This window comes from Gastrolobium bilobum, unplaced genomic scaffold (assembly GCF_033153095.1).
Source record: "Gastrolobium bilobum isolate Gb01-03AN ecotype WA unplaced genomic scaffold, APGP_CSIRO_Gbil_v1 utg1697, whole genome shotgun sequence".
In the NCBI taxonomy this organism is placed as follows: Eukaryota; Viridiplantae; Streptophyta; class Magnoliopsida; order Fabales; family Fabaceae; genus Gastrolobium; species Gastrolobium bilobum.
The window spans coordinates 70,874-142,962 of NW_026897543.1; the positions used below are offsets into that span (position 1 = coordinate 70,874).

The 72,089-nt window shown below is 35.4% G+C and overlaps 3 protein-coding genes and 1 pseudogene across 3 annotated transcripts; 3 read left to right on the plus strand and 1 right to left on the minus strand.

Annotated features, from left to right (window-relative positions):
- Positions 1-23,549: 23,549 nt before the first annotated feature.
- Positions 23,550-24,663, plus strand: LOC133307936 (uncharacterized). The gene has a single exon (XM_061508508.1). It carries the CDS (start codon positions 23,610-23,612, stop codon positions 24,345-24,347), a length of 738 nt encoding a protein of 245 aa, XP_061364492.1. The 5' UTR covers positions 23,550-23,609; the 3' UTR covers positions 24,348-24,663.
- Positions 24,664-27,040: 2,377 nt separating this feature from the next.
- LOC133307938 (chaperone protein dnaJ C76, chloroplastic-like) lies at positions 27,041-33,226 on the minus strand. The gene is made up of 9 exons (XM_061508511.1): positions 32,799-33,226; positions 32,342-32,470; positions 32,109-32,238; positions 31,141-31,261; positions 29,901-29,982; positions 29,373-29,426; positions 28,905-28,943; positions 27,972-28,071; positions 27,041-27,359 (listed from the first exon to the last, which is right to left on the minus strand). Exons 1-9 carry the CDS (start codon positions 33,027-33,029, stop codon positions 27,229-27,231), a joined length of 1,017 nt encoding a protein of 338 aa, XP_061364495.1. The 5' UTR covers positions 33,030-33,226; the 3' UTR covers positions 27,041-27,228.
- Positions 33,227-34,617: 1,391 nt separating this feature from the next.
- LOC133307912 (ervatamin-B-like) lies at positions 34,618-36,323 on the plus strand (annotated as a pseudogene).
- A 2,249-nt stretch (positions 36,324-38,572) lies between these two features.
- Positions 38,573-39,734, plus strand: LOC133307930 (zingipain-2-like). Its single transcript, XM_061508499.1, has 2 exons — positions 38,573-39,011; positions 39,142-39,734. Exons 1-2 carry the CDS (start codon positions 38,573-38,575, stop codon positions 39,732-39,734), a joined length of 1,032 nt encoding a protein of 343 aa, XP_061364483.1.
- Positions 39,735-72,089: the final 32,355 nt, after the last annotated feature.

Sequence of the window (72,089 nt, forward strand, 5' to 3'; positions counted from 1 at the left end):
GATCTTAATCCTCAAGCACAACAATTGTTCAACATCATTCAAGCTTCCCAACATCCATTGTGGGATGGGTGTGAGACACACATTGTACCATTTACTTGCCTAACAGGGACTTACACTAATGAAAACAAACCATTTATTCCCAAAGATTCTAATCATCAAGCACAACAATTGTTCAACATGATTCAGGTTGCCCAACATCCATTGTGGGATGGCTGTGAGACACACACTGTCTTATCTACTTGCTTAACAACCCTAAGCTTGAAAACAAATAATCGAATGATAACCAATGGATGAAGAATTATCCCAATGACAAGAGCAAAAGAAACTGATAACATTGACAAGCCTTACCAAGATGATATCGTTGTGGATGTCCCTGTACACATTGCAGATGATGTCAGTCATCGATTCTTGTTGACATTATGACTAAATTAGAGACAATTTCAGCACAAAGCATTGATAATGATGCCACGAATATTGAGGAATCACATCTTTTGTCATCATCTGAAGCAGAACATGAATATTATGAAACAATTGAAAAGACTGAAGAAGAAGACATAGTACAAAATGAGGAATCATAATGAAATGCCTATTATAAACACTTATTATAGAATTGTGTATGATCATGACAGTTTGTTTGTGGTTTTATTTCATGTGACATGTCTATGTGGTTGTCAGTATTATAAGTTATTGATATATAAGATACTTATTATAGTTTATTGTTCATTTTGATGACATAGTTCGTATTATTGATGCAAATTATTGTTGCGACTTCGGCAAGTGCATCAGTCATACAAGTTAGAAAATATAATGAATAAGAGCATCGTTCCCATGAAGATTAGATTTTAATCACTAATTCGTTATTTACACTTAAGTTGGACAATTGATCGAGAAAATTAAATGAAAACCAAACTAAATAGCAAAGCAAGAAGGTAAAATCTGAGTTACTTGACAATCAAGAAATGTAGTTAGAATTTTGATTTCCCCCAATCTCCTATTTATGTTGTGAATTAAAACCTTTAATTACAAGTCCTTTTCACATTGCCAATCGATTCCTTTAAGTTAATTAAGACTCAATCCCTTGAAATCCTAATTCTTTACTCTGTTTGAAGAATCCTAGTTTCCCGGTTGTTCTTCAAAGAAAATAAGCATTAAATTTAAGAATTACAAAGTCTGCATTATTCCTATGCCTATCATTAGAATCATAAGAATTAATAATGAAATTTACCACGCTTGGTTCATGTACCAACATCTTTATTGTCATACATTCACCCTAGATCAATTTACAATATCAAATTCATAGAAGGCATGAAGAAAAGATAAATTCATTCAATATAAAAAGAAAAGTTGACATTAAATATTATTCATAACATAAAGATTTGATTGAGTTATATCTAGCCCTAACTAAAAGAAAAATTTATCCTATCATGGTGGAATCAAGAAAACAAGAAAAAAAGAAAGTTTTCCCAAACTCCATTGGTATGATGGTGCTACGAATCTTCAAGGCTTCCAACGTAATATTGAATCCAACCCGTCTCCGGCCCTCCAAAGCATGAACAATGCACTTCTATGATCAAAATTGAACTTTAGGCATTAAGTCTTGTTTGTGTCCTCAGAAAAATAACTTAGATATATGTAGGAATCCTTTTTTTAGGTGAAAACCATGTTATGGGTCTTAAATGGATGGCAACTGGGCTTTAAAACGCGCAGACATGCTATTTTGAATGAAAAAAAATGATTTTGTATTTTATGCATAACTTGAGCTATACTCATTCAATTAATGTGATCTTAGTCTCATTGAAAAGATAAAAGAGAGATATAAAACTTATATGAAGAAAACAAGATCGAAATACATCAACTTGGATACAAAAATTTGGTTGGAACACAACTTCAGGGAGATTTTCACTAAATCATTGCTTCTCATTTATCGCTTTAAGTTCTTTTAGGTTAACCAATGCTCCAATTCAACTCAAATGTCCTACAAAACAAGCAAAAATCATTCACATAAATCAATAATCAAAACTTTATGCTTTTTAGCCAAATAATTCTCAGTTTTCATGCTTTTGACTAGATATAAGGGTGATTTTATTCCTTCAAAACATGATAAACTATGAGTTTATCAATTATGTATACAACATACATATATTATCTCCTATTGTAGAGTTTGTGATGATACCCATGTTATTCTTTATGTTCTCATATCAGGGATAAATTGATTAGTCATATGTTTTAGATTAATGTTTCTTATGTAGATAGCATCATTCGACCCTACACGTGGAAGAGGCAGAGGTAGAGGTAGATCGTGTGATGGCAGTAGGGGTAGGTCCTCTGCATGATTATTTAGACGAGGGACCATTAGAGGACGAGTTCAGGACAACCCATCATCCTTTTCATGTCTTTAAACATCATCACCAGAAACACAACAATCACCACTAGCAATTTATGTGACATCGAAGTCGTTTGTAGCTTATAATGAAAAAGCAAATGAGATTATCTCATTAACCATGCACATATGCTATATATTCCATGCCATTATATTTGTGTTCAAATATAATATTTGGTATTGTTATTGGTTTTTCCCCCGATGTTTGTTAAACAGGTTCAGGTTTCATCCCCTCCTTAGGCACCATTATGTCATGAACCATTTGTGTTAGTATATAGGTGTCTTAGAGACAATATGTTTTATCAGATGAACGCCTTTTACTGTTTGGTGTTTCATGATTTATATATTTGAGCATACTTTATCTTTATCATATTTATGTTTCGCTTGTATTTTACGGTTAATATGCGTTTAAAGATAAAGGCCATAGGAATAGAATATATATTCACTCGAGGATCTATGATATGGATCCTGATCATGAGGACTAGAGGACACTACATGTCTATTGCCTAAAACTAGTTCCTAGTCTTGAATCACTGAGACAAGGCATTGATGATCTCAATAAGACTAGTACGATATCATCTACTTCTATGGAGATACAATGTAGGGACCTCATGGAATGCAGGCATAATGATGCCTTAGCTGATGTCGTGGGTAGATCTGTTAAAGAACAGATGGCACTAAACTGACCCACTGAAAGACTCCACAAGGATTCATTATAGAGAGTATCATTTGATTTGTAATGTCTCTCATTATTTGGTAGTGCTGATTGTCCTAGACTTGAGGATGTCATTGAACACTATGTCCTAGGGTTATACTTTGAATATACAACTCTATTTGCCTGAAAATAGGGAGAATAATGTATTGTTAGGTATAACTCGAATACATGAGTATAGATAGTCATACTGAAAGGACTCACAATCCCTTACAAGGAATTAGTTGTTCACAGGACCGGTAGGGCGTGTATGACATCTATTAGACTCAGTAACTATGCATAATAAGGGATCATGAAGACTCATGGATCCGCCTTAGAGTTTATAGAAGAAGATTCCTAATTATGTGAAAAAGCTATATTTAATTAACTAAAAGAAATGATACTCTACCCTTGCTCTTGACTAAATATGAAAGACGATGTGGGGATGATGCTGGTATGGTATCCAAATTAGAAATGTAGATCACTTGATTAACTCGATTAGTTCTAGGTTCGTAGAGCATTGTTAGTGTCTTATGTAGTCATTAGATAAATTGGGCATGTTAAAAAAGTTTTTTTTTGGAGATATTTCAATCAATTTATCGCTTCACGACTAGAGCCGATTCTGGGCAGGTTCTGAGATTAAGGCTTTAAACCCCTCTAAAGACGATATTGGTGAGGATCGAACACATGCTTTCACCCCACCTGCTCAGTTCCTTGCCGCTAACTGAACTACTATCATTTGGTCATGTTAAAGGAGTTTAATTGGTCCAAGTTTATCTATGTCACTGACTAATTGTGCCTAATGAGTTACATACTAAGGTTGTTCTTGATTGCAAGTAATAGCAAGTTTGAGCCAATAATTGTTATAGGACTTTGTTAAGACTATAGGTGTAATTGGGTTGGAGTGGGACTCCAAGCCTAATTAAGCCATGAGCCTCATTTGGGTTTTTAGTGGGAAATTAGTTTCTCCACTAATAAACCCAAATGTGTTAGAAGGCCCAATATGGTCTTGGGCCATGAGTCCTAATAAGTCAAATAGTTGACTTGACCAAAATGAGTTTTGACATATGTAATGCCCGACTGTTTCAAGAATCAATGACTATCCCCATAAACTAACACAAGACTTTTTGGTGTGCTTTGTTGTCACTCACACACTTCTTGGAAAAACTTTCCAGAAGATCACCCATCCCAGAATTGCTCCAAGTCAAGCACACTTAACTATTGAGTTCTTTCGTTTTGGACTATTGAAAAGTAGATGCATTTTGTTAGTCTAGGTAGTACCAATTAATTCTTATAAGGCTATCCTAAATTGTAGATTTTTATACTTGTACAATCTTTGGAATCTCTCTCTTTCGAGTGTGTATTCAATTCATTTATGTATCCCTCCACTGGAAGCCTTCTAGGAGCTGCTCTTTGTTCGTGCCTCTTTGCACCGTTGATCACTCCCTGCCTTCGTCAACCACCGGGATGTTACAACACATTTAGAAATTTTGAATTTGATTTCAAATTTAAATTATGAGCCAGGATAAAATTGAATTTGAAATTGAGATTATATTTAAGTTTTAAATTTAAATTCAAATTTTGAATTCAAGAGGTTGAGTGGTTAAGGATAATTTTGAATTATCAAAAGCTACATCCAATAGGGATTAAATAAGGCTTCTTCAACAACTCTTTTATTTAAATTATGAATTCAAATAAAGTTGTTGAAACAACAATTAAGGAATAGGAAGATGAGGTAGGCGAATTTGTTATTAAAGCTTCTGGATTCCATTTTCAAATTTGAACAACATGGATATGATCCATAAAACTTGAATTTCAAATTCAAATTAGTTTTTTGATGATTGGAATTCAAATTCAAAAGGTTTTAGAAACTCTTTTGAAATTTGAAATTCATGAAGTGTCATCAATTAACCATTTAAATTTTGAATTCAAATGAAGAGAATTGTTCTCCAATTTCTTTATAAGGCAATATCCTAAGAGAATAATCATATCTCCCATGGATATGGGCTGATTTAATGGGATTCAAATTAGGATCATAATCTTAATTATATCACTAAAAAGTGGCACCTAATACATGTGTATTCTTCCATCATGATATTCACCTAACTCAAGAACCAAGAACCTTAGTTCTTGGCCGTCTACCACTATCCTTCTTGTCCTTCCATTGTTGCCCTACACTTAACCTCAAGACACTGTTAAAGTCTTAAGAAAAATAAGCCAAACATTTGAAGCCTCCACCTTGCCATCGCCTAGCAAGCATCCAAGGAGAAAAAAGATTGAAGGAGAAAGAGTTCTGATTGCAATCAAAAGGCATCTGTGTGGATCAACATTAGATGACATCATCTACTTTGGTGTCATCAAGTGAAAAAGGTAATTCTTTAAACCCTATGTGTTTTAACAGGTAGATCCTAAGGCACTCATAAGGACCTTAAACGAGTTACAGGTTCCACAATGATTAATAATGATTAATTATTGTTTTTTGTTTTTACCCTCACGAGCAAGTTGCTTGAACATCAAGCAACACACATTTTCACTTTCAATTTGCACTTGTATCCCCGTGTTTCATTCTAAGTTAAGGGAATATTGATCCAGACCCACCAACAATGGAAACACATAAGTATTCTAATCTTAATGCTAGTTGTAATCTATGTAGCCCCGACACTTCAAAAAATCTGAAGTTTCGTATCTGACACTGTGACACACTGCAACATCTATAATATTTGAAATTTTTTATATATATCATGAAAAAATTGATCGATGTTTTATGAAACTGATATAATAAAAATTAAAAATGGATACCGAATAAATCTCACTCGAGTGTATAAGAGATTTTCAATTACAAAATATACTAGTAAATATTTACATCTTATTTTTTTTTTTTTAATAAAAAGGGCCAAAGGCCAAAACAAAGAAACAAAAACTAAAGACACAAAACTACTGAATAACCAGCAGGCGTGGTTTGCTTATAGCAGCCAGATTAGCCAAGTAAATTAATTGTATACCAGACGAAGGCTCTTTACTCAAAAAATACCGCGTATCCTCATCAGTGTTTAAGATGTAATTCGCCATCCAGCCAGCACTTGCATTTCCTTCTCGATATGTGTGTTGAAATCTAACAATCAAGTTCTTCTGAAGCCATGCTCGTATACGAGAGATCAGATGACCCTCACGAGCTGCTACACTAGTATTGGTGAGCATAATGATTATAGAAGATGAATCACTTTCTAAAATAATCTGCTTGTATCCAGATCTCCAAGCCAACCCTAACCCACGAAGTACACCCCATAATGATGCCTTGAAAGAACTGCAAATTCCAAGCTTGTAAGCAAAACCAGCAGTTCCCTTTCGAGTCGCGAAAAAATCCACCACAAGCAGCATGCCCAGGATTCCCACGTGAAGTACCATATGTATTCAGTTTGATAAATCCATTCCAGGGAAACTGCCAGCTGATATCAGCAACAACAGTTCTCCTTTCTGTTCGACAACTATCAACTGAGTTAAAAGCTTCTTTTACTTCATGAACCAGATTTTTTATCATTGTTTCTCTATTGTTAATAGGGTTTGCCGTGTTGCCATGCACAACATCGTTCCTCCATTGCCATAGCTTCCAGCAAGTCATGAAAAAGATAGTCAAACTGCTCTTTTCTGCCGAAGACCACCTTCCATTACCAATAAATTTGTTCATCCATGTTTGTAGGTCCTGGTTAAAGAAAGATTCTACAACAGTATTAGGGAGCAATTTATGTTATATGTCCTTTGCCACTCGAAAGACCCTTATAACATGAATAATTGTCTCAATCTCTTCTCTACACATTGGACATAAGTCACCCCCCATTCTAACTAGATATGTTATACATGTTTTATCTTTTCCAATTCCATGCAAACATTCTTTAGGATTTTGTAGCTTTGCATTTGGAAAAATGGAATGGTAGCCATAACTGATTGGGCCAGAGTCACATGTCCCGCCTGGGAAAGATATTGTTGTTGCCACACATTCAACTTCCCCGTAACCTTCTCTGCTATATTCTCATATAGATCTCTAGTGGCCCTCCTACGTTACATCATGGAGCCTAAATAACGCCCCATATTTTTAACCCACTTAAAACCACTTCTCTGAGTATTTTTATTTGCAACTTCTTCACTTGTATTTTTGAAAAAGTAGACTATAATCTTCTCAACGCTGAGTTTTTGCCTGTATATCTCTTTGAAAAAGCCTAGACATTTAAGCATCACATCATATTGCTCCTCACTCGCTTCCATAACCAAAAGTAGGTCATCCGCAAATGCAAGATGTGAAATTTGTGGACCACCTCTCCCAGCTCGAATCGGTTTCCAATGGCCACCATTACACGCAGTGGCAATAATATGCGTTAATTTTTCCATCTCTATGACAATTTTTCCATCACATCTTATGTTTCTTTGCAAAATTGATGGAAATTATAAGTTTAATTATTGAATATTAAATATAATATACACTACATGAATTAAAAATATTATTTAATATCAAAACGTATCCTAACGTGTCGAAATCTAGTATTTTTTAGAATTAACGTGTCGGAGTGTTGTGCCATGTCGTGTCCTGTGGCGGTGTTGGTGCAACATAGGTTTTGATATTATTGCAATACATCTTGATGTAAGTGTTGTTAATATATGTAATGTATTGGTCAATATAATTATATGACAATGTATTTTAGGTTTGAACCATACTGGGTAGTCCTTGAATTATCTACAATAATTATGAGCAACTATGACGATATATGAGTGTTCTGGATGATGTCCAACAGAACTGGTACAATACATTAACAATAATACCGCCTTTCAAACTTGACCATATTTATATATTTTTTCAAGCTTTTTCATGCTAATGTTGAAATTTTTACCAAGTTGTCTTTTTATCATGTTTAATATTGCAGAAAAAATTTAAATGCTAGCCAGAATACAAGAATGGCTTTGATAACGCATTCTGGTCAAAAGTCATAGATATAATTTAAAATCATATGTATTTGCTTAGGAAGGGAAAGGGGAAGACCTCTTGGATTCCTTGAGATATACATGATAATTTGACAGAATACTAAACTAGTAACCAAAAATGGAAAAAAATGAGTTAAACAAATAAGAGGAACATGTCCATATATGATGGACCTTCACATTCTAGAGGTTCAATTACATATACTGAGCATGCAAGGTAGCTGGTAAGAATACTTACAATTGTATATGGTTATCCGTAATAAAAATGATAAGCTTTTTTTTATACTTCAGCATAATATATACTTATTATTTTATAATTCAGATACACAGACCCATCTGCAACGAACTAGGAAGTGTACAAGCATATACACACATTCAAAGATGATCACAAGAGATGGATAAATGACAAGTCTAAGTTAATAGATGTGAGTATTATTGATTTCTACAATATTTATATACTTTGAAAGTTGATTAATATTAATCTGCTTGACTCTAACACATCACATACTTTATATATAACTTGTTGTAGGAGAAGTATAAGAGAATGAGGAAATAGAGAGACAGTCAGGTCACTTAAGGAGAGGATGCTAGCAGTGCACAGGTAACTGGTGGGGTTAACCATAAAGGACGAATAAACTATTTAGGTAAGCAGGCAAGAACATATAAGCAATCTCGATTCTCTAGCACGCCAGCATTTGGAGTTTTGCATTAGGAGCATGACAAGATGCGTGAATTGGTTACATACATGCAAGGTACATTTGCATAAAAGGAGGGTCACTTCTCATTGATACAGAGTACGATTTCATAATAGGACATCTTCATTTCAATAATGCAGAGGCGGATGGATCATATGGAGATGATTATGCAAAGGATCCATGGGGCATTATTAGATACTCACGATCATGATGAGAGTCAGTCTTCTATGTCAAGACCTAACGTTAAAGACGCACATCTTAATGATGACCATGATGATCATCTAGCTGCATGATTTTGGTTAATACTATTTGGATGTATTTGATTAGTATATGATATAGACTTTTGTACATTTAATTGTATTTATTATGTATGATTTCATTTTGATATATTATATTGCTTATTTTGATTATATTTGTTTATCAGGTGCAATCCGAAAATTACTATTAATTTAGATGTAAAAAAGAGAATTTTTATTTAAAAAAATTTTACAAAATTTTTCTATGAACTTGGTTTAACGTCGAAACTTGTGACAATTGTTTTCAGGGAAATTCGGTCAATTTTTTTGACAAAATTACTTTCAACCATTTGACAGAAATTTTCAACAAAATTAAGTTTGGTCGAGACTTTCGATGAATTTATGTGTTAATTATGTTAAAATTTGTGACGAAATTGTATAAAAAAAGTTAATTTGTCAAAAGCGAGTTTCCAAAAAAAACAAAAATAAATTCTTCAATAGAAAGTATTATGTTGAAGTTTTTGACGAAAATGCATTTCCGTTAAAAACTCATCTTTCGATGACTACAACAGTGACGGCGTGTAGCTCGTAAAAAATATTTTTTTGACGAAAATCACTTGAATATCAAAGGAATATAACCTAAAAAATTATGTTATATATATATATATATATATATATATTTTGATAATGATTTATGTTATATTTTTAGTTTTGGGTTATCGAATATTTGGGGAAAGCTCATAGGACTTGAAAGGGTAGGGGAATCCATAATCCCCTGATGTGCCTCTGGCGAGTGTAATTTGCCAAGCTGGAAATTATAAGAATTGAGTAATAAAAGAGAAATTTAAATATATATTTGCTTATTATATTGATTCTTCTATGTTAATGATATTTCTCACCTATTAGTTGTGTTTTTACAGGAAAAAGAAGTGAAAATTATAAAAAGCCTGTTGACGCGACTCCACATGGGTGTATCACAGTACATTTTCCAGCAACATAGCGCGGACCGGCACCACACTGGCACACACCCGCGCCAGTTTTCGAATTTCACAGCGGTACTTTGCAAGTGGCGCCAACCGACGCCGGATTCTGGAAAAGCAAAAATATCACAGAACCATGGCGCCAAATCCATGGCCAATTCATGGCGCCAACAGGCGCCCAAAGTGAAGAAAATTGTCACGCCAAGTGGCGCCCAAAAAGAAGAAAAGTGGCGCCAACTTTGTGAAGAAAATGGCGCCAACTAGCGCCACCTTACGAGCAAGCTGTTCTGACTTTTCAATTCTAGCAGTGGAGCGGCGTAAACTTGCACCAAACCAGCGCCAACTGGCGCCGGGTTGCGGGAAAATTACTCCGTGTTGTTCTGGGGGTATTTTTGGAAGAAGAAAAAGAGACTTACAAATAGGATCCTTATGACAGAATCAGGGATCCAGACCTATTCTACTGAGAGAGACGACGGTGGTGCTCCGAGAGGAATCCGAAGATCAAGTTTCTTTTCTTCTTCTTCGTTTAATTTATCAGGTTTATGTTTTTATTGAATATTGAATTTTTAGCCATGATTATGTTTGGCTAGTTTACTTTTTATTGTAGTTAGGGTCACAAACCCTATGTGAACCCTTGTTACGACGGATTGGTTTATTTTACTCGTTTATATAAATTGTCTTTATCTCTATCCTGTGCGTATTTATATTCTCTTTATTAGAATTGATCAATCTGATAGTTGAAGATATGTTGAGGGTTAGAACCCTAGATAGGAATATTGGGGTTTTCATCCTGAAAGGGGGTAAGATAACAATTATTATGCATGCTAGGAATAGATGTATATTTAATTGCTGACGCTTGAATTATCTTATAATCTTTAGCTCATGCGCACATGTTTTCAACTCTCAAATACAATTTTGCAATGGCAGATGAGATCACTAAAGAGCCTCCATGACATAAGATCTATTCACAATCTTTTTATATGCATTTCACCATTTAGTTTCCACTTTCTAGATCTCTTCACTTATCTTATGAGGAACAAGATCTAGTGATTTATACCATCAATGAGTTGATACATTAGTGGACTTTAACGAGGATGTAGTTAAGTTGTTCGGTTATTTATGTATAATATGCACGTGATGATAAAAAGAAGCAATTAACATGTTTTTTTTTTGGAAATATTCCAATCGGCTCATTGCTTCGCAATTAATTCGATTCGGAGCGGGTCCAGAATTAAGGCTTTAAACCCCTCCCAAAGGTGGTACTGGAGAGATTCGAATACATGCTCTCACCCCCACCTGCTTAGCTCCCATGCGCCAACTGAGCTACCACCATTTGGTGCAATTAACATGTTTAAAAGAAAGGCAAATGGTCCAATACTTGAGAAAATGATACACAAATATCATTGCAAATATAGTGGAGACTTTTTTAATTTGTCCGCTTATGCTTTCTATAGCCAGCAAGAATCATAAATCATAAAAATAACCATGTAAACATAATGGATGGCATTGTTTAGAGAAATGGATTTTTCTTTTAAATCGTAGCAACTATTGTAGGATCTCACTTGTACTTGACATGTTTGATGAGTATTTTGTATATACATTTTCATAGAAGCACTTAATATTTACATATACATATAATATTAAAAAAACTTATTTTGAGTATCATGTGTGCAGTTTTAAAGTAAGCCCCTTTTAATAGTAACTAGTTTATATTTTTTTAATTCCATCTTATTAGAGAGATATAATATAATTTTTTTGATGAGTCTTCATTTTAAATTAATTTTTTACATGGTATCAAAGCTTTCGTGACCAAGTGGTCATGAGTTCGATAATCTCCACCCTTATTTTATTAATAAATAATTAAATATTATGGAATTTGTTAGCATAGGTAGAATTATAAGCCTATGCATTGTCTACCTTCAATTCCTATGAACTCTTTTATAATAGAACATGTTATAGAGATATAATATAAAATTATTGATAATCCTTCACTTACTAACTTAATTTTTTTTAATTGAATTGATTCTTTATCCATCTTAACACACAAGGCTAGTATAGATATATATGGGTTTATAAATTTTTTATTCCACCATTCAAATATATGTATGTACAGAAAGACTTTTTGAGTCTGTGTTTAATAACGAAAGAGCCTCCGTGACATAAGATCTATCATCACAATCTTTTGATATGCATTCCACCACTTAGTTTCCACTTTTAGATCTTGTGACTTATCTTATCAAGAACAAGATATAGTGGCTTATACCATTATGAAGTTGATATATTAGTGGTCTTCATATTGAGTATGTAAGTAAATTGTTCGGTTATTTATGTATCCTTTTCATGTTCTAATGTGCACGTGATAGTAAAAAGTAACAAGAAGATAAAAGGCAAATGTTCCTATAGATGTAAAAATGATACACATGTATCATTGCAATTATGGTGGAGACTTTTCATTTGTTTGCTTATGCTTTCTATATCCAACAAGGACAATAAATCATAAACATGTAAAATTAATGAATGACATATTTTAGAGGAAGGTTTTTTCTTTTAAATCATACTAACTCTTTTGTATGATCTCACTTATAGCTGGATGACATGCATAAGATTTTCATACGCACATTTTCATAAAAGTATTTATTATAAGTTGTGGAGTATTTTCGAGTTCGAGTCTCAGTATGTAATTATGTTCAAACTTCAAAGGTTAATATATAGGAAGAACTTTGCTGGCTTTTTGACCCTTTTGCCCCTCATTAATTAATTAATAACCAATTTGTCCCTCCCCAAGAACTATCCACCATCCTGCCCCCTTTAGTCGATTAAGGTGATGTTTTAGTCGACTACATTGCACAAACTTAGGAATTATGAACCCCGCGTTTTAATCGACTATTTATTTAGCTTGATCGATTAAATGTCTTGAAGGTTTAATCGACTACACCCATTATTTAGTCGACTACTTTTCGCGGATTGGGTTTTTTAAAAACCCCCATTTCGCAAATGGGGTTTATTTAGAAACCCTAGTCGATTAAGAGACACCAAGGCACCACCTCTTGAAGAACCGATCGAAGCCCCTTTCATTGGCTGTCCGATTACACCAAGTCAACCGTCTACCTTGTGAATCTGAGTTGGTAGGTAACGATTAAACCCTTGCATTGTGTTTTATATGTAGTTTTTTTATTTCTTTCTCCTTTACATGAATTCGTTTCTGTTTTTTTTTTTGTGTTATATGACAGAACGTTGGTTGATTTTTGTTGTCTTTAATTATTGCATGTGTTTCATGTAATGAAGGACATTTGGGGTTGGGTTTTGATTTTTAAAATTTTCCACAGCCACCGGTTACTTTTGTTTGGTTTAGTTATTAATAGCTTATTTGTATAGCTTGGATTACTTGTGCTCTTTGATTAATTTTTTTTAGTATGCATGAGTATTGATTTTTGAAAATTTTGGATATTCTTATTGGCTGATTTTGAGTTATTGATTTTGACCATTGCTTCCACTTCCATTGTAGGTACGCTTGTTGAAATGGCTCCCCGTAGAAGACCAAAAAATGCCGAAGTTGAGAGACGCACAAAGCAACGTCAAGACCGACCCTCTTCGTCAAGGCAACAAGACGAAGAGCCTGCTCCTGTCGACCTCCCGTATGGATACTTGATTGATGATGACCATCGGTTCACGCTGCATTTGTACGTGACCATGCAAACCGTCCCTTATGCCCTCCGAAGTCATTGGATACAACATTTTTTGCGGGGGAGAGATTTCAGATTGTGGGATTGTTGGAGGCATCACATCTGAGGGTTTTGGCTGAGATGTTGTGTCCCTACTCAGAGCTGATGGTGCGGGCCTTCTACCATAACCTCAGCTATGTTGAGGGTGAGTTGAGGTCCAGGGTCTGCAGAGTGGACATCATCATGACGGCTCCGGTATGGTTGGAGATACTGGGGTATGACTTCGATGCTTCGCAGACTGTGGAATACGATGCTGATAGCACTATTCCAATTCCTGGATATTCCCGAGGAGATGCTGTGGAGGAGGCCAGGAGGCCTAATATTGCACGTGGCCGTCATATTCACTATACGATAGGGTTGCTCAGTGTAGAGGCCCGCATATTACACTATGTCATCACCCATATCCTGTTCCCGCGAACTTTCAATCATTCCAGGGTGCTGGAACATGACATTCCTATCATGTGGGCTATCCGACATGCCACCCTGGTCAACTAGAGGCACTACATCTGTTGGTTTATGTTTAAGCACAAACATAAGGGTCATCTTCCATACGTCTGTCTGGTACAGAGGATACTTGTTCACTTTGGTGTTCCCATGGACACTGAGCACTTGAAGAAGACCATAGGCTATAATTGCAAGTTCGGAAAGCGCCTACTGGAGCAGTGCAAGATTGCAAAGAATAATGTCGGTGTGTGGCAGTTCACTGGTATGGTTGAGGTTGAGGTACCTTATGTTGCCCCAGATGCACACATAGTTGAGCCAGAGGCGGAGGATGACGAGGAGAATGATGATGAGCCTGAGGTTGAGGAGATAGCTGAACCTGAATGTGGATTTTCTTTGTGTGACGTCATGAAAGGCATAAATGCCACACTGAAGAAGATAGGAAAAATGGCGCTGAAACATAAAAAATGGAGGAAGAGTCACATCCAGAAAGAGAATGAAATGTTTAGACACATACAAGGACGGTTCAAGGGTGTGAAAGATCGGCTTGCTCGTCTAGAGCTTGCACGAGGACAGGAGGTTGAGGAGGATGCAGGGGAGGGGGCTCATGTGTCAGATGAGGATGCAAGGGAGGGGGCTCATGTGTCAGATGAGGATGACGAGGAGACAACGTCCGAAGAGGAAGAGGATTAGATTTATGGTTTATGTTTTTAGTTCATGTTTAGGGTGGATTTATTGTTATGTATTTTGCTTTATATCCGATTTCTTGGAAGGTCGGGATTAGGGTTTGTATTAGGGTTTAGTTGCTAAACTATTTCATGTAATGAAGTTGTTGTTTTGTTATTTGAATTATTTAGTTGTATTTTCTATCCCCTTTTGGAATGTTGACTACATTGCGTGAATAGTACTTTTCCATGTGACATTGATAATTTTGGTTCCTTATGTTGCACAACATGTTACAATTGTCCATACAAACATGATTGAATGACTAATGCTATCCTAAAATGAAATAAACAAATTCCGGGTACCCAAAACCAATGTTTCCAAACATTGACAAGGGATTAGGGGATTACAACGTCCACGTTTGTTTTTTGTTTCCAAAATTTTGTTCCCCAAGTCACACTGAGTCTGTAAATGAGTGTACAATCAATAACTCCCCCAAAAAATTTGTGGAAAACTGAAAGTGCTGTCAAAACCAATGTTTTAATCGATCAACCCATACTGGTTTAATCGACTACAAAATGTTAAACATAACTTATGTAACCAACCATCGCGTATTACATACTCATAACTGCTGCACAGATAACATCAGAATCCAGCTGTATATGGTCCCGGTAAGACCTTGGTTTAGGCAGGTGTGGTCTTTACCCCACTTACTAACAACCCAAGTATTTCCATTCTTGGGCAACATAGCCTGCATGTACCAGGGACAACCATCAATATGTTGCCGACACTTCATCACAAATCTATGCTCGTCACTTTTTGCCATGACAGCAGTACGGTGAGCCTTCATACAATATAATTTGACTGCATGTTGCATTTCAGATTTACTACGAAACTCCTGATCCAAATATAATGGATCCCCTAATTCCCAGCCACCGTGGAAGTCATCGTCGCCATACAATATCTCTGTCTCATCATTAGGGTGAGCCCAATTAATGAAGGAATAATATGGGCTTTCGTTCCAAAACGACTCAATCTCAGAACCTACGTCCAAATTACAGGAGTTTTCTGTCAGTACAAATGATAACACAAATATGAAATATTCATTTAAAAACTTTAATTCACTATCTTACCACTGCTAACAGGGTCAACACGAAGTAGTGGCATAACCTGGGAACTCAAATTTCCTAAGTTTGTGTCAGCGTCAAAATTCCCCTCAACGTCCGTATCTGAGGTGTCACCCAGCGGAATAACACTCTCAGGTTCAACGTCGTCATCACTGTCCATATCCTCATCGTGCTCATTCTCGTCTATTTCCCTCAGTGTTATCTGACTTAAGACCGGTGCAGGTGCAGATAAACCGACTACTCTGTCTTCTTGACTCTGACTTCTTTCATGCATGGGTGCAGATGAAGATTGACCACAATCTATTTCAACATATATCTCAATAAAATTTTGAAATTTTCGGTCAACAATTGCATCTATGACACATTCCACATCTTCATCGTCACATATATCGTTACCAATGTAGAATAAAGCATCCTTACCAACTGTAGACTCTACCCTGGCGATCATCCGCTGAACGCATTGGCTACCTTGTAACCCCAATTTTTGGTGAGTTCTCCCCTTCAGCTCATTGTATGTAGTGCCCCGTTTGATTTTCAACATTTTCGTTTTTCCTTCAAATTGAACACCATTGAGGCCTTCATAATGCTTTCCATCATAGTAAATCATTGTAACATACATGTTTGGACTTGAGGTCATATTTCACACGAATTTGGTAGTAGGGTTCAGATTTTGGGGATTTTGGTTCGAATTTTGGGGCCAAGAAATGAGAGTGTATGGAATGACAATGATTTAACAATATCAAGTCTTTAGAGATGGTGGGATGACAAGTAAAGGGACTTGGAAGGATCAAAGATGACAAACAAGAGGTAGAGTGGGTTGCAATACGAAAATTTATGAAATGAGATCGAGAAATGGCTGCATATAGGGTTATCCGCGAAAAGTAGTCGACTAAATAATGGGTGTAGTCGATTAAACCTTCAAGACATTTAATCGATCAAGCTAAATAAGTAGTCGATTAAAACGCGGGGTTCATAATTCCTGAGTTTGTGCAATGTAGTCGACTAAAACATCACCTTAATCGACTAAAGGGGGCAGGATGGTGGATAGTTCTGGGAGAGGGGAAAATTGGTTACTAATTAATTAATGAGGGGAAAAAGGGTCAAAAAGCCGAACTTTGCTGGTCTCCGGCTTAACATGATTAATCGAGTAATTAACAAATTAATTGGGGAAAAATCAAAAGAAAAATGTATTACTTAATAAGCAAAATATAAAATCAGGTATAAGGATTGGATTGACATAGTAATAAGAAAATCAATCTGTTTACCAAAAAAATATAATAATAATAAGAAAATCAATCTAGAAAAGATACAAGTTTAAATTTTAGAGACATGACTCATAGTATATGAAAGCTTAAGTTGATTATTTTATATTTAAAGTGATTAATTTCACACCCAAAAAGTTTGGAGAAGCCCATAGAAAAAGAATTTTTTTTACTTTGCACACTTCCTGTGAAAAGTTATATTAAAGAATAAATACTTTTTATAGCATAAAATTTTGCTATTTTAGATGATATGCCTCCAGCATATTATGCTTTAAAAGTCAAAACAAACGTGGATTTAATCTAAATTGATGCAAAAAGAAATATAATTGTGATAAAGATTGTTAATCCATTCTCAGGCTTACTCTTACTAAAAATCTTATGTTTTGTAGGAAAATTTGCACTGAAAAGAGATCAAATCACAAGAGAAAATGAAGGGAAGCTTCATTATAGCTGCGCCATTAGTGCCAAGTTGGCTCTGGCAGCGCAAAAGATAGAATTGCCTTATGTTTCACCGTGCTAGTAGCGCTAGATTGGTGCTACTAGCGCCACTTACATCAATTTGCTTCTGTTTCCCCTCGCTACTAGCGTGGGAATAACGCTACTAGTGGCAGCACTTCGGGTTTCTCGCGTCACTAGCGCAAAAGTGGCGCTAGAAGCGCCAGAGCATAAAATAGCTTTAGTTCTCTAGCGCTAGCAATGCCAGATCCACGCCATTAGTGCCAGTCACACGTGACTCTTTTTATTTTCTAAATCTTAACCAAATCTAAGGAGAATTCAAGAAGATGTAGTGCTGAACTTATAAAAAGAGAAGTTGAACGATTTTGGAGGAGATTGGAAGCTCTTGGAAGATTGGTCCAAAATGATTGCAGAGCATAGGGAGATTGGAGAATTGCTGGAGATTTCAGAGTTTTTCAGATAGAGAAGATTGAAACAACATTGAATCTTTTTCTTCCTTTATCTATATGAATTCTTCTACTTTCTTTTATTTCTTTGTTTTGTTCAAGACAACTATAATACCCCGAACTTAAGCATTTAATTGATTAATTTTAATTAAATAATTAAGCATATTTTAGTGAGTAAAATTAAGTATAAGGCTTAATTAAATGAATCTGAGTCACTTGGAGTTAAAAAGTGTACTCAGTGAAAATTAAGGGGTATAAATGGGTACAGGCGAAAGTACCCAAAATATAAAAATAAAATAGTAATATTCCTAGAATAATATTCCAGACTTTTGGGTAAAGTTTGGTAATTAATGGAGTTGAATAGATAGATGAACCAATACCCACTTGATTCCACTTAACTAATGTTAAGTGACTTAAAAGAAAAAAAGAACCCAAAACCCTCCCCATTCCCGTCGCCAGAAAGAAGAAGAAGAAGGAGGAGAAGAAGAAGAAGAGGGAGAGAGAGAGAGAACCCTAGAACCTTGAGTTCTTCACCATTTTGGGTGATTCAAAAGCCTAAACTACTCCAAATCTTCCCCTCATCACTAATCCTAGCTTGGTTCTTAGTGGGGAGTGTTGTGTTGTGAGATATCCTCCTCCAAAAATTCGGCCCATTGGAGAAATTGAGGTGTTTGAGAGTTTCTACCTCCATGGAAGCTTGAGGAACACTCATTCCTCTATTGTGTGATCATTGGTGGTAAGTTTCCACTCTCTTTCACATGATTCTTGGAGATTTGCATGAGTTTAGGGTTAATGAATAGTGTTTTAGGGTTTTTATGAAATGTTGAGTAGATTGGCTATGTTCAAGGAAGAATGAGGCTTAGAGTATGTTGTGAAAAATGCTAGGAATGACATTTAATCGGTAGAAATGAGTTTATAGTGTTATTTTAGTATGCTTTGATGTTTGGAGAAATCTAGGCTTGGAACTATGGATTTCCTTGCATTGTTAGCATTGTTTGATTGTATTCCTTGTGTTGATAGGAGCAAGAGGACCAAGTGGAGTGACCAACCCTTGGGGTTGTGTGCAATTGAGGAAAGCTCAAGAGCAAGGTAAACCTTTGGACCTTGTGGTTGATCCCATTGAGTGTTCCACCATACTCCGTTGAGGAGAAATGGTTTATGAGATGTGATATGTAATTATGATAGTGATTGTATGCTCATGCATTGATTCATGCATTGATACATGTTATGATTGATTGATGATTATTGGTTGATGTTTGATTGTTTAAGAGTAATTGAGGAATGATTATAGAAGTAGCAATAATGAATGAGGTAATGGTTGAGGATTGTGATTGAGGTTATGAGTGATAGTATTATGATGAGGATGATTGGTAGGAACTTCCCTTGGAAACAGCCCTATGTGGATCTCCATGTGGTTAGAGCCTAAGAGGAACAGCCCTATGTGGATCCCTCTTGGAGGTTCCTAGATTGAGGAAAGGACTTCCCTTGGAAACAGCCCTATGTGGATCTCCATGTGGTTAGAGCCTAAGAGGAACAGCCCTATGTGGATCCCTCTTGGAGGTTCCTAGATTGAGGAAAGGACTTCCCTTGGAAACAGCCCTATGTGGATCTCCATGTGGTTAGAGCCTAAGAGGAACAGCCCTATGTGGATCCCTCTTGGAGGTTCCTAGATTGAGGAAAGAACTTCCCTTGGAAACAGCCCTAGGTGGATCTCCATGTGGTAAGAGCCTAAGAGAAACAGCCCTTTGAGGATCTCTCTTGGAATAGATTGAGGAAAGGACTTCCCTTGGAAACAGCCCTATGTGGATCTCCATGTGGTAAGAGCCTAAGAGAAACAGCCCATAGTGGATCTCTCTTGGAAGTCCATGTGATGCTTGTGGATAAGAATGTGTTAAGCTATTATGATTATGTGTACATCAAAGTGAACCTTAGGGTGGAGTGATCTCCAAGGACCTCTGGTTTACTGTGATATATTCGTATATCTCACCCCGTGTTGTGGGGCATCATTTCAGGTACTGATAGAGGTGAGGTTGATCGAGGCAAGAAGCGTGAGTAGACTGTACCTGATAGCTGGACATGTTGAGTTGCATGCCATTTAGCATTGCTATATGTATATCTTGATGCCACATGATGTATTTTGGAGGACTTAGTGCATGATCATTGTAGTAGTAATGGGTATCTGATACATGGTTACTTGCTTTGATCATGTTCATTTTGTAGCTAAGTCCTTTGGCATGTATATGAGATTTGTAATTAAGACATGATGTAATATTGTAAGTAATGAAGATATTGGTGTATGATGCTTACTGTAAGTTAAATGCATGAATGTATTTTTATGTATTGGATATGTTGAGCTGGAAAGTCAATTAGGTACCTTGTGCTAAGTTGGGAAACGTTGAGAAAACAAAGATTATGCTGCCCAATTTCCGTTAAATCAATGATGAGAGGATGAGAGTTGAGCAATGATATAGGGATATCACAAGCTTGTTAAATAGGTTGTAAAATGTGTAGGATTGATTCCCCAAGAAAGATGCATGAAAAATATGAGTATAAGAAATTGCCCAGAAGAGGGGGCTTAAGCCTGCAAATGGAGGCTTAAGCCTGCTCAGGGGGCTTAAGCGCCCATGAGGGGGCTTAAGCGCCCTGATGCACCTGTGAAGACCAAAAGCTTTCTGCCGCATGGGGCTTTAGCGCCCAAAATGGGGGCTTAAGCGCCCAGGTAGCGCGCTTAAGCGCCCTGGAGCGAGCTTAAGCGCCCTTGGTGGCTAAAAAATGTAAATTCCCTCTGTCTGTGGGCGCTTAAGCGCCCTGGAGCGAGCTTAAGCGCCCTACCCGCGTAGTTTTTCAGCATACACCTGAGTTAGTAAAATTGTCATAACTTGATCTACAGAGCTCCAAATGAGGAGCGGTTTGAAACCACGCGTAGCTAACGAAGAAATCTACAATATAGTAGAAGTTGGGAAATAAATAAGAAGTAAATTAATGGTTTAAAAATGGAATAAGAACATGATGTTAAGCTTGGTTTATCTGATTCCGCAAAGTAATATGGTTATGATCACGCAATTGGGCATTATAAATTCGGCATGTTTTAAAATGAAAAATTTAACCGGATTTTAATTGAACCCATGTGATTGTAACTGCGCTTAATATCATAATGCGATGTTAACAAACCGGTTCTAGAACGGGGTGTTACAACAACTATGTCTGACTAAGTTCTTTTTGTAGTTAGGGATACGAAACCGACATGAATCCTTATTTTGGGTTAATTTGTTTATTAATAAATTCTTTCTAATTGTTTGTGTTTATCTCAATTTTATGTTAATGTTCTTGTATGACTTGATCACTCATAGGATTAAAGAGAGTTAGAGTTCATAATAGACATATTGGGATCTTAGTCTTGACATGGATAAAGCATCAATTCTTGCATGATTTAGACATAGGCTTATAAGAATTTTGAACTTCACAATTCATCGTGCTTAAAGCTTAATTTGAGAAGGTCTCTAAGATATTAGGATTCTAATTTGGTTAAAAGGTTAAAGAATTAAGAAATTAGGATTTAACCAATTGAATGTTAGATCATGAATTGTTTGAATCAATTGAAATAAGATATTAATGAATTAAATTAATTCATTTAAAGATAATCTGAGGTGAAATAAACTGTGACTGTAGTTTTTAGCATTGATTTTCAAAATCGATTTGAATTACCTGAGTTTTATTCACAATTAATTATTATTCAACATTTAATTTCTTTTGTTATTTCTAAATTGATCTTGTATCAGTTTTTATATTACTTTCTCAAATCCATCTTAATACGTTTAAATTAAAGGGAATAGTGAGAATAGTGATTGATATCTCTAGTTCTATTGGGAACGATAACTCTGCTCACTTCTTTACTACTTGTACGGCTGATATACTTGCCGTGATTACAACAATAGACTTTTTTTTCATCGTGGAAATTACGGAGAAGTGGAACTCAATATCTGCATTTACAGAAGGTAAGAGACACACATTAAAGAAAATTCCCATTTGAAAGATAATATTCTTAACCTATTTTAATTTTTTTACTGTTTTTTTCGCATCAATTTGAATTTTTTATTTTATCTTTATGATAAGGATTCATTTTATAATCCCCAAAGAAAATTTCCAAGCTTAATCTTGATAAAATAATATGAAATCTTATATTTTCATTCACATCAATAATACGTAAAAAATATATAATGGGTGTATTTTGTATATTAAAATTGATTTAGTATTTTTTTAAAGAATACCGTAAATAAACAAAAAATATTAAAAATAAAAAACGTTAAATTTATTTTAAGTATTTGTTTAGTCCATACCAAAAATATTAAATAAGTATTTTAAGTATTTGTTTATATATAGACACCAGCAAGACACCAGCACATTTTTTTAACTTTTATTAAATAATGAGAATCTACTACTGAATTTGCATTAATACTATATGTACTTAATATATTCCAAGAGAGATTTAAGTTTGGTACGATTCAATCCGAGATAAAAGAATTTCATAGATACTTGTTTTGCTTAATTATAGTTGTTAGGTAGCATGTTTGGTGTAATTTACGGAGTTTGAAAATGATTTTTACTAGAAAAATGTAAAATTTAGTTAATGAGATTAGAGCTCACATTACACTAGTTACAGTACGTCTTTATATTATTATGAGTTTAATCTTTGGCTTGTTTGACTCAGCACCTGTTTGAAAACACTATTCAATATAAAAATTAAAAGGTTTGCAATTAAAATTGGTTTAATACATACTATATATTAAAAATAAAAAATATATTTAAATATAAAGAGTAAATATTTGTTTAAATTTATTTAAATATTTGTTTAGTACATACCAAGAGTAAATATAAATAAATAATTTTAAAAAAGAAAGCTCATTTTCATGATAAATCAAAAAAAAAAAAATCTTATTTTGCATATCATTAATTATCTATTATATTAATTATTAATAGTTTCTCAAACATCATCTTTGTGAGAAGACGTATTAAAAGAAAAATAATATATAAAAATATGAAATATTCCTTTTACCGTGAACAATGCACATTCTCATTTTTTTATGGGTTATCGTGTTGTAATTTTAACTTACTTTTTATTTTTATAAAAAAACAGAGACAATGGAATTTGAACTTGGGATCAATTTATCACAAACTTTAATGTTAAAATTTCCTATTTTATCATATTCGCCATAATAATGAAAGACAAAAAATCATTCAACGTACAGTTAATTAGACACTCACACATTCTGATATTAATTTGGTCATTTTCATAAAACCCGACACTAAAAGAGAACGTTTCCTGAAATTTCCCAAAGTGCATATTCGAATAAAATGGGAATAAAACAAAAAAAGCCTATAAAACCAGTGGCAATTAAGTAATGCCACACTCCATATAAATATTAAATACATACATAGCCACTTTATCTTCTTATCTTCAAGCTACTTACCCTCTCTCCAATCTTCTCATATCTTTGTAGGATCCAAATTTCAATCCAAGCCATTCATTTGTAACACAGTAATAATGGATGCAGAACATGTTCTGGAATTGCTAGATTCTTTCTGGTTTGAGACTACAATTCTCACCAACAAAACCCCTTCAAAGTTTCATCATCCAACAACATTGGATACAATCTCTCAGACCAAGATTGAAGAAGTGCTTCCACTAGACACAAAGAAACTAGTACTTCCAAACCTTGAAGTAAGGTCCTATAGTGACCAAAACTTGGGTTCCACAGCATGTGTTTTCTGTGATTCTCCATCACCAGATTCTGTCCTCAGCTCACCAAAGCTTAGGACAATCCCTTCTGAGAGGGAAGTCAGAGAATTCTCAGTGGGAAATAGTGAAAACATTAAGAACAAAGAAAGCTATAGACATGGAAGAAGAAGAAGAAGAAGACTCAGGAAAGGCAACACCAGCAGAAGCTTAACAGAGCTTGAGTTTAAGGAGCTTAAAGGGTTTATGGATTTGGGTTTTGTGTTTTCTGAGGAAGACAAGGATTCAAGATTGGTTTCTTTGATACCTGGGTTGCAGAGGCTGGGAATAGAAGGTGAAGTGAAGGGTGATGAAGAGGAACAACGGAAGATTGATGAAACTGTGATTTCAAATAAGCCTTATTTATCTGAGGCTTGGGATGTTTTAGACCAAAGTGAGATAAGAAATCCATTACTGAATTGGAGGATTCCAGCTAGGGGTGATGAGATTGACATGAAACACAATCTTAGGTTCTGGGCCCACACAGTTGCATCCATCGTAAGATAACAATGAGCAAAAATGTCTTGTCTTTTTGGTGAATGTTCTAAGTGCGAACTTGTTTCATGTCTTCAGCAAATCAGTAATTGTAGATATTATATTAGATTGTAGCTATATTAATAAATGTACATATTTTCCCAGTTTTACTTGTATCCAATATTATTTTTATTTTTTTAGTTCTTTTTCTCTATATCTCTTTTTCCAATAAAGGGCGAACCTCAAGCAGTGTTATGTTCTTTGTGATTGAAAGATACATGTTGGAATTCAGGAAGCAGTCTTTTTACAAGTATACGAGGGAAAGACTGTGTATCAAGATTGTCCTCATCCTACGCTTGTTAATAGAGTATTTTTTTTTCTCTCTATCTCTTTTCTGGTGCAGTTTTGTCATTCTCCCTGCTAAATGTAAACTTGGGGGTGTTTTCTGGAGCTTCTGGTATTGGTTGATTTTAGCCATCTTTATAGGATAGTTTGTTTCTTTCTATGAAGAATCTTGATTAATTTATTCCAATTGCTTCAAGAAACTGCTTTTGCATTCTTTTCCTGATTTTGTCTTCTCTGTTCTCAATAATTGAGTAATACAATACATTAGGTTGAACATTAGACTGTTATTGACGTAGTTGGCACGGTGTTATACCAACCAAATTACTTAAAATAATGTTTAGTGAATAACAAGAATGGTACGGCTCAAGTGAAAGAGACACAAAGATGAGAAAGAAGCTGACCCACTAATAATTATTTTCACTCTAGTGAGGCTGTCTCTATTACCATCATGTTGTATTAGCAAAAGTTAAGTCCAATGTGAATCGCACCTTATATCAAAGATTGCAAAATAAGTAAGGGGAATGATTCGTTTACAAATTTGTTTACAAATTACACAAAGTGTGACCGGTCATACACTCTTGATTGAAGTATGATTGGTCATATTTAGTGTAGTTTGTAAGAATTTGTAAACAAAAAATTTGTAAATATAACCTTCTCAATAAATGAATTAATAAATAAATAAAAGTTGATATCTCCACTTTCCATCCACTCATATGGTACGAGGCAATACTAAAAACTTTACATTTTTAGATCAAAATGTTTTTTACTTTTTTGGTATTTTGTTAAAGAAATACAGTCTTTTTTTGGTTAAAAGAATGTTCCATCATTAAAGACTAGGGCATGCTATGAGCTTTAATAAGACTAAAAGTAATATTTAAGATGATATGTCTGTAGGGCAACCAGTTAAAATCAAACTCTAGTTTTGAAGTCAAAGCTCTTGTAGCAACATTTAAAGTAACCAAAGAATTGCTTTCGACATTTCTCAATTTTTAAATTTTAGTTTCGGTATATTACCGAGTCAATGGAAGAACTTAAAAGTGAACTATCATGTTAATTTTAAGTGAATTTCAATTTTTGGATACGATGTACGCGATATATGTATGAATCTTTGACCAAAGACTCTATCTCATGACGACCTGCAATGTCCATATTAACTTCATAGTGCTTTCTAATAGAACTTGACATTCGACAACTAGCCAAATTGGTTTTAGATTATTCAGCAAACAATGTATCTGGTAGAAGCTCCACACACAAAAAATCTACCATGAACGTCATTGTTTGGTAGCTAATTGTATTCTCTTGTCTATTGCTAGAATACTGGGGCCTCACAAGGGTCCGATAGTTTTAATTTGTGTCTGCTAATAGTCTAGAAAAAAGGCAAATCATAGCAGTGATAAAACTATTTTTTCATGACTAAAAAGTCATGAATTCAAATTCAGAAAATTGTCTTTTTGCAATTATGCAAAGGTAAAACTCTGTATAAATATTTTTTCCATCCCACACTCGTTAGTCGGATTAAATGGGGATTTTTTTTTTTTTTAATAGTCTAGTCCTAATACCGTAAAGGATCATTGTTAATTAATAAATTGAAGTGATTCTTCCTTATATTTTCAAATTTGGACAGAGAGTTATCTTATACAAGGATTGAGTCACGTGCAATAAAAAGATTGTCACGTTCTAACTTGATTTTTGTTCTGTTGCTGGTATAACTTGCACTCCTACTTGTTTATTGGAAGCTTGGATGATATTAATGAATTTATAGAGTATTAAAACCCACTTGCAATTATTTAAATAAAGATAATGCGTATGCTATGACGCTTGTCATAGAATATTCTAGTACCATCATTCAAGATACTCTTCTGCAAGATTATTTAAAATGGAAGATACTTTGATTACTTAGAAACCATCCTTATCCTTTTAAAGCTTAGATAGAAATAGAGATAATCAGTGAGCTCTGCTGGTCAATTCATTGAATTATCTTGGCAGAAAAATTCTCTATTTCACGTTACTGTATGGCTTCAAATAAATAAACAATATTTAAATATATAATGTACTTCTTACTGTTTTACACCATTTTACACAACCCATGTTCCATTTGGTGCACCTAAGAACTTTGATACATGGAACATTGGTCATAAGGAAAAATTTCTGCCTACATTAACTATGTTGGATATTGCAGGTTAGTTTTGTACAACAGCTTCAGCTTGCATAAATGGTGAAACAACAACTCACACTGCACGGCTTGTTTAAATTTGTTATGCTGAACTTAGCAATTCAAATTGAAACAGCTGTAACATAGAAACTCCATACTGTTTTGACTTTGTAGGCTTATATAAAATAAGAAAAGTAATAAACCCCCGGAGTGAAGCATTGTAACTAGCTTTCTTTTATTTATGCTTGTATTTACTATAAATCTTCTGTGTTACATTTACTTTAATTAGAGTTGCTGCATATACAATTATGGATTATTAAAAACAAGTAGGTTTATGAGATTGAATAACAGGCTATGGATGAACTAATTACATGGGACCTTATGTTATAGTTATAGAAGTTATAGGGAAAATACTGGTCACTTGTCCTTGCTAGAGGCTGCCTCTGGTAGTTTAAATGTGGGAGGCTTATCAACACCCCTCCTTGAGTATTCCCTCCATCTTCGAGCAGCAGCAGCAGCTCTTTTTGCTCTTTCTTTGACTTCCTCCTCTGCAAAATGATTATCATTTGAAAGAATATAAGTGGCACAAACAGTATAATCTTCACGAATAGTAATTGCCACCACCAAATAATCAGGCCTACTGAAGGATCTTTACAATATGGAGTCAAAATTTGTTAATAGCTACTTAGAGGTTAGATATTACAAATTGAAATCGTCAGGAATAAATGTTATAGAAGTATAATGTAGTCTACACCAAATAGCTTAAGATTTTGGATTGAAATGATTTTTTTATATGGAATTAGAGCCTCTGTGGCCAAATGGTTACGAATTTAATCTTTACCGCACCTATTTTATTAATAAATAATTTAATAGTATGAGGTTTCTTAATACAGATAGATAGGGCTTTTGTATTATCTACTCTTTAAGTCCAATGAATTCTTGTATGAGGGAGCATGTTAGAAAAATATAATATAAAATCATTAATGTGGCCTTCACCAAACTACATAAGCTTTTGGATTGAAATAGCTCTATAACAAGAATTGCAAAAATAAAGTTATGAAACCATACAAATGAAAAAGAAAGATCTTAGCAGAATAATATTATACTTTCCAATAAATAATTAAAATTGCACAATCTTTTTGTATTTTCACAACCCATACCTGAACTTTGGTATTCTCTTGTTTTGCCCCAGACATTGTCCCAGTATGAATCTGTTTTATCAGAGCCTTTCTGCTTCATCATTCTGAATTTTGCTTGTTCCTGCAGGACACTCGTCAATGTTTAATCACATGCATAACATGTTTCATACTGTGAAACTAATGAACAAGCACAATTTTCTTCCCAAGAAAGAGACACTGAAGCTAGTGTGAAATTTCTGTGGCGCAAAGATTCACATTAGTTTTAGCTTTAAGGCATCCCTCATTAATGTGGAATTCGGGAGTTGCTTTGTCTGTGTTTAAGAAGCTTGATCCAAACCTAATAACTAAGAATTTTCAACAAGAGTTATGTACTATTCAGCAAATATTGCATTATCTCAAACTGTAGAGTCTCCCATTTTTCTAAAAGGAATAAGCATTCTAGACATAAAAATTCTGTTACTTGTGGACAAGAATGGATTGGAATCTCTAGATTATTCTACATTTTATCAAATATAACAAAAATCTTTTCAGATAATCACTTTCTGACATCTAACTACTTACAAAGACTTGTAGGAAACTGAATCATGTCCATCAAAATCAAGGACCAGTGAAAAATCTTAATTATTTTAGATTATCGCTGCTCCAAGGCTCGCCCTTGTAATTTTAAGAGTACACTATCATTTTGTTCCTTGAACAATTGGGTTGACATCAATATGGTCCGTGTAAAAATTGATGCCACCAGTTTTTCAAGTACCAAATTGATGTCAAGTCAATATTTTAGGAACAAAATGGTATCTTGCTACAATTTTAAATTCCTTAAGAACCTATATCTTTTCCAGAGATTAGCAGTACAAACCATGATAATTCCCATAAGATTAACTGCATGTAAATAGGTGATTATTCAACTATTAAGCAAAAAAAAAAAAAGGTGAATGAGAATACAAGAGTTCTTACCAAGACTTTTGCCTGCCTCTTTTCCCATCGAGAACTTGCCTGTCATTAGTATGGTCAGATCATGTTAGAGGGGACAACACATAAATAGTACATATATGCTAAAACACTAAAATCTTCAACAATCAACATACTTATTAAAATATTCTCTCTGAAATAGGATTGAAACTTAAGAGGCATGAAATCTATAGGATGGAACAATGAAAGTGCTACTATGAAATATTCTGAAAAACTGCTTTCTTAATCCATGTTATCATGACTTTTTAACCATTTTTCAAGAGTCTGAATGAAGAAATTTCCAAATTCAAGGTCTTTCAGTCATGTTGTAGGGCATGCAGAATATGATGATTTCAACCATATTTCAAACTAGAAAGGTTCATCAGTACCAAAATATCCACAAAATGCAGATAAGAAATTAGAAGAAAACCTTTGAACATATAAATAGCCCAGTAGTCTATGAGTTACTCTTACCATTCGGAAAACATCACTTGATCCTGAACCCATTCCTGAAAGCATAAAGGCAACCTGCATTTAAGATGCTCAGTTGATATATAAATGGTATAGTATACAATAAGCTTAACTAGGTAATATGCATTTAAATGTGCAGAATCCATTTGGTAAAAGGATTATCATTTATATCATTTGGAGAAAAAAAGTCACTTTACTTTACCAATTGGTTATCTAAAATTTAATTTAAAAAAAAAAGATTACAACTATGGGAAACAAAGTTAATAATAGTAAAATAAGAAAAGGTAGAAGTCATAAGGACTTCAAATTCATATGGAGAAAAATTGGGGCTATACTAACATGATCAGAAACCTATCAAGAAATATTCCAGTTTGAAAACTTAAAATGCATATGCTACATAATCAAAATTATTTCTAATATATTAGTAACCATCTAACAGAGAGGGAACAAATAAGAAATGATGACATTATCTTAGGAATAGACATCATAAGAAAAAAAGGGGAAGAAATAGATTTATGACTATAGCCTTACATTGACTCTTTCTAGGCGGCGCATTTCGTCTTCAAGTAATGATAGCTGTGCAGCTGATGTCCAATGAATGCAGTCCACAGGGCTTAAATACAGAAATTATTGTCAAATTAATATCAGAAATCTCCATTAGCAGAGTTGTTTCACAAAGAATGCCATCGTCATACCAAATGTTCTAAAACTAAAGTGTCTAACACCATCAATGGAATTTCAAAAACATATACTGTATTGAAGTTAAGAATGAAGGTTTATTCCTATATTAATATATGATAAACCAACATGCCCAGGGCAAGTATAATGGTCCCTTGCCATGTTTATTTAGCATAACAGTTTTTAAGTATTTTTTTGGTTTCTAGATATTTTTTACCTGTTTACCTTTGGTCCCATTTCAATATAAGTCTTAGCATGCTGGGAATCAAAAGGCTTCACAAATTGTAGATCATACCATCAAGACTAGCACAGAAAACCACTCCCCATTAAACTCCGACTAACGAGGGTGTGGTGAGGACAATTATTGTACACAGTTTTACTCTTGCATAATTGTAAAAAGACTATTTTTTGGATTCGAACCCATGAATTTTTAGTCACAAAGGAACAACTTTACTACTGCTATAGGCTCGCCTTCTTTTATCAAGACTAGCACACAGAAAAGAAGTAAAGGATAACCATAATAGCTGCAGAAGCATGTGCTAATTCAGGACGGTTCTGAATTTGGAATTAAGATCAAATAAGAAAACCCTTGGCTTATTTGAGACATTTGTATGCAATTGGCAAAGGGTGAATGAATAACACAGAAAGGAGCTAGCTTGATTTCATGAAAGTTCAATTGACTATATTTGTCCATAACACATAATCAATTAACCAAATATACCTACATATATATTTGTTATGCATTCCATAACTAACAACACTTTTCTTTTTTGCAAAATGTGGGGCCAAAGACCAAACTAAGGGCATTTTAATCTTAGTCATAAATAACAAAATGGGAAAAAAGTAATAAGGGATTTTGTAAAACAAAATGGCATGTAAGGCAATATCATCTTACAGAAAATACATCAGGAATACAGAATGGCGGTCAAAGTAAAATTTAAACCTATTCTTAGAAGCAAAACATGGTGATAGTCAGACAACAACGATGAATAGAAATGAGTTTAATTACACTTCTAATATACTTAAAATTAGTTATAATAATGGAAACTTAGGGACAAACAATGGGTGATTAGAGTGATGCTCATAGAAATACCAACTATCAATCGCCTGTTGAATTAATTCAGGGTTCCCGCATTGGTTGTATACCCTGGCTCTTCCAAAGTCTTCTTCTATTGCAAAAACATCACAAGCTACATTGGCACAATTTTTGCAGCCTGTTCAAGGATTTGAAGTATGATTAATTACATAATATGCCTTGTAATTGTTCTAACTGAAATTGTAGAGCTTTCAAGATATACAACTGGCATCTAACAAAGACAATGAAGCGTATCACTTAAGTACTTAGGGGGTGTTTGGTTCAAGTTTTTGGAGAGGATTACCGGTAATCCTTCTTTGGTAAATGTAATTACCACGTTTGGTAGAAGGAATAAATTACGATTCCCGGATATCCAAGGATTACCGGTAATTTGATTTATAAAGAAAAGTCATTATTCAGATTACCAAAAATAATATGGTAATTCGGAATACCAATCAGAATACCAAGTAAAGGGAAAGCACAACAATAAATTTTGAGACAAAAATACCCCAATACACATAAAAATCTAGACCCAATCTATCAATTACAAAAGTAAAAATAGTTTGGGGTTATTTTTGTAAAATAACCTCATATTCCAAGTCATATTTCGTTCTAAACCAAATATGGAATCAATAATTTTTACCCAATATTCCCGGTAATATTTTGGCGAACCAAACACATCTTTCGTAAGATTCCAAGTAAACTCAATTTCTACTGAATTCCCATTAATCATGATTCCCGGTCACCAAAAAATTTCTCCTGTACCAAACACACCCTTAGGGTAAAAGATCTTAGATGTCAGTATTTTTCCCTTTTTCATTAATTTGACTGATTCCTGGCAGATTCCAAACTGTTTTTCTATAAAGGAAGTGTTATTAGATAGAACCAACCATAATTTTTTTTTTTCAAAAGAGGTGAAAGATGGCAATATCAAGAGTGCTTAACAAGAACACATAAGGTAACATTGTAAGAGTGAATGAAAGTACCTATGCAGCTGAATTCATCAACAAAAGTATGATCCTTTGGGCTAGAATCATCCAGGAAAGGATTGATTGAAGTCAAAGAATACCCATGAATTTCATCATAAACCATGCGCTGAATAGGATCACTGAGCACCTGCACTGCAATAGTCAATTTACACCCAAAAAAAAAGAAAGGATAAAACTTGAATCACATTTTTCTCAAAGTTAAAATTTAAGGTATCAAAAATGGAACCCACCGCATAGACTTCATTGATGAACATGCAGAAATTTGTGTTTTCAGGATCATTGCCACTCAAATCCGGGTGGCAAGCTTTCATGCAATTGTAATAGGCCTTCTTGATCTGCTCTGGTGTGGCATCTGGAAGCTGGTAAAAGGGACCAACCAATCAATAGACACACTAATAGTAATATAACTCACCACACACTAGATATATAAAAATCCACCTAATTTATCATCTGGGATTGCCCTATTGTCCCTAAAAATTGCTCAAATGTGAAAGACCCCCCCATAAAAATTTATGCTACCCTATAGAAAATCAATCAAATCATGGATGATAAGAAGTTTGAAAGTTATATAAAAACACATATTTTCATTCCTTTCATGAGACTTCCATTTATTTCTTTCCCCATGTTTGAATATTTTGAACAGGAAGTAAAAAAAAAGGGCACAAAAAGAAGATTTTGATGCATTACCAGACCCAAAACTGCATAATAGTCATCTGCAACAGTCTCACTCGGAGAAACTGAGTCCTGAGCAGCAACCCTTACCCTGCCACAGCCCCTTCGTTTACCATTGGGTGTTACAAAGGTGCAAGGGCCTGCAGTCTTTGGTGGCATCCTCCATGAGCTTGTGTAACAACAACTCAATGATGGGTTGTGGATTTTGAGAGCTTCTGTGTACAATGGAGACAGTAACTGAGCCATTCAAAAGACCAAAGAAACTTGTCTCAAATTGGAGTGGTGAAGTTGAATTGAAGTGTTGAATAGAGAAATTAAATAACATATAAGAAAAAGGAATGTTGATATTCTTATGAATGGAAAATTGTGTATTTCAAATTTTTGAGGAGGAAGAAATTTTGGCATAGAAGATGTCAAGTGGTGTTGCTGACATGGCAGTGTTACAACCAAAGACATCCATAGAATCTGGATGAACCTAAGATGAATCTAGTAATGAGTAAAAACGAGGTAATGTGGGTTTTACGTGAGAAAGGCACGTGTCGTCTCGTGCACACATGCTGCATTGCTGTTTCGTGTTGCAACTTGCAAGTGTTCTCAGTTTTTGTCCGAAATTAACACTTGCTTCGAGCAAAAGATAATTGCCACCGTATTATGATCTTTATTCAAAGTTAAGGTCAAGAAAAAAGTATGTTAAGGTCAAGTATTATGATCTTTATTTGATTAAAGTTAACTTTTGGCATTAAATTTTTCAATTCTTTTTAATATAATTTATTTTCTTCTTCTTTTGGTATCGTTTTGTTTCTTTCATATCATCAAGACTTATAAGCGGATGACCACAATATTGGATCTTCTACTATACGAAACTAACTCCCTCGCGATTGGCTACCCCTTTTTTTTTGTTTGCTACGCCTCAACGTATTTTGGGGAAAACCAGCTAGCTTCGGGTTCGAGTGGCATTTCACCCCTAACCACAACTCATCCGCTGATTTTTCAACATCAGTCGGCTAGGGCATGTTTGATTTGAGTTTTACAAAACAGGTTTTAATTTTTTTTTAAAAATAAAAAATGTTTGATACTTAATATTTTGTGAAAAAAATTTAAAAACAATTTGTAATTTTTAGTTTTAAAAATAAATTTAGAGAACACTTTTTTTTTGTAATATATTTAGAGAACACTTTGTCGGTATAGTTTTTATTAATGACAAAACTCTAAATAAAAGGACATTTGAAATATCTTAGGATTAGGACTCTTCAATCATAAATTGATTTATTCTTCACTGAACCCTTCGAACTCTTTCTTTATTTCGCTTCTCCTTCTTTGTCTCACTTTTTCACCTTAATAATTTATTTTTCTTTATTTTACTAATTTGTTTCCCTTTTGATTATTTTGTACTCTCCTCAACTCCTAGCTTGTTAGGTTCATGGCTTCATGCTCTTTTGCTTAAAGCCCAATTGGATATTAAGGCTTATATGATTGTTTCTCAAATTGTATAATGTTTCCTATCTTTCTCTTTTTCTTCTTTTGGGTAGCGTTTATTTCTTTTTTGTTATTAAGACTTATTAGTAGATGAAAAGAATATTGGGTTAGCTCGTCTTTTGTTTTGTAATACAGAAAAGAGTTCTAAATTCTTAAAGAAACGATTTACCATAATAGGGGTCATATGTCAGCATACAATTTCATTCTGATTCAGGTTAAAAATTCTTCTTTAAGAGACAATACTCCTATATATCCCATTCGAACATGGCCTTCATAACATACCAATTTATATATTTTTTAACACACAACTAAACTAGGCTAGCTGCTCTACAACAATCATTAGTCATTGCTGACAAACATGGCTTCCATAGGCAAAAACCTACGTGTTTTACCTCTATTGCTAGTTCTCTTATTTTGGACTTCACAAGTAATGTGCCACAACCTCCATGAGGCATCCATGTCCGAAAGACATGAGCAGTGGATGGTAAAACATGGTAAAGTGTATATGGATGCTGCTGACAAGGAAAAACGTTTGCTGATATTCAAGGATAATGTTGAATTCATTGAATCCTTCAATGCTACTGGTAACAAACCTTACAAGCTTAGCATCAATCACTTTGCTGACCAAACAAATGAGGAATTCAAGACTTCCCGTAATGGGTATAAGAGTCTCTCAAGATATATAGTCTCACATTGGTTGATTGAGCAACTAATGTGGAGTTTATAAGGCCTTGGGCACTCCCACCCTTTGAGCTAGCTTTTGTGGTGGTGTATCCCAAAGTTCTTTACATGGTATCAGAACCTCGCCGCCCCCCACTTTCTCTTGTGGCGTTTCTTAGCACAGGTAGGCTGGGTCTGTTGCATTGTCCACTCTTCAAGCCCAATGGGCTCTTGTGTGAGGAGGCGTGTTGAGATATATAGTCCCACATTAGTTGTATGTGCAACTAATGTGGCCTTTATAAAGCCTTGGACACTCCCACCCTTTGAGCTAGCTTTTGGGGTGGTGTATCCCAAGGTTCTTTACATATCAGAGCCTCGTGTCTCGAGTTCAAACCTCGCCGCCCCCCACTTTCTCTTGTGAAATTTCTTAGCACAGGTAGGTTGGGCCTGTTGCATCATCCGCGTGTTGAGATATACAGTCCCACATTGATTGATTGAGCTAGTTTTTGAGGTGGTGTATCCCAAAGTTCTTTACACAATCACATGGGCTGAGAATAACATCACAAACACCATTCAAGTATGAAAACGTTACTGATATTCCTAATGCAGTGGATTGGGGGCAGAAAGGAGCTGTTACTCCTATCAAGAACCAAGGCCAATGTGGTAAGACAAAGAAAACCATAACCAATGCTATTATGCTTTCTTTTTTTAAGTGTCTGCATGAGTTAACACCACAATTGCATTAACCAAATTTTGGTTCCATAATTAACCAGGTAGCTGCTGGGCATTTTCAACAGTAGTTGCTGCAACAGAAGGTATCTACCAAATAACTACACGTAATCTAGTCTCCCTCTCAGAACAAGAGCTAGTGGACTGTGATAGTGTGGATGATGGATGTGAGGGAGGTCTCATGGAAAATGGTTTTGAATTCATTATACTAAATGGTGGAATCACAAGTGAAGCAAACTACCCCTACACTGCAGTTGAGGTGCAGCTCAGATTAAGGGATACGAGAAAGTACCTTCAAATAGTGAGGATGCATTACAGAAAGCAGTTGCAAACCAACCAGTGTCAGTCTCAATTGATGCTGAAGGGTCTGCTTTCCAATTTTACTCAAGTGGGGTATTCACTGGAGAATGTGGCACTCAACTAGACCATGGTATTACAGCTTTTGGTTATGGTATAGCTGATGATGGTACTGAGTATTGGCTGGTCAAGAATTCATGGGGCACAGAATGGGGTGAAGAAGGATACATAAGGATGAAGCGAGGCATAGGTGCCAATGAAGGCCTATGCGTCATTGCAATGGATGCCTCTTACCCAACTGCTCGGAAAGCTCTCCTATGTAAATTGTGTTCCACATTTGCTTTACTTTCACTTTTGAGTGTATTAGTAAAGTTGTAAGCTTATGTATTCAGCCATTACTTGATGTCTTACATGTGTTTTTCCTTTACAAAAAATGTTCTGCTTTCTCAATCAACTTTATACTTGTACTCACTGCCCTGTAGACATGCCTAATTCACTAAGCGAGACATACCAAATGGGGAGAGATCAAATTGAGATATAATTTTTTTTTTTTTAATGCATGATGATACTGTATGGATATATGAATGAATATGTGAACATGTTTGTCTAGCTTTAACAACTAAGTGGGGATTGTCAAAGTAATTTGTAAAGCGAAATAGAATCATGTCAAAACACCACTTGAGCAAAAACTGAAAAATGTTAGGGGTTTGTTTCTGTAAGAGTCAATAGAAATTGCTCTTAGGTTCTCCCATCCCAACTCTTAACAGCAACGGTTCGATGACTAAGCAGAGACATATATGTTAGTCAGTTAAAATATTCACTAATTCATAGGGTCACAGATATATAAATAATTAAATATTAGAAGTTTGTTGGGACATATAGGTAAATTTGTGTATTGTCCACCCTTCAAGCCTAGTTAGTGGGCTCTTGTGTGAGAGAATATATTAGAGAATTATACAAACTATTAATATAACTTTTGGTTGAATTGGATAAAACAATGGAAGATGTTATAGTTACTGCCTCTTTTTCTTACTACCGCTTACTACCAAATCGTAACCGTTGATTTCTGTTAATTTAACGGTTATAATTTATTAAAAATTAATAATTAATTAATAAATATGATCCAATAAATTATAACCGTTAGATTGACGAAAATCAGCGGTTAAGATTTAATAATAAGAGATAATAAGAAAAAAGAGATAGTAACTATAACCTCCCCTAAAACAATTATCATTTTTAGTCTTTCTGTTATTCTTATCTTCTGAAATGTAATTCCAAATATAATTATTCCTAAAGCTGATTTACCATAATCAATCCTATATCAAATAATGAAGACAAAAATCATTTTATTAAGGATATTGTTACCTTCACGTTTCAAGCATAGTAGTTTTCTCTATTTTTTTTCTTTTATAACATTTTTTGAACTTGAAGTCCAAGAAAGCCAAGTCACCACAACTATAGTTATTATATCAAAATCTAGGATATCGCGGAAGACTTGGTCTACCAAAATTGAAACAAAAACACATAAATAGCTTTTCCATGTTTGTCCATAGTTTTTATTCTTTGTTTAGTTTTTGTTTCTTGTGAAAGCCAAACACATTAGTCAAAAATTACACAGATACCACGCGTTCTCAAATGCTACAGTTGTCTTTCGCACAAAAAGCTTCTTTAACTAATAGTTTGCTGGTCCATCATCAGTTTGTTATAGTCCGTATCGAATTATTTGAAACATGAAGTTTTGCATAAAAGGCAATCACTTCTTCATTGAAAAATTCCATTATCAGTGACAGTATTGCATTATAGCCACACAATGGTACAGCGAGTTTCTTATCAGAATGTATGCTATCCCCTTTGAGGCCATTTGCCTCTAATTATTTGCATGTAACATCAATAGATAACGGAGAGGGGAAATTCGTAAGTGATCTTAGGATGAAAATTTTGTTAGTCTATATCACTCAATATAGCAAAAAAAAAAACCTTTTTTTTTTTTTTTTTTTACTCCCAAAATACTTAAGAATTTTTCGCAACAACAATATTATTGTTTTTATTAATCAAACTTTACTATTTTTTTTATCCATTTTGGTTTATACTTAATTCATTCTTTATTTTTTTTCCTGGTAAGTAATTGAAAAATGACTCTTCCACAAAATTTCTTACACCATTTTTATTGTGGATATGAAGCGATCATTTGTTGACGACTATATTGATCGGTTATGATGAACTATATAACTTCACATTCCAATAAACAATAGACGTCATAAGCCACTTTTTTAGTTTTCTGGAAGGCAATTCAGCAAATAGTTTTGACTAGTTACCAACACATTCTAGTGGGTTCAAGAAGTGACCACAATGCCATCAATTAATAAACCAATTTGATTGGAAACCGATCTTCCATAGATAACAATAGCAAGTTGACTCAGGTAAAACATGCCGCACGTGGACTAGTGCTGTGCTGGTGAGAATCTGAGTAGAAATCCAAAGTTAAATTTGAGGTATCTACTATTTAAAGCACTAAGTATGTAAACTCCTATTAATTGAAGCTCCCCTCACCACTATATATAACTTATAGATGCCATTGCCCACTTCAAAAAACCTACTCAACAATCATTAATTAGCTCATATATGCAATGGCTTCCTATAACCAAAACCACTATGTTTTAGCTCTGTTCCTCATTTTCACTGTATGGACATCCCATGTAATGTCTCTAAGGCTTCTTGATGCCTACACATCCGAGACACATGAGAATTGGATGTCACTATATGGTAAGTCTTACAAGGATGCTGCTCAGAAGCAAAAACGTTACCAAATATTCAAACACAATTTAGAGTTCATTGAGTCATTCAATGCTGCTGGGGACAAACCTTTCAACCTTAGCATTAACCAATTTGCTGACATAACCAATGAAGAATTTAAGGCTTCACTTAATGGTCAGAAGAAGGCACATGTTCTTGGGACAGCAACAAAAACGACATCGTTTAAGTATGCCAATGTGACTTCCATTCCTACTACCGTTGACTGGAGGGAAAGAGGTGCTGTTACTCCAATCAAGGACCAAGGCTCATGTGGTATAATAAAAGATTTTATATTATAACCAATTACTATATGATTCTACTTTCCATATTCATCACTTCAATTATATTCTATATTAAAAATTGTGCTAATATTAATTAACATGGTTTTTGTTTGCAAAAACAGGTAGCTGTTGGGCATTTTCAACTGTGGCTTCAACCGAGGGTATACACCAAATAACCACAGGTGAATTAGTGTCACTCTCTGAGCAAGAACTAGTAGATTGTGTTAAAGGTAATAGTGACGGATGCAATGGTGGTTATGTGGAAGATGCATTTGAGTTTATAGTGAAGAAAGGAGGAATAGCAAGTGAAGCATACTATCCCTACAAAGGAGTAGATAGGACATGTAAGGTTAAGAAGGAAACTACGAATCATGGAGTTAGGATTAAAGGGTATGAGACAGTTCCAGCTAATAGTGAAGAGGCACTCCTAAAAGCTGTGGCAAATCAACCAGTGTCAGTTTATATTGCTGCTGGAGGATCTGCTTTCCAATTTTATTCAAGTGGAGTTTTTACAGGAAAATGTCGAACTGACGTAGATCATGTTGTTACAGTTGTTGGTTATGGTGAATCTCATGATGGCACCAAGTATTGGCTAGTCAAAAATTCCTGGGGCACGAAATGGGGTGAAGAAGGATACATAAGAATGAAGCGAGATATACATGCCAAGGAAGGTTTATGTGGAATTGCTACAAATCCCTCTTATCCAACTGCTTAGGTACTTCTGTTAGCACACATCTAAAACGTTATAATTTTAATTAGTATATGAACGTAGGTGTTATGAAAAGAAAGATACGAGACTTTTTAAAATCTGAGAAATAATCAAATAAGCCTTATATTTAAAAAAAAAAAAAAAAAAGTGAAACGAAAGATAGAAAGTCCTTGGCTACTTTTCACTGCGTTGAACAGTCAAATAACTTCCATATATATACTTTTTATTTGAGAATGGCACGAGTTGTACTATTGGTATGGGAGAATTTTTGCACAATATAATGTGTTGCGTTTTGAGGAGAATTTGTTTTGTCTTTACTCCCCGCCCTAATTTTTCTGTGTGTTAAATGCATGTGAAAATTTGTTGATCAGTATGCTAACGTAATAAGTAACACAAAAAACATGTCACAGTTACTCTTTCTATATCAATCCCAAATGTATAATATATTATTCTGGACCTACATACCAGATCCTAGAGACTCTTTGAGATTATGATTTTTATCCATTATAAGATAAATCCCTCTATAAATAAAGGGTTGAATTTCACACATAATTTCTCTTGAAACCCTAATGTGTACAGATACCATCTCTATTGGCTCTCAATTTCTTCTTTGTGCATAGTAATCTACCATTACCAATGCCTGTCTTCTCCATAGTCACTATTAATACACATATCCCATATTAATTATGATATCTTGAATCAAACACATACCATATATGCCTTTCAATATAATTTAAGAATGTCTCATTGCCAAATAAAAAGTATATCAAATTTTTATATTCATAAATGTGCGAATTTTATTCTATCGATCCATCCATCAAAATAAATTTAAAGTGAATTTAGTTACCAAAAATAATTAAAGTGAATGTTGGTTTATGATACTGAAGCATATGTATTAAAATAGTTTATACATTCATCTTGCCTGAATCCCTTTGCCAAAAGCCTTGTATTAAAAGTTTGTAAACACGTCTAGACCCGGTAGATAAATCTACAATCTATCAACAATCAAGTGTTACTTGAAAAAAGGAATCCATTTCATCATTTAGAGCTTCCCTAACACGGGGGGAGCCCATGAGAGAGGAATAATTATTATCAATGAGTTAAATTACCAATCATCACAATAAGTGAATTTGTAATCATATTTCAACCCAAAATTTTAAGGTGTTAGGTTTATGACTATTTTCACTTAATTCATTTCTAACCAATACGAGACTTGTAACACCTCGTGTATACTCGGAATATTAACATTACATCGTATTAAGCGGTGCTTAATTAAAAATTGCGGAATATTATTTTTCTTTTCAATTATGATGTCATTATCAATTACCAACTTGATTACTTAATCAATTTCATAAAATAACGCCTGTATGTAAATTGCAATAAGACATCTACTGAAATACCTCAATATATAAATAAAGTGTGTATCTAAATCACGGCATTACATCTCGTAATCCGGACAATATCCTGATACATTATTACAACTCCAAAAGACTCAAGATATAATCAAGACATAACAATACTATGTGTCATGGACAATCCCCATGCTCACCAAATAAACATAGTAAACAACCAGTCTCAACATAAAACTCCATAAACATAAACTGAAGCTATAAGCATAAAAGCAGCATGCAAATCCAGCATCCAATCATAGCAGCATAATATAACAACAATCTAACTCCAATCATTACCTGACCCTGAAATAAGCATTCCCCAAACGTGGGGTGAGATCTCTAAACAAGAAATCTCAGTAAGACAAGGGGTCCTCAAGGATCTTCCACCCCAAGCTCACTTACATGTGCAATATAAGTTCAAAAAGCATTTATATCATTATCAGTTCCAAAACTATGTAGTGCAACAGAAATCTATGGCATGTGTGTAATCACTATCTACTGGCCAGAGAAATGTAGGAATACGTCTATTCCCTACATGTAGTACAAGGAACACCGCTTGCACCTCACCCACAGCCTCACCATCTTGTATGTTCCACATACTCAGGCTTACTGTATAGGTGGAACACCTCCATGCATATCAACAAGGCACTAACATACAATAGCTCAACAGCATTTCCAAAATATCAAAAGCATGTAACACAGTATGCATATAACCATACCCCCATGGGACATGGTGGAACCACAACATGGCTAAACCGAGGACACGAAAGCTTACCTCTAAGCTAGCTATCCAATGCCACAAGCTCAAAGTCCAATCACAGCAGATCATAATCTGATATGGACCAAATATAAATCAATAAACATGTACCACATGCATACAAATTAAAGACAACGCCTTTTCATTACGTTTTAATGTCTTAAAGCTTCTAACAAAGCCATAAGCCCTTAATCACATGATTCTGGATCAATCCATTAAATACAGAAGTTCAACTTCATCAATCTAGGGTCCACAAACCCCCAATAGCTTACTGTACACACAGCACAGCTACTGTTCTGCGAAATCCCAGAATATCCGGATATTCCTCGGGACCATATCCGGATATGCAATATCCGGATATCTCACTGTCCATATCCGGATATGCAATATCCGGATATACAGATTCACATATCTGGATATCCAATATCCAGATATCCCAAAACCTCATATCCGGATATCATATTCGGATATCCAATATCCAGATATTCCACGGGCAGATATCCGGATATTTCACGACAGAATGCAGTTTCTGCATTTTCGTGAAGATATCCCTTAAAGGTTCCCTCTTTACCGATTTTAAACACCTAATCATGCATTTATAGGTGTGTTAAGCCTTACCCAACAACAAGTTATCATCTTTTAACCTTAACATGCATCAAGCTTCCATTTTTAAGCCTTAAAACTCAAGTTAAAGGTTGGTGATCATACCACAGCTCAAAAATAGAGGATGGAGATGCTCTTGGAGCTCAACACAGCCCTTCAAGTCTGACTCAAGGAAGATGCACGAAAATGAACAAGAAGGTAGGTCTTTCACTCAACAAGAAGGCATCTTGGAGCATCAAAATGCCAACAAAAGGTCACACCCCTCAAGAACAGAAAACACAGCTCCCTCACACCTTTCACAGCAGCAAGACACTCACCAAAAGGCTCTCCTTTCACTCAACAATGATGCTCTCAAGTGTTTACAAGAAGAAAAGAGAAGGATCAATGCCCAAAGGTCCCAACTTGGCTCAAGGGAAGGTGAAGGAGACCAATGGAACAGTGCTCAAGCAGCTGGTCAGCCTCTCTCACGCAGGAATTCTGGTATCTAGGGCAATGTGCCCTTAGTAAGTGTATAAATAGCCAACTCACACTTAAACACGCAGTATAAGCTTTAATTGCTACACTTAGCATTTTAATCCCAAACTTTGAATTATGAAACTACATAATTTTCTAAGAATTATCATATTTTTCTTATAATTTTCTGAGCACCTTTCTAGTACGCGCTTTTCATAGCCAGTACCGGTTTCTAGCACCAGTTCTCATTATTTGGACTTGAAACTCGTTTTACAAGTCCTACAAATTATTCTAGTAATTATCATGCACTTGTATTAATTTTCTGAGATACTTTTTTGGTACGCATTTATACTGACTAGCAGAACCGGTATCTGCACTTTTCTTCCGAAAAATGACTTTCAGCATTCTTAATCACTTACCATAATTATTAAAGCCTCTTAATAATTATTAGGGTCAATTATGGAATCATTTCCTAATTTTGCATAATTAATTAATTAAATACCTTAATTAACGGTGCGGGTTCTTACATTCACCCCACCTTTTTAGGATTTTGACCACAAAATCAGAAACATACCTGGTCGAAACGCGGGGTACTGCCGGAGAAGCTCGTCCTCACGCTCCTAAGTAAACTCCTCAGGAGTTCTTCCGGTCCACTGCACCTTGACCATAGGAATGATCTTGCTCCTCAGCTGTTTCTCGCCACGATCGAGAATTCTGAGTGGTCCGACGGGAGTCTTCAGGTTCTCCCGAACCTCCACATCATCTGGTTGCACCACGTGCGAAGGATCTGCTATATATTTCCGAAGCTGAGACACGTGAAACACGTCATGGATGTTAGCCAGGTTCGGAAGCAAGGCAAGCCGGTAGGCAACAGGTCCTACTCTACCAAGGATCTGGTATGGCCCAATGTATCACGGGCTCAGCTTCCTCACTCCGAGTGCCCGACCTACACCGGTGACAGGTGAAAGTCTCACAAACACATGCTCACCCTCACTGAACTCCAGGTGCGCCGGCTTCAACTTTTCACGGATCATCTGGATCTGCAAGGTGGTATCTTGGACAAAGTCCAAGCTAAAAAGCTCCTTGTCCCCAACCTCAGGCCAACAAGTAGGAGTCCGACACCCCCTACCATACAATGCTTCGTAGGGCGCCATGCCCAGGCTAGCATGAAAGCTGTTGTTGTAAGAAAACACAACCAACGGAATGTACCTATCCCATGCCGAGCCCTGCTCCAACGTGCAAGCTCGCAACATATCCTCCAAGGTCTGGATGGTCCTCTCAGTCTGTCCATCAGTCTGAGTGTAATAGGCGGTACTCAATCTCAACTGTGTACCAAAAGCCTCCTGCAGCGCCTCCCAGAACCGAGATGTGAACTTCGGGTCCCTATCACTAATGATACTCTCGGGCACCCCGTGAAGCCTCACAATCTCGCGGACATAAAGCTTGGCCAACTGCTCTGTAGTGAAGCTCACCTTCACTGGAAGAAAATGGGCAGACTTCGTCAGTCTGTCCACAATGACCCAAATAGAGTCACAACTCGCCTGAGTCTTCGGCAATCCCACCACGAAGTCCATGGAAATACCTTCCCACTTCCACTGTGGTACTTCAAGAGGTTGAAGTTCACCAGACGGTCTCTGATGCTCAATCTTCACCTTCTGGCAAACCAAACATTTGGACACAAAGATAGCAACATCTTTCTTCATGCCCGGCCACCAGAAGTTCTTCTTCAAGTCTTGATACATCTTAGTAGCACCAGGGTGGATAGAAAACTGACCCTTATGGCCTTCTTCCATAACCTCTTCTGTCAACGGACCTCGAGGAACTACAATCCTCTGCTGAAACAAAAGAAATCCATCATCATTCCAAGACACACCGTCTTGGTTCTTCACATAATCCAGACACTCTCTCTGAACTTGTGCCTCTTTGATCTTTTCTAGCAGCTCGTTCACAAAATCTGCTGCTTCCAACTCGAGAAGTACACTCTCACACAGAGCGGTCACTGCCAAGTTTCGGAACTTCTCAACCACATCAAAGTTACCAAGTAACAAACTGGATGAACTACTGGATTTCCGACTCAAAGCATCAGCTACCACATTGGCCTTGCTAGGATGATACCTTAGCTCGAAGTCGTAGTCCTTTATGAACTCCATCCATCTCCTCTGCCTCATGTTCAACTCCTTCTGGTCGAACAGGTACTTCAAACTCTTGTGGTCACTGAACACCACAAACCTCAAACCAAAAAGATAATGCCTCCAAATCTTGAAAGCAAACACAATAGCAGCCAACTCCAAGTCATGAGTAGGGTAGTTCTCCTCATGAGGTTTCAACTGCCTCGAAGCATAGGCAATCACTTTGCTCAACTGCATCAACACACAACCTAGCCCCTTCCCGGAGGCGTCGGTGTAAAGCTCAATCTCAAGCGCAAGATCAGGAAGGACCAACACAGGAACAGTAGTCAGTCTCTCCTTCAACTCCTGAAAACAGACCTCACACTCGTGAGTCTACACAAATGGAGTCTCCTTCGGAGTAAGGCGAGTCAATGGCAAAACCATGGTGGAGAATCCCTTGATGAACCTCCGATAGTAACCTGCCAAACCCAGAAAGCTCCTCACTTCCTTAACTGTCTTGGGTCTCTTCCAATCCAGTACGGCCTCAATCTTGTTTGGATCCACTGCAACTCCCTCAGCAGAAATAACATGCCCAAGAAACTTCACAGACTTGAGCCAAAACTCACATTTGGAAGGCTTCGCATACAGCTTCTTCTCCTTCAGCACTTGCAGAACAGTTCTCAAATGCTCCATATGCTCTTCCTTCGTCTTGGAGTAAATCAAAATGTCGTCAATGAAGACAATCACAAACTGATCCAGGTACGGCTGGAAAATCCGGTTCATGTAATCCATGAACACAGCAGGTGCATTGGTGAGACTGAACGGAATCACCAAGTACTCAAAATGACCATATCTCGAGCGAAATGCAGTCTTCGTGACATCCTCCGGCTTCACCCGAATCTGATGGTATCCGGACTGGAGATCAATCTTGGAATACACACAAGCGCCCCTGAGCTAATCCAACAGATCATCAATCCGAGGAAGGGGATACTTGTTCTTGATTGTCACCTTGTTCAGCTGTCTGTAGTCGGTGCACAATCGCATTGTCCCGTCCTTCTTCTTCACAAAGTTAACCGGTGCTCCCCAAGGAGACACACTCGGTTTAATGAAATCTTTCGCTGAAAGATCCTCAATATGCTTCTTCGGCTCTGCCAACTCCGGTGGCGACATCCGGTATGGGAGCTAAAGAGATCGGCCCCACACCAGGCAACAGATCTATGGAGAACTCTATCTCCCTCTGTGGCAAAAACTCAGGAATCTCCTCAGGAAACACCTCAAGGAACTCCCTCACCACAGGAATGCCGGTGATGTCCTCCTGTGTACCACTCACCAAACCTCCCAACATGACATAACCAAATGCCCCTGCTCTTAAGGCTCTCCTAGCCTGCAGCAACGAAATGTATGGCGAGGAACTGGCTGTGGAATCACACGGAGACAACACTACACGCTTGGCACAACAGTCAATCATCACACAATTTCTGGACAGCCAATCCATGCCCAGAATAACCTCCAAGTTGGCCATCGGCAATCCTATCAGATCCACCGAGAACTCACGGCCATCCCACTGAAATGCCACATCGCGATGAACAGTGGTAGCATCACATCTCTCTCCGGTGGCGGCGGCCACCCGCAGCGGTGGAGAAAGCACAGACATGGGCAACTCCAGCCCCACAGCAATCGGAGTAGCAACAAAAGAATGCGTAGCCCCAGAGTCAAACAAAACATCAACAGCTGATGTACCAATCGTAACAGTACCTCTGACAAGGTTCGGAGCTCGATCCGACTGCTGACGATCCAGAGTATAAACTCTCCCAGAAGATGGTGGCACTGCCGGTGCCGAAGTAGGTGGAAGGGGAACCATCTGAAGTGGCACTGCCTGCACTGCAGTAGCCCTCGCCGTCGCCGACGGACAGTCTCTGGAGAAGTGGCCTTCCTTGCCACACTGAAAGAAATCAACTGGCCGGTAGAACACGGCCCAAAATGAGTCTTCCCGCATCCCGAACACCTGGGAGCAGGAGGTCTCGCTGCACTCCCCTGAGCAGAAGTCCTCTTGAATTGACTCGGCGCCTGCCAAGCTGCCAACTGTTTTTATCCTTGCCCTTGTTCCCAAACTTCCTGTCTCGCCAAGAAGTGGAACTACCAGCTGCAACCTTCGTCGCCTCAGCAACCTTGGCCTTCTTGGCCTTACACGAGCTGTAGTAATCTTCAATATCACGACACTGCTGAACCAGTGTCCCAAAATCTCTAGAAGCAGAACCAGCTAGGTAACCAGCAATATCCTCACTAAGTCCCCTGCGGAACTTAGCAGCCAAAAATGTAGGAGTAGGCCTCGCCATCCTGAAGTGTGCAAACTTCACCAACTGGTTGAACATGGCCAGGTACTCTTCCACAGACAACGAGCCCTGAACCAATCTGTCAAACTCTCCCTGCTGCCTCTTCTGAGCATCATAAGGAAAGTACTGACCCGAGAAGAAATCCTCGAACATAGGCCAAGTCATCACATGACCCTGCATCTCGTAGACATGAGAAAGGTTTGTCCACCACTCATAGGCATCGCCCTCCAGCATGTAAGCAGCGAACATCAACTTCTGCAGATATGTGCACTGCATGACCCGAAATATCTTGTCCAACGCCTGAAGCCAACGTGCCGCAGCAACAGGATCAAAGGATCCATCAAAGGCAGGTGGCTTATGCTTATGGAAAGCATTCAGCCGGCGGTCGATCTCATCATGATCCTCAACAAAAACAGGGACGGTCTGCATGGCCCCCGTAAGGTGACTGCCATCTCCCATCTGACTCTGAGAGTCATTCTGCAGACTGGGTGGAGGTGGTGGTGGTGGTGGCGGTGGAGCATGACCAACATCAGGGCCATTCCTCATCTCCTCCAACATGACTCTAAACATCGTCATGTTCGCCAGACGGCTGGCCTCCAACACGTCCTCAGTGGCCTTCCTGTTCGCCTATTTGACGGCGTCCAGCATGGCCTGGTTTGCCATTCTCATGGCCTCCTGGTCGGCTAGTCGGGCTGCCTATATCTCAGCCAATGCAGCCAGGACAGGATCGGGCCGATCCTCCGAAGTCTCGCGATTTCTCCCGGGTCTTACCATGACTCTGCGCAAGTTACACAAATTATGAGTTGATCAGGCCCACGCAATGTGGTCACATATGCATTATCATAATAACACTCGACGGAGCAAACACACAAAATAAACACAACCAAACATCCTAATCATTGCAATACATACATGCTTTTCCCTTGAACCGTTGCTCTGATACCATAAAATGTAACACCCCGTGTATACTCGGAATATTAACATTACATCGTATTAAGCGGTGCTTAATTAAAAATCGTGGAATATTCTTTTTCTTTTCAATTATGACGTCATTATCAATTACCAACTTGATTACTTAATCAATTCCATAAAATAACGCCTGTATGTAAATTGCAATAAGACATCTACTGAAATACCTCAATATATAAATAAAGTGTGTATCTAAATCACGGCATTACATCTCGTAATCCAGACAATATCCTGATACATTTTTACAACTCCAAAAGACTCAAGACATAATCAAGACATAACAATACTATGTGTCATGGACAATCCTCATGCTCACCAAATAAACATAGTAAACAACCAGTCTCAACATAAAACTCCATAAACATAAACTGAAGCTATAAGCATAAAAGCAGCATGCAAATCCAGCATCCAATCATAGCAGCATAATATAACAGCAATCTAACTCAGCTCTGGCCTCCTGCCGCCTGAGGTCTCATCATTACCTGACCCTGAAATAAGCATTCCCCAAACATGGGATGAGATCTCTAAACAAGAAATCTCAGTAAGACAAGGGGTCCTCAAGGATCTTCCACCCCAAGCTCACTTACATGTGCAATATAAGTTCAAAAAGCATTTATATCATTATCCGTTCCAAAACTATGTAGTGCAACAGAAATCTATGGTATGTGTGTAATCACTATCTATTGGCCAGAGAAATGTAGGAATACATCTATTCTCTACATGTAGTACAAGGAACACCGCTTGCACCTCACCCACAGCCTCACCATCTTGTATGTTCCACATACTCAGGCTTACCGTATAGGTGGAACACCTCCATGCATACCAACAAGGCACTAACATGCAATAGCTCAACAACATTTCCAAAACATCAAAAGCATGTAACACAACATGCATATAACCATACCCCCATGGGACATGGTGGAACCACAACATGGCTAAACCGAGGACACGAAAGCTTACCTCTAAGCTAGCTATCCAATGCCACAAGCTCAAAGTCCAATCACAGCAGATCACAATCTGATATGGACCAAATATAAATAAATAAACATGTACCACATGCATACAAATTAAAGACAACGCCTTTTCATTACGTTTTAATGTCTTAAAGCTTCTAACAAAGCCATAAGCCCTTAATCACATGATTCTGGATCAATCCATTAAATACAGAAGTTCAACTTCATCAATCTAGGGTCCACAAACCCCCAATAGCCTACTGTACACACAACACAGCTACTGTTCTGCGAAATCCCAGAATATCCGGATATTCCTCGGGACCATATCCGGATATGCAATATCCGGATATCTCACTGTCCATATCCGGATATGCAATATCCGGATATACAGATTCACATATCCGGATATCCAATATCCAGATATCCCAAAACCCCATATCCGGATATCACATATCCAGATATCACATCCGGATATCCAATATCCGGATTTTCCACGGGCAGATATTCGGATATTTCACGACAAAATGCAGTTTATGTATTTTCGTGAAGATATCCCTTAAAGGTTCCCTTTTCACCGATTTTAAACAGCTAATCATGCATTTCTAGGTGTGTTAAGCCTTACCCAACAACAAGTTATCATCTTTTAACCTTAACATGCATCAAACTTCCATTTTTAAGCCTTAAAACTTTTAAAGGTTGGTGATCATACCACAGCTCAAAAACAGAGGATGAAGATGCTCTTGGAGCTCAACACAACCCCTCAAGTCTGACTCAAGGAAGATGCACGAAAATGAACAAGAAGGTAGGTTTTTCACTCAACAAGAAGGCATCTTGGAGAATCAAAATGCCAACAAAAGGTCACACCCCTCAAAAACAGAAAACACAGCTGCCTCACACCTCTCACAGCAGCTGGACACTCACCAAAAGGCTCTCCTTTCACTCAACAATGATGCTCTCAAGTGTTTACAAGAAGAAAAGAGAAAGATCAATGCCTAAAGGTCCCAACTTGGCTCAAGAGAAGGTAAAGCAGACCAATGGAACAGTGCTCAAGCAGCTGGTCAGCCTCTCTCACGCAGGAATTCTGGTATCTAGGGCAATGTGCCCTTAGTAAGTGTATAAATAGCCAACTCACACTTAAACACGCAGTATAAGCTTTAATTACCACGCTTAGCATTTTAATCCCAAACTTTGGATTATGAAACTACATAATTTTATAAGAATTATCATATTTTTCTTATAATTTTCTGAGCACCTTTCCGGTACGCGCTTTGCATAGCCAGTACCGGTTTCTAGCACCAGTTCTCATTATTTGGACTTGAAACTCGTTTTACAAGTCCTAAATATTATTCTAGTAATTATCATGCACTTATATTAATTTTCTGGGATACTTTTTCGGTACGCATTTATACCGACTAGCAGAACCGGTATCTGCACTTTTCTTCCGAAAAGCGACTTTCAGCATTCTTAATCACTTACCATAATTATTAAAGCCTCTTAATAATTATTAGGGTCAATTATGGAATCATTTCCTAATTTTCCATAATTAATTAATTAAATACCTTAATTAACGGTGCGGGTTCTTACAGGACTTCACTTCTCACACTTGTATTTTCAATTTCCTCCCCCTCAAGTGTAAGTCCCAAGCCCACATTCTCTTCCCCCCAGGGAAAAGTTTCTTCAGGTAATTATAGACTTATGTCAAGGGTTGATTACAATCATCAAGTCTTTCGCTCCATAACATGGGTTAGAAAACTTTGCAAACCTGAACACGAATCACCATATTCAGATACTAGGTTAACACAACCACTATATTTAAATACTAGGTTCATACAAAGCAATCAACCACTAGCTCTTATACTAAAGTTGAGTGGTCAGGGAAAGCCCTTGGTAAAGAATTACCATTAATGGGCTAAGCAAAATCTATTATTTCCAAATACCTAGCCAAACACATGGCTAATCCACATGAACCATTGGCTCTGATACCATTATTAGTTAATCAGGGAAATCGTGGTAGAGGAGAACTACCATTAAATGGGCTAAGTGACATACCCACTACAATAAGTGGAGCTCTAACACCACATTTCAATTTAAAATCTTAAGACCTTAGATTTATGGATCTTTTTTATTTGGGAAAATATACTCTTATGTTGTAGGAGAGAATTTTTCTCTCCTACACATACATCAATTTCCGAGTTATTTTTTTATTCTATTTTTCTTTTTCTATAGTGTGTGGGTCCCACACATGCTTATCTCTATTACATGAGAGAGTTCTCTTCTATTGCATGAGATTAATAAAGCCCTTTTTATTTACATGGTCTTCACTTTGTGCATTTTTTATTTTAGAAAACAGAGGGAAGATAAAAAAACAGAAACTACAAATTACAAAGACGGGGCCTAGTGAATTTTAACTAATATAATACTTCACTATTCATAATTAAATTTCCACCAATATCCTATGCTAGAAAAACGATTGCTTGTGATCGAGGATATAAAGTCATGACCAAAGGAGCTCTTTCTTTTGGTCTTTTCACTTCTTTTAGTTTCGCGTGAAGAAAATGGGGATATAGTTTCTCATATTACATGAAACAAATTGTCTCATGCAACAAATAAAAAAATGGATAAAACTCACCAAGAAAAAAAGAAAGAGGAAAAAATAAGCGTCCTCTATATTTTTTTTTGTATATTTCATGAAATAAATTGTCTCATGTAATATGAAAAACTCTATTCTCGAAGAACATATAATACTTTCTTTATATAAACATTTGAGCTAGAATTACTTTAATTTCCATTGTTATAGCTATTTTCTTTTTCAGAGCTCAGGGTTATGATCAATTTACATTATATATTATACTAGTTCAAAATCTCTCGATTCGACTGACGTTAGATTCTAAATCTAGGAGTTTCTTGAATTTTTGGCATATCTTACAAAAAAATAAGCCGATTGATGAATTTATCCTTATTTTAAAAATTATTTATCAGTTTATCTTATTTTGAAACAATTTATCAATCTACCCTACTTTGACTAAAGTCACTGGCGAACCTGTATTAGTGTAAGTGTGTGTAAGTGCACACACAAAATTTTGGGAAAAAGAGAGAGTATTTTTAAGTCCTCAACAAAAATTAAAATTACAGGGTTCAATTTAATCTCTTAGAAAAAAAAATGGACTCTCGATCCATCTGAATTCCAAAATAGACTCGGTTAGTCGAAATCGTGGTTGCTCTGAAATTCAAAGAAGACTTACATTAGTCCCTCAAAAAAACTAACATGAGTTTATTTTGAAATCCAGAGGGATCACTAGTCAATTTTTTTGTAAGGGATTAAATCGAGTCTTGTGATTATTGTGAAAGACCCAAAATGTACTTTATTTTTGTAGTAAGTTCAAGTTTTTTTTTTATATTCTTTTATTTTTTTAATACATTAAAAATTTTAAAAAAAATTCAAGGGCATTGCCACCAAATCCCTCATCCCTAAATGTGCAAACATAAATAAAATTAGTTGGATCCGTTACTGACTAAAGTTGACCACTTTTAACTGTATGGGCCCCACAAACATGACACATGTCCTTCATATGACAATATGATGCATGTTAAAGTATGATGCATGTTACATTTAGTGGAACGAGTTTAAAGAAATATCGATAAGTTATTTTACGCAAACTTCGATCGCGCGGTATATTTTTTATTTGTTATGCCAAAATGGATGTATATATTATATTCTTTTTTTGGGTACATTGGATATATATATATTATGGTTTGTGTTTGAATTCGTTTTGAGGGAACAACTTCTTCCTAAGAGAAAATCAATAGCGACAAATCAAGGGTTTTCTTCTCTAAGAATGTCAATCACATTAGAGCTGCGGAGATAGCTAATACCATTGGTTTCTCCGTCACATCTAACTTAGGGAAGTATTTGGGGATACCGTTGTTGCATGATCGAGCCAATGCATCTGCTTTCAACTATATCATCCAGAAACTGGATTCCAGACTTTCCAATTGGAAAAGAAGGACGCTGTCCATGGCCAAAGATCAACCTTGGCGAAATCAGTGTTAGCAGCTATTCCATCCTATTCCATGCAATCCTGTTTGCTTCCTATGAAGACCTGCGATGCAATTGAGAAGCGTTCCCGCGACTTCCTTTGGGGGTCTACTCATGACAGGCAGAAAATCTACACTTTGGCTTGGAAGAAAGTGTGTCAGCATAGAGATAAGGGTGGCCTGGGGTTCAGAAGAATGAGAAGGATTAACCAAGCTTTTCTCATGAAGGTGGGCCATGGTTTGTTAACTCAGAAACATTGCTTAATTATGGGCCAAAGTCCTGAGGAGCAAGTATGCTATTGGGGAGGACCTCATTCCCAACTTGCACCAAGCTAGACAAGCTTCAAATCTTTAGAGAGGGATCCTGAAGGTTTGGCCAAAGGTAATCGCAGGTTCTAGGATTCAGCTTGGTGACGGCAGACGAACAAATTTATAGTGTGATCCTTGGTTAATTGATAACACTTGCATTCAGCCTAAGGATTTGGAGTTACTCACGGACGAAGTCACCAACTGGACAGTGGACAAGCTTGTTGACAAGGAGGGTATTTGGAATTGGTTTTTGTTAAACCAATTTGTCGCTGACCACTCTTGTGCAGCAATTGCTAATATCATGCCCCCAAGGTCTACGAATGGGGAAGATTCAGTCATCTGGGGCAACACCAGTGATGGTGTGTTCTCGGTCAGATCCGCTTATACTCTCCTAGAGGTAGATGCTCAAATGTCAGGCAACCTTGTTGGTTTTAATCCGTGGAGATGGAAGGGACTAGCTAGAATCCAAATGTTTCTGTGGAAGGCTCTAGGTGACCACCTTCTAACTAATGTCGAGAGAGCCAAGAGGCACTTAACAACCGACACTCTTTGCCCCAGATGCAACAATGCTCCAGAAGATCTCATCCATATCCTCAGAGACTGTTTCTGGAGCAAAGGCATTTGGCATCGTTTTCAGCTTCAATATATCCATCCTCATTTCTTCGACAGCAACCTCAAAGACTGGATCGGGCAGAATCTTCATTCTGGTTCTGTTTCAGACTCCAATGTTAACTGGAACCTGCTGTTTGGAACCATTATTTGGTACATCTGGAGAGACAGAAATGATTTGATTTTTAACCAGAAAGTTTTCAACCAAGATTCGGTCATCAGAAAAGCAAAGATTTTTGTTTCCAATTTTAAAGAGGCAGAAAAGGTAATGGGAATGGTTGGGACACAAAGAAATAGCAGAGTTGAGAAGCTCATCTGTTGGCAATTCCAACCACACGACTGGCAGAAGCTCAATGTTGATGGTTCTAGTAGCAACAGAGGAGCCCTTTCAAGTTGTGGGGGAGTCATCCGAGATGACTCAGGAAGATGGATTGTAGGCTTTAGTAGGAACCTTGGTAGAGGTTCATCGCTGAGAGTCGAGCCCTTATGAATTTAATTATAAAAGAAGAAGTATGAAATTTTAATTTAATTATAAAAATAAGTTGGTGGACCGGCCCTCCGAGCCGAGCCCAGTTTGCCACCTCTAACTATCATCATGTAATAGATTTTTGTACTTATCCACAAAAAAGGTCCTTATAGTTGCATTTAGATTTTTATATTTTATCTCAGAGATGGACTTTCGTTTATTACACTCAGATTTACAAAATAATAATAATAAATATTTTTTGTAAGGATTTGTATCGTTAGTATTTGAAATTTTACAAAATTGTATTTAGAAAAATTAAAATCAGATTTAGGAATTTAATTATAAAAGAAGAATAGTTGAATTTTAATTTAATTATACAAATGTGTTAGTGGGTTGGTCCTTTGGGCCGAACCCAGTTTGCCACCTCCAACTATCAGCATGTAATATGTTTTTATATTTAACCAATAAAAAGGGCTCTTATAGTTGCGTCTCGGTTTTTATATTCCATCTCAGAGATGAACCTTCATTTATTACAATCAGATTTACAAATTAATAATAAATAATTGTTTTTTGCAAGGATTTGTGTCATTATTATTTGAAATTTTACAAATTTGTATTTACTAAAATTAAATTGAATTTATGAATTTAATTATAAAAGAAGAATAGTGAATTTTAATTTAATTATAAAAATGTGTTGGCAGGCGGGGTGTGCAGGCCCTCCGGGGCAAGCCCAGTTTACAGAATTTTATTTATTTTTGAGTGAATACCCTTTTTAGTCCCTGGAAATTTTTGCGAAGCACAATTTAGTCCCTCGGTTTAAAAAAGTCACATTTCAGTGTCTGATTTTTGAAAAAAAGGGACACGTTTAACCTTCTGTTAAGTGGAAAGTGACGGCCCTGTTGACGGACGCCACCTGGAACGTTAAGTGGCTGAGTCACTAACGCCCTGCCCACGTGGAGAGAAAAGGAACGACGTCGTTTTACACTGGAAGGTTGTATCAGGTATTTCAGAAAGGGAACGACGTCGTTTGAGGAATGGCATGTGAGTTGATCTACACCTGTTGTTGACTCAGTTGACACAGTCACACAAGTCGTCCATACCCGGCATTTGCTCCCCCATTTCCTCAGCTCGTGAGTTTCAGTTGCGGTGAAGGTTGGTGACCCACGGTGGTTTGTTGTTGTACGTGGCTTCTGCAGTTGGAAGCTTGTGGAAGTAGTAAGGTTTAGGTTGAAGAGATCGTTAAACGGTTGTGACTCTGGTTACTGTCGTGAAATTCGTTTCTTTGTTTATTATCTGCGGTCCCTCTTTCGTATTTAAAATGGTGTTTTTGCTTAATGTGGTCCTTCATGTGTGGTTAAGGAATGACAAAGTTAGGGTTTTTTTAATGTGGTCCCCTTTGGTTGAATCTTTTTGGAACTTGTTGCATGTGGTCCCCCATTTGTTATTTTAAGTTGGTGTGTGTAGTGATTACCAAAAAAGCCCCAAATTTATTTATGACAGTGTCGTGGAATTAGTTTTATGCAGCCATTAAAAAAGCCCTAAAGCCATATTGTTAAGTAGTGATTACTTGTATGATATTGTAAATTAATATGATGGTAGTGTAAAAAATGATTATGTTCTGTTTTATATGCAGATGGATCAGTATATAGTCATGAGATATCATCATGGTGGTGTGTTGGTTAGGAATGATGAAGGGAAGCTGAATTATGTGAATGGGAGAGTGGATGATTTACCAGAAATGGATGGAGACTATGTAAACCTTCGTGACCTTGAAGCTCTGTTCAAGGGGTATGGTTACCACAAATGTAGGCGGATGTGGTGGTTGAAGCCTGGTGAGAGTGATTTAGAGGTTGGGTTGCATCTTCTTGAAAAAGATTCTGATATTTTGCAAATGGTCAAGGCTGCCTTAAGTAATGGGAACAAAATAGACATATATTTTGATGGTTGCATTGTAATTCCTGAGATTTTGGGTGGGGCTGCAGATCCAACCCCTCCTGAAAGTGCTGATGAGGAGGGGGTATTAGGTGATTCAGTTGACAGTTTGTCTGACTCCCATATGACTCTCGATGATGAATATGAAGAGGGGGAGGGCAATGGATTGTCAAGTGATTCATATGACAGTGTAGAAGACGAGCCTTATAAGCCTCCGCCACCGGGTGTTGAAGACGATACAAATGATGAACCAATTATTGCATTGAAAAAGAAGGTGAAAGGAAAGAAGGAAAAAAAGACAGTTAACAATTCTGAGGATGAGCAGAATATGTCATTTGAAGATCAAGGCTATGGTTACAATTCTGAAGAATTGAAGACTCCACCTTCAAGTGGGGATGAGGAGGTTGAAAGGGAAGTGTTTCCTAAGTTTAATGAGGACCAGCCCTTTGGTTTAGTACAGCTCGAGCTTGGAATGGAGTTTGCCAGTTTGGAGCACTTTAAACAAGGTGTCAAAGACTACAATATAAGTCTTGGGAGGCAGTTTGTATGGCTTAAGAATGACAAGGTAAGATCAAGAGCCAAGTGCTCAAATGCTGACTGTGAGTGGATGATATATTGTTCTTGGAGCAACAAATTCAATTGTTTCCAAGTCAAGACATTCAATGACAACCATACCTGCTGCAGAATTTTCAAAAATAAAAGGGCCACCAGGGATTGGGTTGCTGCAAAGTTGGAGAAAAGGCTGGTCACACAGCCCAATATGACAAGAGCCGAGGCTTATGACCATTTAAAGGAAGAGTACAAGGTCCATGTTCATCTGAAGAAATTAGGGAAGGCACTACACAAGGCCAAACAAAACATAGAAGGAAGTGAGAAGGAACAGTATGGAAAGCTAAGGGACTACTTAGCTGAGCTTTTGAGGAGCAACCCTGGCTCCACTTGCCAGATGCAAGTAATTCCATAACCAGTCCCTAACAGCCCACCAATTTTTAACAAACTGTATGTCTGCCTTGATGCCTGCAAGAAAGGATTCAAAGCTGGTTGTAGACCATTGATTGGACTGGATGGATGTTTCTTGAAAGGTTACTATGGGGGACAGCTATTGAGTGCAGTGGGACAGGATGCAAACAAGAGCTTTTATGTCATTGCTTTTGCAGTTGTTGACAGTGAGACCAAGGAAAATTGGAAGTGGTTTCTGACCTTGCTACAAGAAGACATTGGCAGTTGTGTAGTGCATGGATGGGACTTCATAAGTGATCAGCAAAAGGTATGTTTTTTTCAAAGGTTTTTTTCCTTTTTTAAAAGCTGTTCATTACTAGCCATGTGTGATCACTTTTGTTGTTGCTTGATATATGGATGCAGGGTTTGATACCAGCATTACAGGAGGTCATGCCTGGTGCCCATCATAGGTTCTGTGTGCAGCACGTGTGGAAGAATTTTATTAAGCAATGGAAGGACAAAGCCATTAGAGGAATAGTATGGGAGGCTGCACGATGCACAACTGTGCCCCAATTCCAAAGAACAATGGATAAATTGAAGGAGTTGAATGAAGATGCTTGGGCATACCTCAACAAGATTCACCCCTCATGCTGGGTTAAGGCATATTTTAGTCACTGGCCCAAGTGTGACAATATAACCAACAACATGGCTGAGGTGTGGAATGCAAAAATTGTTGCATATAGGTCCAAGCCCATTGTCAGCCCATGTGAAGAACTGAGATGCTATATCATGAGGAGAATGGCTACCCATCAACGAATTCTGGGTACTGTTAGGGGTAAAATTGCCCCAGCTCAACAGAAAAAGCTGGATCAATTGAAGGTGTTAAGCAACTCCTGGACACCAACTTGGACAGGGAACTTGGAGCAAGACTTATATGAAGTGACTGCAAAGGGTGAAAGGGTTGGTGTCAATCTTACATACAAGACTTGTGCATGTAATGTCTGGCAGCTCACAGGAATGCCATGTGAGCATGCAATTGCTGCAATATGCCACAAGAATGAACCAGCAGAGCTTTATGTCCATCAGTGGCTGACAGTGGATGCTTTGCATGCCACTTATGCACATACCTTGAACCCTGTAAATTCAGAACAATATTGGCCTGCTTCATATGAGCCTAAACCCATTCCTCCACCACTGAAAAGGCCTATTGGCCGTCCCAAAAAGCATAGGAAGAAGGATGAACCTGAGGAGCAAGTGAGCAAAACAAAAAAATTAAAGAGGGCACGTGCTGCAGTTTGTGGTAAATGTGGGCAATCTGGTCATTATGCCAAGACCTGTAAGGGACCAGCTACAAGCAACAGAGGGAGGATAGCAGCAGCACCTTCACATGCAGTTAATGTCAACATAGCAGCTCCACATCAAGAGGAGATCCCTCTGAGTCAAGGAGGACCTTCAAGGCAGTCCCAGGCACCTGATGAAGCCATTAGGGCCAACAGCCCACCACCTACAGCACACCACCAGCAGAACAATTGTCAACTGAAACTGTCAATGCAACAAGCAGTGGCACAAGGAGCAGGCTTATGGAATTCATGGCCACAACTGGGTTTAGGCCACCAAGACCAGCTTGAATGAAATCTGGATACAGTTTTTTTGTATAGGGGTTCACTTTTTGTTGTATAGGCAACAATGTTCATGACTGTAATTTTTGGTGCCCCCACTTTTTTTGTATTTAAGACATTTAACTGAAGTGTATGCTTTTTTTTTGAATCACAATATGTCTCTGTCTGGGAGTATTTTGAAGCAAAAAAAAAACAACAGGGGAATAGTTTGAAGGATGATTTACAATGGTTTATGTGGACCATAACTTCTGGCAGGCCTTTAATTATGATGGAAGAGTTTTGAATTGTAACTGACTACAAGTTCCATTATGAATGACTACAAGTTTCTTTTTTATATCAGTTTTTTCTCTTTGCTGCGATATGTATCTGTATGGTTATTTTTGAATTTGTGTATGAGTCTTTTTCATTCTGCCTAATGTGCAGGTGGTTGATGTTTGGACACAATTCAATGCAATATGTTCATGTCCAATTTTTGCTGCATTATGTCTCTGTACTGTCTCATATCTTCATTGACTACAAGTTTCTTTTGCTGCATTTTTTACTACAAGTTCCTTTGCTGAATTCAATTCTGTACTGCCATTTGCTGCAATCTGGCTTATACTGCAATCCAATGTGTCATGGATTAAAATGCAGGTTTTAAAATGCAGCTTTTTTTTTTTTTGAATAAAAAATGCAGCTTTTAAGTTGCAGCTTGTGTCCAATTTAGTCTAAACAGGTCATGTCCAATTTTTAACTGTGAGGGACCAAAACGTGGCCCGATAGCATTTTTCAAGGACCTATTTGGCCCTCGATACATAATTCCAGGGACTAATTTGGGGTCTAGTTTAAATCATTACGTTCCAATATCCAGTTCTCAAATTCCCATTTGCAGCAACAAATTTGACATTTACTGTATTGAAGCATGAAGTTAGCATTATACACATAAACACATTTTATAGCCCAAATAACAGAACTACATTGCATCTTCTCAACAAGTCATTAAATTTCATTGAAGAAAAACTACATTTCGTACATAACATTTCATTGTTACAACACTTGCAATCATCACAGCATTCTTTCCTGCACATTCATACTCAGTTCTTTCTCACCAACATCTTGCACCTTCGACCTCCATTCCGTCAGGTTGTTCAAGAAAGTAAGAATCAGTTAGTGACAAGAACGTAGTCCCACTTCATTCATACTCAGTTCTTGCTCACCAACATCTGACACCCAAAAGACGTAGTCCCATTTTATCCCCCCAAGCCAGATGACATACTCATCGTCTTCTACGCACCAGAAAATAGCCAGTAAACACCTTCTACTTGACACTATTTTCAATCTTCAACAAATTATGTTTTGGGGTTTTTTTTATTCTTAGGCTGATTTAGGGTTTCTAATTTGACAGGGACTATATTGGGTCACTCACCCTTTCATGCAACAGTCACATGTCCAAACATCCAACTAGACACAAGGGGCCTATCTAAACGACGTCGTTTTCTCTCCACGAGGGCAAGGCGTTAGTGACTCAGCCACTTAACGTTCCAGGTGGCGTCCGTCAACAGGGCCGTCACTTTCCACTTAACAGAAGGATAAACGTGTCCCTTTTTTCAAAAATCAGACACTCAAATGTGACTTTTTTAAACCGAGGGACTAAATTGTGCTTCGCAAAAATTTCCAAGGACGAAAAAAGGGTATTTACTCTTCTTTTTTGGTTTCACATAACTTTTTGAGATCTACGCAATGACATCTCATTTAACATATTTTATTTCTCACAAACACAATTTAAATTTGCAAGAATGGTATTATAAGAGCGATTAAACCCAGAAGCCTATGAGTTCTGGATTTGTGATTTAATATAAAAAAAAATTAATTTTGATTTGTGATTTAAATTTTTTATAATAATTTTTTATTATAACAAAAATTTGGTTTGTAATTTAAATTAAAAATAAAAATAAAAATTATTATTAATAAGGAAAACAAAATAAAGATTTGATTTGTGATTTAAACAAAAAAATCAATTTGAAAAATCTGTAGAAATAAAGAAAATAATTAAATAAATATTCTAAATCTCTAAGGAAGAAGGATATTTTTTTGAAATTAATGATTAATGCTATAAGCTTCTGGGTTATTATTTGTGGTCTAAAATTAATTATGGCTTATGAATGTTTTTCAAAAATAAAATTAACTAAATTAGGCATGATTGCCTCTTGATTGAAACCCAATTTAGACATCATTGGTGACGTGTCAGGTGTTGACACGTGTCACATTTTTAAACTCAGAAGCCTCTGTGTTTTGGGTTTGTGGTTTAATATAAAAAAATAAATCAAGATTTGATATGTGATTTAAATTAAAAAATAACAATTATTATTAATAAGGAAAACAAAATAAAGATTTGATTTGTGATTTAAACTCAATTTTTTTTAAAATCTCTATTAATAAAGAAAATAATTAAATAAATATTCTAAATCTCTAAGGAAGAAGGATTATCTGATTTAAATTTAAATTATGTTTGTGAGAAATAAAATATATCAAATGAGATGTCATTGCGTAGATATCGAAAATTTATGTGAAATCAAAAAAAGAATTACCTGATTTGGATACCTGAGTCAAAAGTTATGGCCTTTAGAAGTTTTATGATTAAATTATTATTTTTTTTGGAAAAAATATAACACGTGTCAACACCTGATGAGTGACGCCTAAACTAGGTGTGGTTGCCTTTTGAGTGACGTCTAATTTAGGCGTCTTTAGTGACGTCCAAATTAGACGTCATATTATACAATAAATATGTAATTTCTAAAACTGTAATAAATACATAATTAATTTATTAAAAAATATTAATTTAATTTTTTTGTCGGGCTAACGCAGAGAAAGACTAGGCATAGTACAATTTTTATGTGTGCTCTCTCGATTGCCAAAATAACCCTCGAGCCTTGTGCGTGTCTCATGTGCACAGGATAGAATATATATTTTACTCATAATATAATATATATTTTATTTGGATTTTATTAATCTCATGTTAAAGGAGATAAGTTATCTCATGTTATGAAAATAAATTTGTGAGTTCCACCATCTAAAAAAAAAAGAAAAAAAAGAAAGAAAAAGAAGGCACAATTATCAAAGGATGTAGGAGAGAAAGTTATCACAGAGTAAAATCTTTTCCTACAAAAATTTGTTTTCCGTGTCACAGTTAATAAAACCCTTAGCTTATAATATAATACATATTTTATTTATTATTAAATTACTCTTTCACTTAATTTTAAAATTAATTAATTATTATGATTTATTAAGGGTTCAAGTTTTCTTATGTTGTAGGATAGTAGGAGAGAAAAAAAAATAGAGGCAAGTTAAATGTGGATCCCATATTTTATATTAAAAAAGAAAAGAACAATTAATTGACACGGAAAACGAATTTTTGTAGGAAAAGATTTTACTCTGTGATAACTTTCTCTCCTACACCCTTCGATAACTGTGCCTTCTTTTTCTTTCTTTTTTTTTTTTTTTTAGATGGTGGAGCTCACAAATTTGTTTTCATAACATGAGATAATTTATCTCCTTTAACATGAGATTAATAAAATCCAAATAAGGGTTTTATTAATCTCATGTTAAAGGAGATAAATTATCTCATGTCATAGAGATAAATTTGTAGGCTCCACTACCTGAAAAATAAAAATAAAAGAAAAAAGTGGCACAGTTATCGAAAGGTATGTAGGAGAGAAATTTATCATATGTAACATAAGAGTAATTTTTTCCATAAGCTAAAGATACAAAAAAAAAGAAAAAAAAAAAGAATAGTTAAAGTACCTAAAACCATCGAAGTAGGAATGGGGTACAAGAAATCTCGATTCAAACAGAAACGAGTTAGAAGGGAATTCAACAGAGTTGCTGGAGATGGTGTTCATGAATCATATGAATGGTTGGAGCTGAAGTTTGTGGATCATAAATTTGGCAAAGCATAAACAACACGGAGGTATGGACAAAGCCTATTAGGGACAGAGTGACCATTTTGTCACGCCTGGCAAAAAAATTTACCAGATTGCCGCGGTAACAGTAGATTTTTTCAAAATGTCACGCGGCATATTTCGCTACACTATGTAGCGAAATATGTTTGCATATAATTCGCTACACAGTATAGCGAAATATGCCATGTCAGGCTGCACAATCAGCAAAAATGACACGTGTCAAGCAGACAGAAATTCGCTACTCAATGTAGCGAATTAAGGTATTTACAATATAGCAGTAATATTATATGGTTATGATATTTGCCCGTGAGCCTTGAGGAAGGAAGAAAAAAGCAAGGACATTGACTGTACTGTCTCTTTTGTGAGAATAATATACCTGAATGTCACACCTTTGAAAAATTATACCAAACTGCCACGACACCATAGACGCTGAGATACTCAGCTACTAGGTTGTCCAAAGTAGTACCTTATGTAGCGACTTTGGGTTGGGTAAGACACATGTCACTCATTTGATCAACGTAGTCATGATATGCAGCAACTATGGTATAATTTTTTTGATGATTCAAAGTCGCTGAGTAAGGAAGCCAATTTCGCCTAAATCTTGCAGGATCAAAGTAGCTAACATAGGTAGCTACTTTGGTCTTATAAAGCAACTCAAGCCATACCAAAATTGTTCAGTCATGTCTGTGTTATTTTTTTACTTTTCCATTTTTTTTACATTAATTTAAAATAAAAAATATAATATTGTATCTTATAGTTTACCGTAACTAATACGCTGGGTAAGAAAAGTAATTCATATCAAATAACTTATGGTTTAATCCTATACTAAGAGAAAAAAATAAAATATAAAAAATATAAATTTCATTTATCCTAATATTTCAAGTACCCAAAAATAATTACAATTAAATAAAATATATACAACACAAATATTGAATAAAATATTAAAATCCATTAATAAAAACTAATTCATTTAAGAAAAATAATTCATATTGAATAAAGGCCTGGTTGGACCGGATATGTGTCACTCCCTTGGTGGCTGGAATTATTAAGTATCTTATAGTTTACCATAACTATATTTGGGTATATATATTTAATTGTTCAATATTTTAGAATTATTCAATATGAATTATTTTTCTTAAATGAATTATTTTTATAAATGGATTTTAATATTTTATTCAATATTTATGTTGTATATATTTAATTTAATTGTAATTATTTTTAGGTACTTGAAATATTAGGATAAATGATATTTAAATTTTTTATATTTTATTTTTTCTCTTAGTATAGGGTTAAACCATAAGTTATTTGATATGAATTATTTTTCTTACCCAACGTGTTAGTTACGGTAAATTATAGGATACTTAATATTCTATTTTTTGTTTTAAATTAAAGTAAAAAATGGAAAAGTAAAAAAATAACACAAATATGATTGAACCAAAATATAAGACCAAAGTAGCTACCTATCTTAGCTACTTTGGTTAGTAGACCAAATTAGCTTTCTTACCCAGTAACTTTGAATCTCAAATGAGGGACAAATGTCTTACGGTCTTACCCAACCCAAAGTCATTATATAAGGTCGATATTAGCTGAGTACCAGGAAAGTGCCATCTGTCCAGTCCATATTAGCTGAGTACCTCAGCGACTATAGTGTTGTGGCAGTGTGGTATACTTTTCCAAAGATGTGACATTCAGGTATATTATTCTCACAAAAGGAACCGTACGGTCAATGTCTCGAAAAAGCACAATAGCCGTTGAAATGTTATACAAAATATAAATATACATTGATGAATTCATAAGATGACAAACCATTTCTTTCTTTTTTTTGTGGTAAAGATGACAAACCATTTCAATTATGCTACACAATGAGTTATAAAATATGAGGAAGGTTAAACTTACAATCTATTTTTGTTTACAATCTCTTATAATTATATTTTAATCGTTGATTTTTGTCAATCAACGATTATCATTTATTATTAATTAATAATTAACTAATGAGTTTGATTTGAAAAAATAATAACCATTGATTAACGAAAATCAACCGTTAAGATATGATTGTAAGAAATTGTAAACGAAAATAGATTGTAAGTATACCTTTAGAATTAGGGCTGTTTATCAACCGATCCAAACCGATTCAAACCGCGGCGACCGAACCGAAAAACCAATAACCGAATAAACCGAAAACTGAAAAACCGAAAACCGATTAAAAACCGCAAATTTTAATTAGATTGGATCGGTTTTTGGATGAGTTGATGAAAACCGATCCAATCCAAACCGATCCAATATATTAATTTCTCTCTACCTACTTGGGTATTTTCTTAATCCTAGCTTAAAAATTTCTAAACTCAAGAAAAAATCTAGTCATATCTCATCAACAAAATTTTATCTTTGTAAAGCTTCATATCTCATTGCCAAAATTAAAAAAATTATATTATAGTTTACTAATGCTTTTGTATTTCAAAAAAAAAAATTACAAAGCCAATATATACAAAAAAATGTTATTTGCACAATAATCATGAAATAAATTTTAGGATTTTCAAAAAACCGAAAACCGATCCAATCCAAACCGAAAAAAATTGGATTGGATCGGATCGGATTTGAAAAAAAATCAAAACTGAATGGATGATTATATGATCAAACTGAAGGGATTGGATCAGATGATTTTTGCTTCCAAAACCGATCCAATCCAGACCGCGAACACTCCTATTTAGAATATTGAAATAAGTAATATATCCATTCATCAAACATTGATTCCTGAAAGTATTTTATATGGAGTTTTAGTTTGTCCTTTAACATGACACAAAAAAATTTCTTACATACAAAATATTTTGTGGGACCCGCATTTTTTAAAGCAAAATAAAAAATAAAAAATTATACGCAAAATGAATCTTTATAACATTACACAATCATTTTTTCTACAAAATAACTATTATAAAACCCATTTTATATTGGTTGATGGTGAAATGCGTGGACCGCGAAAGTCATGTTGTGTGGTTTCCTTGATTAATTAAACGTTCTGGTATCTTTTTGTATCTACCTGTTTCTTCCAATGCTTTTCTTATGTGAAAGTTTAACATCACAATCAATTTGTATAGTCACTTATAGATGAAATATTGCCAGAATTAATATTATGCTATTATACATTTTATTTTATTTTTTATTGGATGTTAAAACACGCGCTCTCAATCTTAGTCTGAAATTTTTCTTTCTGCAAATAAAGAAGGCAGAGCAAATGTCCAAAATAAAGGTGTCTTGGTCGTGACTGTCGAAGTTTCGATTTTCACCCTCATTTCTTATTAAGGGTTTTATAATTTCCATGTGAGTGAAATGTTTTTACACACTTTTCGATTTTTTGTCATCACATAGGTTTTACGTAATACTTTTTCTAATATATGGATTTAACGTATTTTTTGTCTATGTGACATAATTTTTTTTTATTATATGAGAATTATAAAACTCTTCTTTTAATTTCTTGTAATCCACCTACTTTTTTGTATCTATTTTTTTGTGCTGTTTTACTTAATTCTTATAATCCATTTAATTTAAAAGTTTTTCACGTTTGTGGGATGTACTACAAGCCTGCAACTTCAACTATTGTAGGCGGTATTATTTTATTATTTTCTGTTATTTTTTTATTCTTTTCATTGTTATAACTTATAAGTAAGACCAGGTCATAATGAAATTATAAAAAATATTAAAGTAAAGATAGAAATGAGAGGCTGTTTTTGTTGCATTAATCCAAATCTAACTTATCTTTTAATTGTATTATAGTTCTTTTATTTATTTATTTATTATTATCATAACCATATATGTTAATTTGAGGATGAGATTGGAATTTTATATTTTAAACCACGTGTTTGGTACCATGTCTATATTATCATATCGTGCCGATTGCCGAGGTTTAAGGGATGAATCTGCACGTGTGATTAAGCTCTATTGATAGGCTTTCTTTAATTTAATAATCTGTTAGTTTGACTAATAGTCGTTATTCCTAATATTCCTAGTAAACCAACTTTGCCTTTATCATCACACATCAGAAGCTCCTCCAAGGTTGTCTTCCGACCATTAAGAAAGTGTTTGCTAGAGGATAAAATATTTTTTATCAGAAAAATACAATTATTAAGAATATGGTGAGAAAATAAATTTGATAGAAAAGTTAAAAAAAAAATTGTTTGGTAGGCTGAAATTTTACCAAAAAAATTAGATTAAATTTACTAAATCTATGTTTGGTTGAAAGTAAAATATTAATAAAAAAATGTGTTAAATTATAAAATAACCCTTAATATGAAACCAATCTATACTCGGCCACAAAATTACTCTTGCATGATTCACTTATCTCCAAAGTAGAAATCAAATCCGTAACTGCAGCTCCCAATTTTACAACCAAATTGGTTGTCCCCTGGTTGTCCAATTTTATAATCACTGAACTTAAGAAGTGGGTATCGTGAAATACCACGAGAAGTGGGTATATTGCATAGTGATTTTTGTCCATTTTTTTACACAAACCTAAATAGCTGGGCAATTAAGTTTGATAGGCAAATTTTATATTCTCTTCTACCAAACATTAGACAACACATAAAACTACTTTCAGATGCTAGCTATCCTCACAAAAATCCTCTACCAAACCTATGACATTATCAGATTTTCTCTGCCTCGAACCAAAGTTTCTTCTTTTAAGTGCTTTGTTTCTCTCGGTTCTTATATCAACATTGAAATTCGGTTCTGGGTGTCCCTCCTTTTTCCATTTTTACTTTGTTGCTTGCACTTAATCGTGTATTTTTCTTATTAGCCAATTTTGATTTTTTGATCAAACTGATCATTATTGGATGAAGTTTCATCGGTTGAAGTTGTAAGATTTAAAATTCCGATCATGTATATTATTATAAAATACTCAAATAATATGAAATCAAAATATGAGATTTTGCGTACCTTGTTGAGCCATCACAAAGTGGGAGAAAAAGAGGGATAATATGCTAAGATCTTTCTCTATATGACCTATTCTGAAAGAGGCAGCCTCAGCGATGGGAGCATGACGGCTCATGAGAATTAATCCCAATATAAAGAGGCCAGAGAGGGGACCTAACCAAATACCTTAAAAAGAGTTTGTGTCCACTGTGAAAATCAGAGTCACACTAAAGCCTACATTGCTGCCTAACTAGGTCCAATACCAACAGATGCCAAAAGCCCAACTCAACATGATCACAAGGGGTTATCAAAATAATACAATTGGAATATTCATTAACCCGATTAATTTTAAAACAGAAAATAATTAATTAATATTGTCCACATAAAGGAAAATTTCTAACATTCTCCAACTTGAGCTATATTAATTAATTTAATATTATTTTAAAAATCATTTAATTTTGAAAATAACTCTATCGGGTTAATAACTAAAAAATCATTTTACGTGGCCATGATTTTGAAAAATAATATTCCAATTCCAATACCAACATCTCAACACAATTCAATCCAACATAACCCCATCAAAGGAACATAGCGATCAATATACCGAAAATATCATAGCATATGATCTTCCATACTCACATCCAATGAGTATTACATCTTCATGAATCAAGGCCTAGTAGTGTAGTAAGAATTATTGCCAAAATGTGATCAACAATCTAACACACTAATTCTTATCGGTCCTCAATGTAATTTCTCAATAACATGAAATTACATTAGTGCAATTTCCAAGCAACATGAAATTACACTCCATAATGCAATTTCTCAACAACATGAAATCGCATTACCGCGATTTCTAAACCACATGAAATTGCATTTTTTTCATTCCAATTTCTTAACAACATGAAATTGAATTAACGCAATTTTCAAACAACATGAAATTGTTTAGTTTAAATAAACCAACATGTCACAATACAACATGAGATCTCAAAATTTGTGACATTCAATTATCTTTAAGCTCACAACATGCTTAAAGATAATATTCATACATATTTTTGTTGGTTGATAGGAGAAATAACAATAATGATAATCATCAATTATTAAAATTCAAACAAAAGTCACAAAAATCGTCATCAGTTTGCATGACCAAAAAACCAAACTGAATATAACTACCACTGATCAAGGGAATAAAAAGAATTTAAAGCACTCAAAAGAAAGCCTCGAGTACAACTCTCACTAATTAAAGGAATCAAAATAATTTAAAATACTCATATATACAAAGGAGGCTCCTTCAAGGTATTTTCTATAAAAGCTTTTTAGATGAAGTAAATCATTATCTTACTGAAAAATAAAATGTCATCTACATAAAGTACTAAAAATATACGTCTACGCATGAGAGCTAAGCAGGTGGGGATGAGAGCATGTGTTAAGATCTCTCCAGTACCACCTTTGGGAGGGGTTTAAAGCCTTAATCCTGGACCCGTCCCGAATTGGATTCATTGCGAAGCAATGAACTGATTGGAATATTTCCAATAAAAAGAATATACATATACTCCCACTTACTTTTATGTAGATGCACTTGTCAAATACATTTAAATTAATTCAAAGAAATTAACAAAAATTCACTGCTAAGGCAAAATGAATGCATCCAAATAAACTATAGGGCAAAATACAACTTCAATTAAGACAAGTTATTACAATGAGGCCAACAAAATAGTACATTCCCCTTTGGGCAAAATGCACATACTAAGGTTTAAATCAAGATTAAAGTCTCAGATGAATCACTCAATGAGTATACACTAGCTTTAGAGATTTGTCCCATTTGAGTAGACAGATCACCTAGATCAATGCACCCCTAATAACTTTACTATAACCAAGCTTCTAATTAAAACACATAATAACCTCCTTTGAACAGGAAATTGAATAAAATAACCAAAAGCATTCTTCAAATTTACATGACAAATAAATCATTCCACTTTAGTGGTAATACCAATAGCAATTTGTAGAAACACATACAAACCTTGCCCAAAATCATGATGCTTTCCACAAGAAGGTGTAACACCTTCACTAATTATGAGTTCAAAAACCAATAGCGTTCTTAAAAAGGTTTTACACTTAAACAGTTCAAGCGGAAGTATATAACTCAATAAATAAAATATTCTATAAGTTATACATCTCAATTTCTTATAATTTGACATAGTAAATAACTCAACAATAACATGTTGTTGTTGTTGATAGCAAAAAATAACTTATTGACATACATAATGCAATAAGATAAAATTTGGGCAACAACAAAACAATTTATATACCGTAAACCCCCCTTTGGATAAGGAATATAATATACAAATATTTTCTATCACATGAAGATTTGAACAACAAGGAGAATTACATACAATTATAAAAATTCATCTCCTTTGGGTCGACAAAATTTTTAAATTATATATATTTCTCCATAATACAACATGTAATTTAAAAATAATTTATCCCCTTTGGACAGATAAATACTTTTAAATCATGTAATTTCATTAATAATTTCTTCATGCAATTTCCTAAATTATTATATATAAAAAAACCCTTTGGGCAGGTAATTAACATATAATAATTCAAAATAATATATCAATTATAATGCCCAACAACAAGAAACACTTAACAACATGTGTTTCCAATAACATGAAACACTTAACAATATGTGTTCCCAACAACATGAAACACTTAACAACATGTGTTTCGAACAACATGAAATACTTCACAACATGTGTTTCTAGAAATCATATTTCATTCTCTATCCAACAAATTTTGCCATAAAAATTCAGCACTTAACATTTAAGTCATTACTAATTATGCTTAAGTAGGAGAAAATTATATATAATTGTCTAAAATTTATCCCCTTTGGTCAGATAAATTTTATAAATTATATATCTCCATAATATCAACATAAAAGCATTATATGCAATTTTCAAAAATTTATCCCACAAGAATTTTTATTATATTTGCATGATGAATTACAACTAATGTCATACCCTTTATGTGATCCAAAGACTCTTAATATATAATTGAAATAATTAAAGGTACTGAGGCTAATTCTTAATTAAATGAAATTATATGGATCACTTGACATTAATTTCCAAACCCAAATTATTGCTTCGAACCATAGGCAATAATATCAAAATACTCAAATTATTCATCTGAATATTGTATGTATAAGGAAACTTTAATTAATACATACAATCAAATCATTATAATACATTACATTAAAAATTGTCTAATTTAATTCACACGGTGTATAAATATTAACATTCAGTCATGAGTTCAGAATCCGTTATACCCATTTACCTTCCTTTTGCCACATGCAATTAATGCCAAATTATACACTAACTTACTCCTTTTTATTCAATAAAATGATTCAATAGCACCACCAAATGAAGTAAATATTAATTTTTATATATTAAGCTACAATAAAAAATTTCAATGCAAAATATGATTAATTGCATTTATTCTATTGTCAATCACAAGTCACGATGCAATACATAACAATCAATAAGACTAAAAACACGGCAACAATGTTTTTGCAATGCCAAAAACTAATGACGGTGAACTAGTCATAAATGTGCCAATTAAATAAAATATTGAAGAACCATATTGTCAAATGAAGTATGAAACCAATTTTACTAAATCCAAAATGTGAAATGTGAAAACCCACTAAAATGTCCCAAAAATGACAAAGTTTATTAATTATGAGACATACCCAAGTGAACCTATTTCACAAAACTATGCAAAAGTCCAAATGGTTTTCACTTATTTCACTGAAATCAAAACCAAATGTCCAATAATTTACAGGCCCAAATCAGATGTAAAATCTAAAGTACGAAAAATAACATGTCAGCCAAAATGAATATTGAAACTTTAATGATTAAAGCCCAACAATAATCCCAATAGTCCACTTAATGTAATATAAATAGAATATCCCTAATAATAGTAATTAGGCAAATAGAAAAAGGCAAAGCAAAAAAGAAATATTTGTGCATACAAACCGTATAAATGATCCCAA

What these genes read in the sequence shown, in the direction of transcription:
- LOC133307930 (XM_061508499.1), top strand. Translation starts at nt 38,573, where the DNA reads ATGGCTTCCTATAACCAAAACCACTATGTTTTAGCTCTGTTCCTCATT. An exon ending in CAAGGACCAAGGCTCATGTG is followed by an intron (nt 39,012 to 39,141) that starts GTATAATAAAAG and finishes TTGCAAAAACAG; the next exon opens with GTAGCTGTTGGGCATTTTCA.
- LOC133307936 (XM_061508508.1), top strand. Translation starts at nt 23,610, where the DNA reads ATGGATGCAGAACATGTTCTGGAATTGCTAGATTCTTTCTGGTTTGAG.
- LOC133307938 (XM_061508511.1), bottom strand. Translation starts at nt 33,029, where the DNA reads ATGGCTCAGTTACTGTCTCCATTGTACACAGAAGCTCTCAAAATCCAC. An exon ending in TCATCAATGAAGTCTATGCG is followed by an intron (nt 32,239 to 32,341) that starts GTGGGTTCCATT and finishes ATTGCAGTGCAG; the next exon opens with GTGCTCAGTGATCCTATTCA. An exon ending in CAAGTGATGTTTTCCGAATG is followed by an intron (nt 28,944 to 29,372) that starts GTAAGAGTAACT and finishes TACTAATGACAG; the next exon opens with GCAAGTTCTCGATGGGAAAA.